Here is a 69,074-nt window from a genome sequence, read left to right as displayed (position 1 = left end):
TGTGTCGTGGTGTAGACGTGTAGTGTGAGCGTGCAGAGCTAGCGCCAGCTGCATGGTGTAGACGAGTAGAGTGAGCTAGGTGCAGCCCAACCCAACACAAGGAACAGGGCCCATGCACTGCCCGTACTCAGAGAGGCTCACTCACCCATATGCATACCATATGCATGCATGCCCCACCGGCCGGCCACTCACGCCCATCACACAATCATTGACTTGAGCCTCTCTCTGGATCAGTTAAATTAGCTACTAGTTACTTTCACCATCCATGGTTTAGTACATAGTACCCTCCTTTCAAAATAGATGACTCAAATATGTGGTAAGTAGTAATTTAGTAGTATAAAGTTAGTACAAAGTTGAATCGATACAAAGTGGAGTCATCTATTTTAGAACGAAGCATGTGTTGATACATTTACTTGGGCACGGCCCGGCATATCGACCGATCACCCCCACCTTATCACCATGGTGTACACGGTGGGGCACCCGGCGGGCTGGTTTGTTGCATGCAGCCCAGGGACACTCCAGTGACAAGCTGTAGTTTGTCAGACGCCAGCGTCTTCTTACCACCAAGGACGACGTGCGTGGGCCCACGCCCGTTCACCACCATCACACATAACGGTCCTGTCAATTTACGTACTCACTCGGACGGAATAATGGAGCCAAACCCCCTGCTCCTGGCCACATGATCTGCCAGCGTGCATCATGCATGGCGCGATAAGGGAGTACGTAACAAGGGCCGAGCGCGCATAGAGATGCTGGCTCTTGTACTGAACCGGCGTCGTGTCGTGTCCATCATCAAGCTTGCACACCGGGTCGGCGGATGGATGAATTTGCACACGTCCTGGCTGGGGAGGGTTGCAGCAAATCTCTTTGTAAAACTTTTGGCTCCAGGTATGGCTCGCCGTCGAATTTTCTTCGCTCTCTTCAATTGGACTGGGCTAATTTGACAATAGCAGGCTTGACAATGGTGCCAAATTCAGCAAGTTTGGTTGGTTGCGCAAATTGAACCACCTCAATTGATCGGTAGACACTGAATACCATTTCTTGAGACCAGGGACGAACAAAACCCTAGCCCCTGTCCCATCTACTCCCTCCCCCCCTTCCCCTCGCCGCCACCAGGGTGCGGTGGCGGCAGGAAGGTCCTAGTCGAGGGCGGCCTACTTGTGGAAGAGTTGGAGGGTTGTAACCGGATGCCGGATGAGGAAGGAGATACATGCTCGAGTGGTGCTCTTTGTTAGGCGGTGCTTGACGGTGGCGTTGGTCATCGAGCGTTGCGATCTACAACGGCGGCCTGACCTAGCAATGTCATTAGAGAAGAGGGAGTCGGTGCATGGTCCTTGACATCGACTTCCGATCTGGACCTGTCATGCACCGGCATGGGTATTTTTTTCAGGGTTTTTTTAGGGATTATTCGAGTTTGGTATGGGCGGCAAGGCGACGGTGCTGTTCCAATGTGGAAATAATGTTTTCCCCGCTCTTTCCGTGCCCTGTTGATGCGCTTATCGTCGGTGGAGGACGTGTGGAGCCATCTCTCCTCTAGGTCTTCCAGGTTTAGGTTGGTTTGGATTTCGGGTGGATTCGACTGGTTTTCATAGCCTTTGAAGTTTTTATGGGCTCTTACCGGGATTTTCTTCTTCGGCGCGGCGTCTTCTAGTCTGCATCGACGACTTCATGTCCGCTGCTTCTACAAGCTCCTAGGTTTACCAACGTTCGCTCCGCCGAGACGAAGGCCCAGAGGGGGCATCGAGCTACGCTCACGGCACATCGCCGACGAATGCAGAAGGAAGAATACTTCAGCACCCTCAAGAACTTTGAGTGTAATTTTTTTTTCTATATGGGTGTGTTTCTAAGGATGCTTAATGTACATGGATTAGGCCTTCTAAAAGCAGCGCGATCGATATCTCGAGGCTGAGTTTAACAAAGTGGGTGTGCGAGCGATGGACGGAGCGAATCGGGCGGGGAGCAAGGCAGGCGTGCATGCATGCACGCATGCACGCACGCAGCACGAGCATCGAATCACGTGAGCCCGACGAGGATCCCGAGGCCGGCGAGGGAATCGTCGCCGGCACGTGCCGCCTCGTGCCCGGCCCCCATGCACGTGACGCCACTGGCCTGCATGCGACTTTTTCTTACCACTCCACCACCACCATGGCCTGTTCGTTCGTTCGTTCATACTGTATGCGCCTAGCTAGCCTAGCCTAGTAGCTCTGCACAGCACCATCCTCCATGGTCGTTATTTCGGTCGACGGACGGATGGGTTCGACGTGATCGTCGCACGATTCGCTCCGGTTAAACAACTGCTGCTACGTACGTACGTACGTACAGTGATGTATAAGGAGAGTAGTTAATGAGAAGAAGGGTGAGAATAATCAAGAGACTCCAGAAATGCCAGCGGGGGTATAACATGCGGCCTCTGCTCCGGTAGCCTTATATAAACCTGCTGCTGCAGCCGCTGGTGCTTTCGCTCTGACACACGCACACCTCCCTTGCCGGCCGGGAGCGGTGGGTCGCCCCTGCTGCCAGTTGGAACCCCCCTCTCTCTCTCTCTCGCACACACAGTGAAGCGAAGATATCTATCCATCCTTCCATCCAGCAGCTTCTTCTCTCCATGGAAGTAGGGCATCTCCCACGCGAGCCTTCAAAACGGACACCGTATTTGTCCGTGGACTAGTTCGGACTTTGCTCGCGGATTGTGATACGAGAGCCGTTAACACAAACAAATTACAACATAATTCATGCAAACACAACGGAATTTCTTTCAACGGACATAAATTTGGGCATAAGTTACAAAAACCAGCGCATACTTCGTCCGTTCAATTATAATCTAAAAAACCTAAACTAATTTCTAGCGGGCGGTGACCTCATACGCCCGGTCGGCTGGCCGGTGGCACATCCGTCGTCATATGTGTCGTCATCCGAGTCAGAGTGGTCCTTCCAGCGACGGAAGGGCGCAGAGGCACAACAGCTTTCCCGGCCACTGCCAGCGCTCGCGGAGGACCCGCTTCACTTCCCCCTACACAGTGCGGAAGGCCGGCGCGGGCAATGTCGACCCTAGACGGGAATATCTGCCCTTTCCATCGCCGGCAGTGGCGAAAGTGGAGGTGTCACTGAGTGACCGCTCCTCCTCGATCTTGGCGACATTCTAGTCAAGGCGGCGTAGTGGCTGCGTGGATGTCTCTGTAGTGGTCGACGACCAGTCGCGGGCCCAGGCCTCCGCGAGGACCCAAACCAGCGCCTCATCGGACTTCACGAACGCCACATTGTTGTGTCGCTCCCACTACGGCACCTCCCCGTCCGTCCTCTCCTCGACCACGATAATGCTCTGCAACGACGAGGAGCCGCGGCCACCTGGAACACCGAGGTAGTGGAGGAGTCACCCGCACGCCTTCACTATCACCCGGGGCAGCTCCTCCTTCACGTCCTTGTCGTGCCACATGTTGGATTGTCGATGAGGCGGCAACCCCGGTTCCTCCTTCACAGTTCACATGATATAAAATTTGGACATCGTGGTTGCGCAAGAGCGACGTCTGCTCTGCCTTGACGCACCGAAGAGACAGCGACACCAGCTATGCCTTGACACTGTGGCGAGACGGTGATGTCGGCTCCACGTTGACGCGGTTTCACGACGGTTGTGGCAGCGTCGAACCCTGGTATTGGACTCATGCTTAAATAGGCGCCGCCAGACGAATGGGTGGGAATCCGGCTTCAATACGACACCAGAGTAGGATTCTGAAGCGGTGATGCCATCGTGTCGCGCCGGCATCAATGCCATGTGGAGTCGCATCCACTATGAGACGGCCTGACATGCATCAATGTGCGGCGACCTCTTCATGTGAAGGGGGTTCCTGCGTGGAGAGGGTTCGGGCCGTGGTGGGACGTGGCGGTCATACGCATAGCGGTGGTCCGGACTCCACAAACCTCCTCCAACCTTGCATCTGGTTTACAGAAATTCGGACGTGCGGACGTATGCGACACCGTGTTGGATGACAGAAACGACCCAAGCGCGTCGGCCCGGACCGTTGCAGGCGTTTTATGCCCTGTGGTACATTAGTTACCCCCCATTTCTTTGCGGTTAGAAACAACAGTTTCTAGCTACATAATCGATGAGCGGATTAGAACTGGTTTGAGGCTGCAAGTACATGAAAAATGAAAATGCTCTTACATATATTTCAGGACTGTGGAGAGTTGACATGGAAATACTAATATTATTTTTGAAAGGATCCTGGCAGTAGCAGCAGCAGTAGTTACGGGACCGGTTTTAAAAAAGCAACGGCGACATGGGTAGATGGAGAGCAGCAGCAACCCGAAGCAAAGCAAGCGCTGTGCTGTGCTGTGCTACGGCTGGCCATCGATGGAGATAGCAGCTTGTAGAATATATATGTACTGTGCGTAGCTACCTAGGTAAACTACAAGGTGATAGTAAGTGAAGGGAATGAAGGGTTGACGTCAAGGCCGGCCGGCCGGCCGGCAACGTGGAGTGTCGGTGAACGCGCGTGGCTTCATGCTCATGCATGGGGACTCCCTCCCTCCCTCCCTCCTTTCCCTCCTTGGCGTTTACTTTCTTCTTCCTCCTCCCCCATCCGCGGCGGCGGCCGGAGTTTCTTTCTCGGATTTCACCGTTAGCTAGAGCCGAGCGCCCGGCCGTTTGTTTATTGGCTGGTGCGGACACATCCACCTCCCACCCATCCATGATCCATGCCTGCACTGCGCTCTGCACCGGCTTCCTCGCTTCCACCATGGGTGGGCGCGGTGCTTGCATGTACGTAATGTACAGCAGCACATACGTACATATGGTACTACCGTTATGCCTGGCCGCTTTTGTTTTCTACCCCCACTCCACCGCTCATGTTAGTATTAATTAACATATGTATGTATGTATGTATGATGCACATCGATGTGTACGTACGTGCCTACGCCCGCGGCACATCTTCCGTCGTTGCCACCCTCCGTCCGGAAATACTTGTCGGAGAAATGGATATATTTAGACATATTTTAGTTTTAGATACATCCAATTTCATCTATTTGTGGGACAAGTATTTCCGGAGGGAGGGAGTACGTGCCTCTGGTAAGTAGGTACAGTACAGTAGCACGTAGTACCAGGGAGTCACTGCCGATGCTGCGACGACATGCGATAGTGCTGCCCGGTCGGCCGGTTGCAACCGGCTATGGTTAGGTAGCGGTCGCCTAGCTAGCTAGCTAGCTAGTCACGTTGACATGACGGATCATGGATCGGCTCATTTTCATCTCCGTCCCTCTCTCTCACCCCGCCAACACAATAAGATGGCCTCTCTATAGCTTGCTACCGACTGACATGTCTGTCCCTAGTCCATTACGACCCCGTACCATGCTATGCATGCACCACCTTCAGGAAGAGAGTATATATGTCACGTCCTGAAAGGGCCGGCGGGCTTCATCGGTCGGTACACGTACGGAGATGCCGACTAGCAATGCACCCAACGCAGCACATCCTCGTGTGTGGCCACAACGTATGTACGCACGCACGCCGGGCGGGAACAAGTGCATCAGCTTTCAGTGCTAGCTAGCTACTCCGGGCGGGAACAAGTGCATGTCGTGGAGCTGAGGAAGCTTCCTGCTGCCTGCTGCTAGTATGGACGAGCTGATTAGTTAACTAGAGAACTTAATTACACTGCAGTAATCAGTAGGAGTAGTTAAGTGAGCTGGTAGTACAGAGGCCGTGGTAGGGGTACTAGGTAATTATACGGACAGAGGGCGGGAGCGGATGATGAGTGGAGTGGTTAACTTTGGGGCCGGGGTTCCGTTGAGGGTTCTGACACGGGCTAGCTGTAAAACACATGACTAATTGGACGGGGCGAGGGTGAGGAGGAGGAGGCGTCTCTTTCGGGCCTCTGACACCCCCCTGCACGGCAGCACGTGGTGGTAGCTTTCCGCGGGCCCTGCCGTACCACTGCCACGTGTCGGTTGGCGGCCGGACAGCCCCTGCCACCGCCGGCCCTGCCGACGTCAGGGACCACCGCCGCCTCCCCACCATTGCATTTCCTTCCGCCATTGGTTAGCAAGCTAAGTTACCCTTTCATGCTCCCATGTTTCTACCACTAACCCCCCATCCTCCTCTTCTTCTTCTTCATCCAGCTTGTACCTAGTGCTAAATGGTACCGGTAAGCGGCGGTGCGCCATCTGCTTATTAAGAGGAAGAAGACGGGCGACCCTAGACACTTCGATGTAATTTCTTTGTTTTCCTAATTGTTTCTACTTTCTCGCAAAGAAGGAGAATACTCACTCCGTCCTTGAAAAAATGTGCTTCCAACTTTGTTGAAAAGTCAAACTTTTCTATGTTAGACCGTATTTATACAATAATAGACCAACATTTATGCCGTCAAATTAGTAGCATTAGATTCATGATAAAATATAGTTTCCTCATACACCTATTTGGTTTCACAAGCATTGATATATTTTTGCACAAACTCGGTCAAACTTTGAGATAGTTTAACCCTCCGATAAAGTTGAAAGTACACTCTTTCAAGGATGGAGGGAGTATATGTTTTCCCAAAAAAGAAAGAAAGAACAGGCTGCGATAGGATCTTTGCCTTATCTTTGAAGATAGATACACTCCTCATAATTAATATATATGAATACGAATACCGATATTTATAGCGTACGCCAACAAAAAAATTTATTCATACAAACATTATTTGGTGCATGGGCAGCAGTAGCTTTCATGGTAGCTGGATGGATCGAGTATCGTTAGTTCCAATACATGCATACATGCATGTTTCCTCAGGGCCGGGCTCACTTGTCGCCTGCCCTGCTTCCATCTCGCACGCCACCTAACCCCATGACACTGCTACGTGTAGGTCCATCTACTTATAACAGGCAATAAAGCTCTAATTAAGTGCAAAGCCTGCTAATTAATTGAGCCAACAAGATCACTACAGCTAGGAGTACTATCTATCTAGTATGTGAACACCTCTCAATCACTCTCAACAAACATGCATCCACACACTATGCCATCTTCCAATAAAAGCTAATGATGTTCTGAAAAATGTACGACTATTTAGCTTCCTAGGATCAACAGCGCGTCGATTTACAGTTACAATAATCTCTCAGTAAACATAGAAATGATTCGGTAGCTGCTTGATAGGGATAAGTCATGCTGCTCAGCTGCTGGCAACTTGTATAATTGACCCCCGTCCAATTTACGCACGCCCGTGCCCACCTAGCTGGTAAAAGAAAACGTGCATGATTCATGACGTGTGGTGCCACTAGCTTGGTGCTTGGACCATGGCGTTCCAATGAGTAATTACGGCAAATAAATTCTGGCCCTGTGTTGGCTTTGTACCCACCTTCTTTGGGATTCCATCCATCCATGGACCGCTTGGCGCTTGCCATTATCAATTTGCCGGCCCGGCAGGGTCCGACCAGTACCTATTTGATCGTCAGCTTTGTGTGACACCGCAAGGCTGCCAAAAATATCCATACCCATGCTAGTTACCCGTACATACACAAGGCAGATTATCACCGGGCGACCAATTACTAAAGGTTTATGTGGATGGAGATTTTCTTTTCTTTGCAAAAGCCCGAGTACAATGTAAATTTTGACACACAATGGTCTCAAGCACTGAAGACACTCGAGTCATGGATTCGGAATTGGCAAAGTCATCACATGTGCCTTGCCATCAACAAGAACATGGCCTACGCTGAAGGTATGATCTGCGTTAACAAGACACACATGGCACGGAACTTGTGTTCGTTCCCGGGTGGGTGGGGGTACAATCACCCCACCAGGCATCGAACCTATGGTTGGTTCTCTTGCTGGACAGAGGTTTCATATGAGCATGCATGATCTCAATTCATACATAATATATACTCTCTATGTTCCTAAACACTAGTTAGGAACTGCGGCTTGCCGCACCCGGCAGCTGTGCTGCCGAGTACAATCATATCCAATCCGGTAATGAAGTCATCGAAGCATTGTAAATATAAAAAATGATATTGATTCAGTACAGTGTCATACAATCATATCCAATCCGATAATAGGAGCATTGCAAATATAAAATAGCCAATAAGATATGAAATTTAAGATGGGTTTTAGACGTGGATAACATATTGGATAGAATATATTAACAAATACTCCCTCCGTTCCTCAATATAAGGTGTATTATTTTTTCAAACGGTTGTGCTAATTCTCAGTCGACTGAGAATTAGTGAAGTCTCAGTCGACGAGATTAGCCATACGATTTGATTGATCTGAGTTTCTCGCTGATGTATGTATTCCCGTTGTTCAAGACGTATTAGAGGCTGGCACCGGCTGAATTCCTTCCGCTACGTGGGCTATAGCCTCTTAACTTGCTTTCCTATCTGGCCTGTGGGCTACGGCTTCTGGTCCATTTTCATTTTCCTTTTTCTGTTTTCTATCCTACGTAAATATTTTGTATTTTTTGTTTAGCGGGTTTTCTTCTTGTTTTTGTTAGGCTTGTGCGTACAGAAAGAAGCTTACTGGGAAGCTTACTTTTTATACACGTGTATTTATGTAGGTTTTATCCTTATTTTCTAATTTTTTTCTCTTTATGTGTATTTACCTTTTATATTGTTTTATTCAGCTGTTTTTACTTGTATTTCTACTTTTGCATATTTTCATCTTTCTTCTTTTGAAAACAATGGAACATCTAAGTTTTTCAGAACATACACTTTGACACGCATGAACAATTTTTAGTCTCACTTGTTGTTGTCTTTTCCACATGGATTTTTGTTTATTTTCCATTCATGTATTACAAAAAAAAAAGATTTTCATCGTGTCAATATGTCCTATTTTTCTATGTTCGGTTGGTAGAGAAGAAGTTGGTTTTTCTTTTCATTCCCGCCCAAATAAATCTCGTGATCCGGATGCACAACTAGAATTATTGGGAACGACATGCAACTGCGAAGGGTACAACATGACCACAACTGGGTTGGGGGTGTTCCAACATAGTTGCAAATGGGGGTCATTTGTTTTGTCGAAGGGGGTGACGGCAAGAGAGAGGGGACCAACTGCATGTCCAGTTATAGTCACGCAACTGCATGTATCCCAAAATACTTGCAACTGGGGCATTTGTTTTATTAGAGGTGGCGGCGGCAAGAGATAGGGGCCAGTTGCATGCTCAAATGTAGTCATTGCAAATTCATGTCTTTAAACATGGTCGCAACTACATTGTCTTCTAACTTGTGTTCTAACCGAGCATTTGTTTTGTCGGAGGAGGAGAGGTCAAGTTGCATGTCCCACACTAGCCATGCAACTGCATGTCTTTCTAACTTGGTTGCAACTCAACTTTAGTTTCGTCGAACAAGGAAGAGAGAGGTGACCAATTGCATGTCCAGTTATAGTCACGCAACTACATGTATCCCAAAATAGTTGCAGCTTGGGCATTTATTTTGTCAGAGGTGGCGGCGGCAAGAGATAGGGGCTTAGTTGCTTGCTCAAATGTAGTCATTGCAACTGCATGTCTTTAAACATGGTCACAACTGCATTGTCTTCTAACTGGGGCCTTTGTTTTGTTGGAGGTCGACGGCAAGAGAGGGGGCTAGTTGCATGCTCAACTGTAGTCACGCAGCTGCATGTCTTCCAAAATGCTTGCAACTGCATGTGTTCTAACTTGGTTGCAACTTGATTTTTGTTTTGTCGTACGGGGAGAGGAGGTAGTTGCATGTCCCACGCTACCCACGCAACTGCACGTCCTCTAACTTGATTGCAATTTGGGGGCCTTTGTTTTGTCAAAGGGGGAAGCGACAAGAGAGGGAAGGGGGACAGTTGCATGCTCAACTGTAGTCACGCAACTGCATGTCTTCCAACATGGACGCAACTGCACGTCTTCTAACTTTGTTGAACTCGACTTTCGTTTTGCCAAAGAGAGGGGCCAATTACATATCCCACACTAGGCACGCAACTACATGCCTTCTCAACTTGGTTGAAATTTGGAGGTCTTTGTTTTGTCGAAGGGGGCGGCGGGAAGAGAGAGGGGTCCAGTTGCATGTCCCACACGAGACACACAACTACATGCCTTCTCAACTTGGTTGCATTTGAGGGATTTTCTTTTCTCGGAGGGGGCGACGGCAAGGGATAGGGGACCAGTTGCATGTCCAACTATAATCACGCGGCTGCAAATTTGCTGGTCCTTTGTTTTGTCAGAGGGGGTGGCAACAAGAGAGAGTGGGCTAGTTGCATGTCCAACTATAGTCACGCAACTACATGTGTTCCAACATAGTTGCAAATGGGGGTCATTTGCTTTGTCGGAGGGGGCGACGACAAGAGAGAGGGGACCAATTGCATGTCCAACTATAGTTACGTAACTGCATGTATCCCAAAATAGTTGCAACTAGGGCATTTGTTTTGTCAGAGGGGGTGCCGGCAAGAGATAGGGGGGCAGTTGCATGCTGAAATGTAGTCATTGCAACTGCATGCCTTTAAACATGGTCGCAACTCCATGTCTTCTAACTTGGTTGCAACTTGGCTTTTGTTTTGTCGGATGAGGAGAGGGCCAGTTACATGTTCCACACTAGCCACGCAACTGCATATCTTCTAACTTGGTTGCAACTTGGCTTTTGTTTTGTCGGATGAGGAGAGGGCCGGTTGCATGTTCCACACTAGCCACGCAACTGCATATCTTCTAACTTGGTTGCAGATGGGGGCTTTGTTTTGTCAGAGAGGAAGGCGGATGCAACTGCATCGCTTCCATCATGGTCGCAATAGCATGTCTTTTTTAACTTGGTTGCAACTCAACTTTAGTTTTGTCGAACAAGGAGAGGGGCAAGTTACGTTGCATGCCCCACACTAGGCATGCAACTTGCATGTCTTTCTAATTTGATTGCAACTAGGGCCTTTGTTTTGTCAGAGGGGTGGCGACAAGAGAGAGTGGGGCCATTTTCTGCATGTTCAGCTGTAGTCATGCAACTGCATGTGTTTTCCAGCATGGTCGCAACTTTACATCTTCTAACTTGTGTTCTAACTGGGGCCTTTGTTTTGTCGGAGGGGACGGCGGTGAGAGAGAGGGGAGCAGTTACATGCTCAACTGTAGTCACGCAATTGCATGTCTTTCTAACTTTTGTTCTAACTGGGGCCTTTGTTTTGTCGGAGGGGTTGCCGCAAGAGAGAGGGGGGCGGTTGCATGCTCAAATTGTAGTCACGCAACTACATTTTTTCCAAGATGCTTGCAACTGCATGTGTTCTAACTTGGTTGCAACTCGATTTTTGTTTTATCATACGGGGAGAGGGGCCAGTTGCATGTCCCACACTAGTTGTGCAATTGCATGTCCTCTAACTTGATTGCAATTGGGGGGCTTTGTTTTGTCGGAGGGGGCGGCTCCGAGAGAGAGGGCCAGTTGCATGCTCAACTCTATTCATGCAACTGCATGTCTTCCAGCATGGTCGCAACTCGACCTTCGTTTTGCCGTACGTGAAGAGGTGGGCTAGTTGCATTTTTCACACTAGACACGCAAATGTATGTCTTTTAACTTGGTTGCAATTGGGGGCTTTGTTTTGTCAGAGGGGGCGGCGCCGACAGAAAGGGGCCTGTTGCAAGCTCAACTATAGTCACGCAACTGCATGTCTTTCCAGCATGGTCACGACTCGGCTTTCATTTTGCCGTACGTGGGGAGAGGGCCAGTTGCATGTCCCACGCTAGGCATGCAATTGCAAGTGTCTCCAAACTGCAACTCTGTGATATTTTGTCATGGAAAAGGGGTAGTTGCATGCCTATCACTAGGCCCGCAACAGAGTGTTGCCCCCAACAGCAATTACATTCGTTCTGCTGTGAGCTGACTAAGACTTAATTAAGTCTCAATCGACTGTGTCATATCCACACTCTATTATTAATTTTGTTTCATTTCCTTTTCTATTTACTACTCTTTATTTTTATTTTTATTTTTATCTCTATAAAGCGGTTTTTGGAAAGAAAAAACATGCAAGAACAACCTACTCTCATGTCCGCACCTTATCTTGTTAGTATACCATTTGTCAATATTTGGATGATAGGGAAATTATAAATAGACGAGTAAAACAATGCTTGGCCTAGCCCAACCCAAGAAACAAAATACTAGCTAAAAACCAACATATTTTTAATTGCATGAGCAATGTTTTTAAATAATATATTTTTAAAATTAAGTTGCATGATATTTTTAAATACACGATTAATATTTAGAAAAATACACGCACATATTTATTTCTTTATTTCTAAATATGACGACAATTGTTACAATTTTGGAAACAAAAAACAGAATGATAAAAATGTAAGTAGAAAATGAAAAGAAAAAAATGAAAAAAAATGAAAAAAAAACCCAGACAAAACAGATAGAAACTGCACGTACCACAGTTTTTCATTTCGAGACATACCTTCAGCAGCACCTAGTCGATGAGCAGCAGCGCCGAAGAAAAACAAACTACCTAAAATCGCTGGCCCAAGGTTGTTTCGATAGCACAAAGACACAGCAAGCGATGGGGATATGGGTTGAACAATAAACAACAAAAGAGTGATGTGTTCTAGGAAAAAAATAAATGGATGACATCACCCGACTGAGACTTCGCGAAGTCTAAGTCAACTGAGACCTAGACAAACCCTTTTCCAAAAAGTCAAACTTCTCTAAGTTTGACCAAGTTTATAGACAAAAATATCAATGTCTAGAATACCAAATCATTATCACTGGATTCATCATGAACTATATTTTTACATTTTATATATTTATTATTATAAATATTTATATATTTTGCTGTAAAGTTGGTCAAACATAGACAACAGTTGACTTTTTCAAAAACTAATACACCTTATATTTAGGAACGGAGGGAGTATGATACAGTTCATACATAAGCATCCTCAGAAAGAGAATTCTGGTTTATGACATTGGTAGTCACATGAAAATTTATCTGAAAATGAACAGAAGTGCCAAGTCAAAGAAGAACAGTACAAAGGATACATTGAGCTTATATAAGCATATGACTATATAGACATAACTCGACATCATCCATATAATAGTTCATAGATTCGGATATAGACCAGATATGTTCCCCTTATAGAAACATAGTACGTGACTAAGTTGGCTCATCTTGATCTATTTTCATACGGTATGGTAGACAAAAGACACTACTCGGCGTACATAACCTTGATCACCGTCGTGCCTTCCTGTTGCCTTTGAGTTAATCAAATGCCTGCTGAGAAGCAACAAAGACAACGACAGTGGCGGCGGCGATGTTATCCAGTCACCGGCGCAGACAGGGAGGCCTCTACCGGCGCTGTGGCCGGTGGTGTTTCCCTTTTGGTCTGTCTCGATGCCATGGCCCTCACTGGTCACTGCATAGTAGTGGCATAGGCGACGGCCTACACAACCCTTCCAGCGATGGCGGCGGGCGAAACGGCAGGAGACATAGTGGCAACCAGCAAACCAAGACGATGTGAAGGGCGGCCAGAGAGAGAGACGGCATGGTGGCGACCTGCAAGCATATGATTTCTCGTTAGTAAATATCATATGGCGTTCTCGTTAGCATGTACTTATAAGAACGGAAGTGACATTGACTGTAGTAGGTAATGGTCATTGCCTTAAAGCGAAAATGACTGTAGAGATGTAGTTCTTCTAAAAATAATAGCTATAGATACATAATTGCCCATGTGGCGCCCGTCTCTACATGACAAAAGAAATATCAATACTAACATTTTGCAATCTGGGATATTAATGCAGAACATCCATGGGAAGTAAGATTCACAAAAAGGGAGTGGAGCAACTGGAAAAGGGGGAGGGGCACACTTTTAAGGCAGACCTTTAATTTTCGGAGTTGATGGGCTTGAGATATAGTTTTGGAGAGCTGGAGGATTGTAGACCACCTAATCTTCAATCAGGTATCACTGTTATCATTGATGGACGCATAATAATTGTTCTGCATAATGCTGCGACGGAAAATAAAGATATTCTTAAAAAGAATGCTCAAAGGTTTAGAATATGGCATCAAATCTCATGACTTGTAAACTTCAAAATTATATAGCAAATGATTAAAGGAAGAAAGATAAATCAACATCTGAAAGCAACCTTAGTAACATATCCTTGTGAAACGACTACTATTTCCACACTTCTCTTTAGCTTACACATATGATTCAGGATGGCAACTCATTCTGCTAGTGCAAGCTCCATAGCGCAATTTAGTTAGATATTTGGACTGCATGATAATTAGACAGCACAATTACAATGCCAACAGGAGCTTAAATTTTAACGCTACTATTATACTGCATTCATCCTAAGCCATGGAAACAAAATAGTGCCAACCGCTCAAGTTGGCAAGCTCACGCTGGCCTCACCTGGCCTTCTCAGTCACAATTGCAGACTGCACCAGAAACAAGAAGTCCAAACGTTAACCAAATATAGTATCTATGAAATTAGTGTTGTCCATGACCAAAAAGTCCAAACGTTAACCAAATATAGTATCTATGAAATTAGTGTTGTCCATGACCCCAGGAAGCCCCAATCTGGTGATGAAGGCATTACCCAAAATATAATCACAAGATAAAGTGACCAATTAAAGTTTCAATAAAGAACAGATGTATGATGAAACGCTTGTTAATTTACTCAGGACAGGGATATGGCCAGTTATTGGTTATTCCATTTTTGTTTCTACTATGACAATTATTTGAGACATGGAAGGTGATATATACAGGTCAAGGATTGTTGCTGTGACAGTCTATTCACATGGATCCACCTATAAAACCATGGGTTGGCGAGTCCATCCATAAACATACTCCACAGGTCGTATCAACACATGCAAATAATCAGGTGACTGTAGTAAATATTATTTAGCCTGAATAGCCAATGGTTATTCAACCATATGTAAGTACCTAAGAGTAGGCTGCTTTATCATGGAAGGAGGCATTTCACTGATAGACATGGCAGGAGCAACCTAATTTCAGCCGAAGAACACCTACAATAGGACACGGAAATAAGAATAAAAGATGGAACAAATTAGCAACATCATAATTCTACTTTCATAGGCCTACAAAAAGAACATGAGTAATAAGGTCCGGGAACTGTACTCTAAATAATTCTATAGCTGCACGGAACTTCCAGGTGAAATATTTGAACCCAAGCACAATGCAAGCAGCAGAACTACTGTGGGGAGTTTCGGCTCTCAGATGTGCCCTGCCTTCTATTGTGACCATCTATTTTCATCCGTGGATGAAATCCAGTGGGGAGTTAGTAAGACCTGCACGTTTTCAGACAAGCCCGATAACGAGCGGGGCACAGTGAAACATCACAAATGGTAGTTGTAAAACCTACACATCCACTACAAAATATGACAAGAAAGCTTGATAAATCTGTGCATAATCTGATAACATGTGCTTGACATAGTAAGAGATACATGTGTGGCCTGATGGTATGTAAAGCAGGGCTCACAGAATATTGAAATTACAAATGAATTGTTATTTTCATCCTTTTCATTGGAAATACTGAAAAATACATTCTCCGAAGACATCCTTTTCGGCAATGTTCACATGCATAGAGTAACTAAAATAAAAATATAAACAATCTATAGATACTGCACTAACCAACCATACCCCAATTAAGTTAATTATGTATCTCTTTGCTCAGGTCATGAAGCTGAGAATAAAAGACTTGTATGCACTCATGTATACCTCTAATTAACCACTACACGTCACTTGTACATTTGTGCAAAAGTCAAAATGCCCCATAATAAAAAGAACATAAATCATGCATGTGTCCACAATTTCAACCGAACCTTGGCTGCCATAGTATCGTAGTAGTATCTAAAAGAGCTTCAATATCACTGAAACACTTCCATCACTTGAATTTCCCAAAGGTGAAAGCCATTCAAGATAAAAAGAAGACTGAATCGACCAAATCGTCGCAATAACCCAGTTCACTTGGGACATACCTGCAGTTTCAGAGAACAATGAAGCAATCAAATATAAATAACAAAAATCTGAAAGTATTGAAACACCCAGTTTCAGATGAGAATCCGGTGAATATAGGTATATGAATAGTACAGATAAACTGAAGAAGATATCTCAAAATGGATTGAGCTCACCAGACCTGGGGCATCAATGTGGCAACTGGCAAATAGACAATTCATCACTTGTAGGACCCTTCCAACAATATGAGATTCACAGGCAAAATTCTTTGCTCTGTCAATACAGTAAGAAAACCATTCCTATTTCCACCGGTAACATGAACAAAGTGTATCACCAACCAGCGAAAAGTGACGAAAATATTACAAAATTTAGATACATATATAATACTAATTAAAAACAATCAAGATTGACTTTTTTGTTTCGTGGTTGCACGGACAAAAACATTTATGCACAGGTATGTACAGCTTTGCGCTCAGCAGTGCCTACAGTCTGATGCAGCTGATCCACTGAAGAACATATATAGTAAAAGCTGATAGAAAAATATGAATCATGTAAGGGGAGTCTGATCACTGGAGCACGGTGCTGCACTGCTGCTCAAGTGGTCGCCAAGGTGCCTAGTCGAAGAAAGGACACGACCAAGCACGTCCCATGTCTAGCACCAAACCTGTGCAACATCAAACAGCTAGAATGAGGACTTACAACACGACTTGCTATCGTTGGTTTGAGCTAAATTTCAGAGAAAAATAAACAAATTACGGAGTAAATAAAAGAACACAAATAATACATATATTAATCTTCCCAGCAGCCTGCTAGGAGTTTTGTCAAACACCTTGTAGGCATAGATAAGAATTTGTGGGGATTTAATTAAAAGGGATGAGCGGGGGAGGGAGAGATGGAGATAAATATGTAGGAAGAGAGGCTACCCAATTTGCAATGAATTTCCTTTCCAATCTACATCATCGTCAAGTCATCACACAAGCATGCACCCCTTCGCTCTCACCCAGGCATTCACAACAAGTATACAACCTAGAAGCATGTCGTATAGAGGAGCTCACTCACAAATCTGTCCGATGACACCTCCTGCTCCTCCTATTGAGCGCCATGGAGGGTGAGACGGCATCCATCTCCTGGCAACACAAACGGTTCGCCATCTTCATACGAATTTGCAGCCCATGCTCCTCCTGCCAGGTCCCAAGAGGCGATTAGGGAGGAGGAAATGCATCAGCAGATCGAGCTCAGAGATGAAAATAAAAATGAGGGGGAAGAGGGCACGGGGATGGCTTACCGTCGCGATTTGTTGCCGCTCCCCCTCTTGTGGATCCTCCCGGCGCCGCGTGGTGAGGAAGAGAACGGCCTAGGCATCGCTCCCCTCAGGCCACCCGACGAGTTGAGGGCTGAGGCGGAGGAGGTGGAGCATCTGCGGCTGCCAAGTGCACCGGAGAAGGGCAGGTCGTGGCATGTTTGAACGGCGTGGGCGCGAGGAGCTGTGCCGGCGACCTCACGACGCCGAGTAGCGCGTGGATGCTGACCGGCCTGCTGACGGTGGCGGCGCGCCCTTCTCGTCGACCTTCTGCAGGATCGTCTTGAACTGGTCGCGCAGGAGCGCCTCGCCGGAGGCGGCGGTTCCTGTGCTTCTCCCGTCGTTGGGGATGCACCAGTCCGCCTGTCGCTCTCCTCCCGAGCACGGCGAAGGGAGAGGAACGGTAGAGGAGAAGGCGGCGTGGCGGGTGGGCGACTAAAGGGGAGGAGGCAGAGCACGGGGCGGAGGACGGCGGCGGCGGCGGCGAGACGCATCGCGCGTGCGTACAGGAAAGCTGTGGCGGCTAGGGTCCTCGCCTTTACCCCCAAGAGCCAGCCACAGGGGAAGCGCCACGCAAGGGACAGGACGTGGAATGCCGAAAACACCCTCGGCGGGCAAGCCAAATATCAGGCGGTGGCACGCCACCCGCCCATATGCGTCCATGCACCGGCAGCAATACCCGCCACAGACGCTGACGGGCGTGTCCCACACCGCCTGGGGCCCTCGTGTCAGCGTGATACGTGAAGGGCAGAGAGAGTGTAAAAGCGCAGGCTAGCAGTGTCGGGGTCGATCCAACGGCCAGGATGAGTTCATCTGGAGATCCGACGGCCATTACGCGCCAGGGAGATCGATCGAACGGTCCAGAATCCAAACGAACGTGGGAGCTTCATTTTGGTTCAGACTCTAACAAGGGGATAAGACCTTTTAAAGATTTCAACCTGGATTACATACGGAACAAAATGACTGAACCTACACTCTAAAATATGTCTATATACATCTGTATGTAGTCCGTATTGAAATAACTAAATGTCTCAACAAGGCCCCTCGATCAAACATATTAGACCACCATAAGTTCCACTATAATTTTTCGTTCCATGTTGTGCATACAACCTCACTTAATTTTATACTCCACTCTCTCAAGACCAATGGCCTATGCTGAAGGTATGATCTGCGTTAACAAGACACACATGGCATGGAACTTGTGTTCGTTCCCAGGTGGGCGGGGGTACAATCACCCTACCAGGCATCGAACCTATGGTTGGTTCTCTTGCTGGATAGAGGTTTCATATTAGCATGCATATGATTTCAGTTCATACATAATATATACGCTCTATGTTCCTAAACATAAGACCTTTTAAAGATTTCAACCTGGACTACATACGGAACAAAATGAGTGAGCCTACACTCTAAAATATGTCTATATACCTCCGCATGTAGTCTGTATTGAAATAACTAAATGCCTCACATTTAGAAATGAAGGGAGTATAATTTTTCAACAAGGCCCCTTGATCAAACATATTAGACCACCATAAATTCCACCTTAATTTTTATTTCCGGGTTGTGCATTCAACTTCTCTTACTTTGGTACTCCACTCTCTCAAGCCCATAGCGGTCTGAGATTAATCAAATTATGTATACGTTATATTTTAAATTATGTAGGGAATTATACTGATGGAACTGGAATAAGGATGCTGCATCGATCAAACATGCTAGTTTTTTTGTTTTTTTAATAAAGGAACAAGCAAATGTTTAATATCAGGCATATGGCATTTCGTCAACCCATTGCTATGAGTAAGCAACACACTATGATCGACACTCTATTCACACTGAAACAAACACAAACTTGCATGGACAAAACAGAGGTTTGAGCCCTGTAGGGAACGCAAATGATATGTATCACTGGAAGCTCTTGTATGACGTGTTTTGTGGACTTTGTCCCGAGAGCCCCTAAATAGCACTTTAGGCGCCATCGACCACACTGTGCCCGCACGACGCTACGTGGGCCATGGCCCAATACGTCATCGATCACACACACTAGCTGCCTCGGAATCTCGCTCGCTCGACTATGTTTTGTTTTTGTATTCGATCTTTTTTTTTCTTGGTTTTCTCTTATTCTGTTTCATTATGGTTCCAGATTTTTTGAATTAAAATATATTCATAGATTAAAAAAAACGAATTTAAGAAAAAAATTACAAAACTCAAAATTGTTAATAGATTTGAAAAAAAAAATCACAAATTTGAAACATATTCATGAATTCAGAAAATTTCACAGAGTTGAATTTTTTGAACTTCATCAAATTTAAAGAATTGGAAAGAACTTCAGGAGTTCCAGGAATTTTAAAAAGTTCATGAATTTGGGAAAATGTTCACAAATTTCAGGAAAAAAGTTCATGAATTGGAAAGAAGTTCAGGACTTTGAGAAAATCAAATGTTTCAAAATCATGAATTTTAAAATGGTTCACATATTTCAGAAAAAAGGTTCACGAATTTGAAGGAAGATCACATATTTGAGGGAAAAACTTCACAAATTTGAAAAACGTCACAGAAATTTGAGACAAAAATGTTCATATATCTAAGGAAAAATTTCACGAGTTTGAGACAAAAAGTTTACGAAGTTGAAAAATGTCATGAATTTAAGGTAAAAAATCCCGAATTTAGGAAAAATCACGAATTTGACAAAAGGGAAATATTCATGAAATTTAAAGGGGGAACAGGAAAAGAATAAAACCAAAATAAGAACAACGAAATACCGGCTTGACACCTGACAAAAACAAAACAGGAAGAAAAACAGCCAAAAGAAGATTAAAACACAAGAAGACCAATTTTTGCTCCTCCGCTGAATGGGCCTGCCCATTTCGGTTGTGGGGTGGTAAGGTGTGCGCCGGAGAGCAAATAATTGAGGAGGGCCCCTTCGAGAGGGTGGGTTGCGAGCGCGCCAATGTCACGCTCTAGACGCTTCCTTCGGATATTTTCTTTTAATTTTCCACACATGTTGTCGGTTATTTAGAAGGTTTATTTTCGGGTTTTTCACCAGTCTTTTTTAGCTTTTCAACAAAAATAAATTTGATTTTTTTTGTTTTTCAAAAAAAGTACTTTTTTTCCTTCCGCGAGAGGCACAGAGTGTTTTTTCGCGAGAGGCATGGATTTGCTTCTGCTAGAGGCATGCTCGTGCCTCTCAACAAAGGAAAAAAATGCTTATCTTTTTCTTTTGCTTCCGCAAGAGGCACGGCCGTGCCTCTCGAAGAAGATAATACATTTTCTCTTTGTTTTTCCTTCCATGAGTGGTATGGATTTGCCTCCAGAAGAGGCACGGCCATGTGTCACAGAAACACGAAAAACCATATTTTCTTTTTTCTTCTTCCGCGAGAGGCACGTGTTTTTCCCTTCCGCGAGAGGGACGCTTTTGCTTCCACGAGAGGCACAGACGTGCCTCTCTGAAATGGTTTTTGGAAAGGAAAAAAATGTGCTCCCGGTGTGGTTTTTTCCTCTGTTTTATTTTGTTCTTTTTAAAAAAAATCGTCAAAACCTATCAATATGTGATCTACTTTTGAATAGGGGAATCCAACGATGAAAACAATTCGAGATTTGGACACACTGTTTAAGAGATAAAACATTTTGAATAAACGGATCTATGAAAAACAAAAGATAAAACTCCCGGTGCGCCACTTTGTCGCTACATGAGAATGTGGGAGTGGCCTTCAGAAAGAGTGCTCCTTAATTAGTGATTTCGTGCGCGCCGCATACTGAATACACTCTATTGTGCACCAATTTGGGTTTTGTCTCGCTTATAGTGAGACGGAAGAACCCCCAACCTAAGGCACCTCCCTAAATGGTCCGTCCCATCGTATGAGGAAGGGCTGGCTCCTGGCACACATTTTTTTATTTATTTCTTTTAATATTTCTCAAATAGAAACATATTTTATTTAATTCCAATAAAGTATTAATCACTCGTTTGAAAAATGTTTGTTTAGTGTAAAACAACTATTCACAGAACTTGGAAAAAATGTTGATCGTGTTTGAAAATTTGTTCGTGACATTCCAAAAATGTTCACATACTTCAAGAAAATGTTTGTTACATCTAACGAAAATTTTATGCAATACAAAAAATGTTTACGTCAGATAGAAAATTTGTACCAATAAAACAATGCACACGACATTTCAAAACAATGTAATGTCTTTCAAAAGGCTGTACATGGTATTTTCAATTTCTCATAGAAAAAACTCATGTCATTAAAAAAGTAATAGACATTTGAAAGAAATACTCACGCATTTCATATAAATGTTCATCACATTTAACAAAAGTTTATACAATGTAATACAACTTTTGCCTAGTTTGACACAAAATTTAAATGTGTATTTGAAAATGCTTAACATGTATTAAAAAATAAAAACATACATCTGAAAATATATACATCTTCTTCAATGTGTATTAGAAAAATGTTTAATGTGTTTTAAAAATTATTCAAAATATAAATATATCTCTTCAATTTTAAAAAATGCCCGACCTGTACAAACAAATGTTCGAAATGTACACTAATAGTGTACAATGTGTTGGAAAATGGGAAAAAGAAGACAACTGGTGGAGAAATGCAGAAGAACCGAAGAACAGTGGTGAAGAAACAAAGAAAATCATTTACAAACAACACAAAAACAAAAGAAAGGAAAACAAATAACCAGCTCAGACTATTAACATTGTTGGGCCCAACTCGTTAAACCAAGCTGCATCTAGATAAAGCCCTAGGAGTGCTCCTCGTTGGCGCCATATGCGCAGAAATGTAAGTAACTAGTTGGCGAGCGCTCCTTTTTGGAAGCCTCCCAACAATCACTTGGGGGTGGACTGAGAGCTACCACTTGGTGTACTCTCAACCGCCGCCACGTGTCGCACCCTGGACGCTCCATCCGAATTTTATTTTTATTTTTATTTTTCACATGCCTTTTATGCTTTTTAGATGGTTTTTTCCTGTTTTTTTTCTTTCCTGTTTTTCACCGATCTTTTCTAGCTCTTTGACAAGATTTTTTTTAAAACGTATAAAAAATGAGTTTTTCTTTTGTTTGCTTCCGTGAGAGGTACGATTTTTCTTCCGCGAGAGGCATGGTTGTGCCTCTCGTAAACAGAAAAACGTGTTTTCTCATATATATATATATTTTTCGTGAGAGGCACGGTTTTGCTTCTGCGAGAGGCACGACAGTGTCTCTCGGAACCAGAAAAAAAATGCATTTTCCCTCTTTTTTTTATTCCGTGAAAGGCATGATTTTGCTTTTGCGAGAGGCTCGGTTTTGCTTTCGTGAATGGCACGGCCGTGCCTCTCGGAATAAAAAATAAGTGTTTTCTCTCTTTTTTTTCTCTTCCGTGGGAGGCACGTTTTTGCTTGCCCCTCTCGAAAATGAAAGAAAAGCGAGTTTTCTTTTTTCCTCGAGAGCTACGGCTTTGCTTCCGCGAGAGGCACGGCTGTGCCTCTCGGAAACGGCTTCAAGTAAGGGGAAAAATGTGCTCCCAGTTCGTGTCCGATTTTTTTGTGAAAAAGAGTTGTCAAAACCTATCAACATGAGACCTAGTTTTGAAGATCTCGGCGCAAGGAATCCAACGGTGAAAACGGTTCGAGATTTGGATGCATGGTTTTAGAGATAAAGCGTTTTGAAAAAATAGATTTGCGAAAAAGGCAAAACTCTCAGGTTTTGACAAGTGGTGCATATGCAGTGTTCCACTTTTTCGCAACCCGGGGAGGTGGGAGTGAACTTTGAAAGGAGTACTCCTCAATTAGTGATTTCGGCCAATTTTGGCTCCCGGGGCTCACGTGCAAGCTCTTTCTTGGACCAGCCCAATAAGGAAAAATAATCGGTCGCTTCGTTCGATCGCTTCGCTCGATAAAAAAAGCTTCCTCGCTAGTTTGATGGCACCAGTTGACCATTTAACCTTTGACCGCTTGCAGTTGACCGTGTTGATTATTGACTTTTGAAAATTTGGAAAAAATGCTGATCGATATGAAAAAAGTTTGCAGATTTCAAAAATACACAATTTTTAAAAAATTGATTGATTTTAAAAAAGTTCACGAATTGTAAAAAAGTTCATCAACTTTGAAAACATTTCATCGATTTTCTAAAAACAATGTAAATTTGAAAACTGTTCATCTTTTTTTAAGTCCATCAATTTGAAAAAATACAGAAAAAAAAGAAAACACATTTTATCAATTTTGATCCAAAATCATCGAATTTGAGAAAAAGTTCATCAACTTTGGACAAAAAATCATAAAGCTGAAAAAAGTTCTTCGATTTTGAAAAAAATTATTGATTGTTTTTCAAGTTGATGGATTTTGGAAAAGGTTAATCTATTTTGAAGAAAGAGTCCACGAATTTGAAAAGTTAAAGAAAAAAGGGCAGAGAAAAAGAAAAGAACGGAAGAAAGAAGAAAAGACGAAAAAAGATGTATGTAATCACGGGTTTATCCAGCATTAGGTCACGGGTTTGAATCCATCCAGGCTGCAATTTTTAATGAAAAAACATTCTATTACGTTGGTTGTCGCCTGGTAATGGGCCGGCCCGTTTGCACGAATCCTTCCAAAGTTGACCAGTACTCCCTTCGGACCAGTTTACAGTATGAGAATTTGCTTATCTCACCGACTTTTTTTTTATTTCTTCTTTCACAGGGATCGATTTCTTTTCATCTTTTCCCGGCAAAGAAAAAATAATTCCTTTTCATCTTTTGTAGGGAAGGAAAGAGACAGCAATCTTTTTGAGGCGCACGCAGCGGAACGTCCAGCCCCTAAGCCGAAGCAGAGGTGGCGACCGTGCGTGCAGACGGCAACTCACGACGGACGCGTGCAGGCCGGCTAAGTTTGGACGACAGCGACCCGCCATTGCCGAAGGCAGAAATTCCGTCTGTAGCACGGATGCCGCTGCCGGCCCAACCCACCAACGTACAATAATAATGCCTCCCACCCATGTACTCATCACTTTACAAGATCGTGCTCGTGCGTACGTGAAAGTGCACACAGAATTGTGTTCCTATATTTGTCCTTATAAAAACACAAAGCTTGCACTTTTCGCAACAAAAATTGTGGTTCGCAAATTGGACACAGAAGTATATGTTAGAGTATAATGTTTGGTAATAACTCATAGTTTGGACTTTTGGAGAACTGGCTGAATCATGAATTCAATATGGTATTAAAGTCAAAAGGTCTTGAGTTCAAAACACTGTCAACACAATATTAAAATAAAAGGATTCTACGGCCTACATCGACCCCACGTCTAAGAAATAGATAAGTCTAGATGTGAGGGGGAGTGTTCAGGTGAAATATATTGCTCGCCTCTCTAAATCAGTTCGGACTTTTGAAGCAACTGGCTGGAGCACGAGTTCATCTGCAATCTACATCGATTAGTTAAGGAGCATAGACGTGAGGGGGGTGTTGGAGTATAATGTCCGGCCCTCTCCCTAGCCCGGACTTTCGAAGCAGCTGGTTGAAGCATGAATTCAATACTAGAAAGCATGTCTAAACTTCATAAAAATACATCATGGTTCTTGGACCAGCGACGACAACTCTGCTGCAGCGAGCCCACTCTGAAGCCGGCCAACACTTTTCGTTACAAATTTAGTAAGTTTAAAAAGTGAAAACAACAACAACAAATTTAGTAATTCAGAAAAAGTAAAAAAAAACTTATTTTGTTTTAACAAACTTTACTTTATTTTGCATTTGTATAGAAAATTTCGTCAACAAAAAACCCCTATCGCCTTCTGGAAAAAAAATCAAGGGACAAAAAGTGTGAATAGTGACCTGTATATATAGTGGTAATCAACGAAAAAAAATCAAGGGACAAAAAATCAAGGGCCCACCACCAGCGGCCGGCGACCAGAATCGGTGGATGCGGCGGCCGTGCGGACGAAGCCGGCCGGCCGGAAAAGTCAGTCTGGGCGACACTGACCCGCCACTGCTCAACGGAGAAAGTCTGCCCGCCTCACTACGCAATCGCAACCAGTGGCGGATCCAGGATTTGAAGTTACCAGGGCGGACTTTTATAGGAAACAAAAATTCAAAACCACAATATGATCAAATACGACAATCAAGAAAAATAATTGACCAAGAGTATGCATGTAGGCAAGACTATCAACACAATAAATTTATCAAAGTAGTTTCATCTGCAAGAACTAGGTAAAATATGGTAACGCAAAAAATCACATAATGTCTAACCTGGACTACCTGAAACATGTAAAAACAATCAGATTAATCTAAATCATGGAATAGTATGCCATTTTTTTAAACAAAAGACACAGCAAATGTTTACCACTAAGTTGTAGTTATACGTGGAGGATTTGTAAGATGGCCCGAACATCACATTTGTAATTAATTTTCAGTGTTCATCTTCCAAGAATTAGGCTAACATGACAACAAATTAAACATGATACTAGAACAGAAGAGAATACTAGGGGAGAGCGAAAGAACCTGGTCCTTGTTGCCTCTGTTGCCTGCTCGCGGCGACTCCTCTTCCCGTATGAACGGCATGGAGAACAGGTGGACTCGTTTCTCCTTCTCCATCTAGCACCATCGGCTGGATAGACCTGGGCAGCGCAGACGACAACGAGACGGCAGTGGAGGCGGCATCGCGTCGGCAGGGCATGATCGTGTGAGGCGTGAGGCGTGAGTTCAGGAATCAGGACAATTAGTTCCAGGAGAACTGTGAACGTGAAAATCAGGCTGCGTACAATAACTGATGGGCTCATCTAAGTTTTATTGGGCTTACTTGATTGGCCCATCTAAAGATCTCCTAGCGAGCAGTTACCTGGCGAATCGTTTTCCTCTTTCCTCGTCCCGCTCGACCACACCTGAGACCTTCCAGCAAACCTGCCCGACTCCCATGGTGGCCGCCAGCCAAAATCAGTATGGGGGTACCCTAGGTTTCAAAATTTTACCCGGGGCGGCCGCCCCTACACGACCCCACGCTGGAGCCGCACCTGATCGCAACACGGATTCCACGCGTTCATGTGTGTGCGTGCGGAGCATGCGAACGCGACGTCGCTGGTGCAACTTTTTTGATCCCGGACTGAAAGAAAAAGGATATCGATCCATGGTGTCTGTCTCGTCGTCGTGCATGTTGCTTTCGTCTCATCTCTTTACTTTATCCTTGCTGCTAGTTGCTGCACGATAATATAATGCCTTCCTGATAGTGCATGCTAGCCTAGCCAGGTCCATGAAACGCACACAGAATTTGCTCGTGCGTACGTGAAAGTGCACACAGAATTGTGTTCCTATTTGTCCTTATAAAAACACAAAGCTTGCACTTTTTGCAACAACAATTATGGTTTTCAAATTGCACACAGAAGTATATGAGTATAATGTTCGGTAATAACTCATAGTTCAGACTTTTGGAGAACTGGCTGAATCATGAATTCAATATGGTATTAAAGTCAACAGATCTTGAGTTCAAAACACTGTCAACACAATATTAAAATAAAAAGATTCTATACATCTATCCCACGTCTCAAAAATAAATAAGACTAGACGTGAGGGGGAGTGTTCAGGTGAAATATATTGCTCGCCTCTCTAAATCAGTTCGGACTTTTGAAGCAACTGGCTGGAGCACGAGTTCATCTGCAATCTACATCGATTAGTTAAGGAGCATAGACGTGAGGGGGGTGTTGGAGTATAATGTTCGGCCCTCTCCCTAGCTCGGACTTTCGAAGCAGCTGGTTGAAGCATGAATTCAATACTAGAAAGCATGTCTAAACTTCATAAAAATACATCATGGTTCTTGGACCAGCGACGACAACTCTGCTGCAACGAGCCCACACCGAAGCCGGCCAGCACTTTTCGTTGAGAAACAAATTTACTAATTCAAAAATAGTAAAGAAAAACAACAAATTTAGTAATTTAGAAAAAGTCAAAAAAAAATCTGATTTTTTGGGGAACAATCTTGACTCTATTTTGCACTTGTATAGAAAATTTCGTCAACAAAAAACTCCTATCGCCTTCTGGAAAAAAAATCAAGGGACAAAAAGTGTGAATAGTGACCTGTATATATAGTGGTAATTTTTTTTTTCGCCCACAATACCAGGAAATCCATTCCTTGACGAAACTTTTTACAGGAGTACTACAACACTTGAGTATTAGTAGTACTAGAAGAACGCCCGTGCGTTGCAACGGGGTTACATTAATTTTAAGAGTTCAATATTACGATATTGACGATCTTTTTTACCATCAAATCCTCACACACACAGACACACACTCTTCCTCCCTCTTCCTCACTCTCTATCCCCCTCTCCCTCTCTCTCTAACACACATGCATATCTATCTTATTGGGTACGGGATCATAATCCATCTATTTCACACATACACGCTAGTGCATAACAATATGGATTATGTGTATTATATTTGCCACCAGAACTGGGGGAATTAATTTCATGTAAATCGACCAGCCACAGCTCCAAGAATACGCGGACGAGGTGGCTCGGGTCGGCGTCGGCGCCGTCCAGCGCGGGCCACGGGCCCGCTTCCAAGTGCACGTGCAATGCACGTCTTCACAAATATTATAATCAGATGTGAGAAATCACATGCATAGAAAAGACATTCTGATAGCAATCCAAATACCATACTCAATTGAATACCTAACCTGGACAATACTCTTATTTCTATGCGCCAGAAAAAATGGAATAGCAAAGCTAAGTATGCCTACATACGCTCAGATTATATATAAGAATCTTGGGTGAACAATTGCAACAAAGCACTAAGCAGCGATAAATTTAAATAAAAAATCCATTAACTATGCAGGCAGCAGGCTTGTTACAACATAGAGAGATAGGAAAATGTCACCTCCAGTAATGTAGCGCAAAGGAGTGGAACGAAGCATGAATGAGCGGTTGTCTGTTCTTCTCCATGTACATGGATCAGCAGTAGAGGCCAAGTATATAAGTACTTGACTGAACTCCACTCTTCGTGTACGGAGAGCCATGTCACCTTCTCGCCGCTGTAGCATGGGAGGACGGCTGGTTCACGTGACCCTCCAGCTGGGGGATCCATGGTGGCTGACCGTCGAGCTCGAGGCAGAGAAGTTGAGGGCAGCAGTGGCGAGATCCATGCCGGCCAACCGGGCGAAGAGGAGGTCGTTGGGGAGGGACACATCGGCAAGATCCGGTCACCACGCGACCTGAAGAGCAACAGTGATCTCCACAAGCTGTAGGCCGACGGTGTGCTCCATCCCCTGCGATGGGGTGACCATGGCGGTGGCCACAGCTCCTTATGCTCGCCTCGATCTCGGCGACACACCCTGAGTGTAGGAGGCAGCAACGACCTCGACGAAATCATGGCCTCCATCCCGGAACACATGAAGGACCTCGGCCCCGTCGCTTCTCCTCCCGCCGTAGCTGCACGCGGCAGCGGACCGTGGGTAGGAGGGCAGGCGGCGTCGCCTCGGCTGACGACAGGGAGCAGCGTTGATTTCGGGTAGGTGGCATCGCGAGGACGGCCGCGGCCGCGGGGAAGCACCCCGATCATGTTGCCAGGCCAATCCTTCTCCTCCGATCCCTATCCCCGAAGATTGCGCCGTCTCCCCGGTCGTGTTGTTTCCATATATTATGCCATTTTTTCCTGTACCTAAACAAACGCGGGCGAGCGGATGACAGAGTTTTGGTCCGCCCTCTAAAATTGCTAAACGCACTTTTGGTGAGGATTATTGTTAATAAATGAATTCAATCATGTCACTCTAAATAAATGGATTCAATCATGTGACTGTAATTACTTCGGATTGTTATGTGCACACTAAGCGGGGTGCAGTTAGGAAAGAAAATATTTTCTAATTAAAGTGATTGAGTGATTTAAGGTAAGGTTAATTAATTTAGATTTGATTTTTAGTGATTGTTAGTAAAGTATGATGCGTCTTTAAAATCTTTTATTTGTTTCCTTAAAATATATTATTTGTTTCCTAAAGAAATTTGCAATAATGGAAGGTATCGGTTGATTTGGACAAGTTAGTAAATTTAGATCCGTGATTGCGTGCATGTTTGGAAAGTACTGATTGGCAAGTAAAGAGCTGAGGGGTAAATAAACCGGTGAATAAGAAACCAGCATCGAAAAAAATCTACGACGATTAACCTACAAAAAAAAAACCGGACGAAAGTGGTGGGACGAAAAAAAACCTGGAAGCGAGACTACCAACTGCAGTTAGGAAAGAAAATGTTTTCTAATTAAAGTGATTGAGTGATTTAAGGTAAGGTTAATTAATTTAGATTTGATTTTTAGTGATTGTTAGTAAAGTATGATGCGTTTTTAAAATCTTTTATTTGTTTCATTAAAATCTATTATTTGTTTCCTAAAGAAATTTGCAATAATGGAAGGTATCGGTTGATTTGGATAAGTTAGTAAATTTAGATTCGTGATTACGTGCACGTTTGGAAAGTGCTGATTTGCAAGGAAAAAGCTGATGGGTAAATAAACCGGTGAATAAGAAAGCAGCATCGAAAAATATCTACGACGGTTAACCTACGAAAAAAAACAGGACGAAAGTGGTGGGACGAAAAAAAATCTGGAAGCGAGACTACCAACTGCTCCATTAGAAGTAGAGATTAATTCTTAAAAAAATTGGTGCATAGTGCGCCCACCGGTTTCGCTTGCCCGGGCCCGTGGAGGAAAAGAGGCGGCCACCGCTTGGACGCGTTATCTCACCACCTGCGGCCGGCGACCAGAATCGGTGGATGCGGCGGCCGTGCGGACGAAGAAGCCGAAGCCGGCAGGGAAGAAGTCAGTCTGGCCGACACTGACCCGCCATTGCTCAAGGGAGAAAGTCTGCCCGTACGTCACTGCTGCTTCCATGGCTGCCGGCCTCACTACGCAACCGCAACACGGGTTCCACGCGTTCATGTGCGTGCGTGCGGAGCATGCGAACGCGACGTCGTTGGTGCAACTTTTTTGATCCCGAACCGAAAGAGAAAGGATATCGATCCATCGTGTCTGTCTCATCGTCGTGCATGTTGCTTTCGTCTCATCTCTTTACTTTATCCTTGCTACTACTAGTTGCTAGTCTCTCCGTTTCTAAATATTTGTTTTTCTAGATATTTCAACAAGTGACTACAGCCGGAGCAAAATGAGTGAATCTACACTCTAAAATATGTCTATATACATCCGTATGTGGTAATCATTTGAAATCTCTAAAAAGACAAATATTTAAGAACGAAGGATAACATATGCTTCCTGATAGCGCATGCCTACCCTAGCCAGGTCCATGAAACGCCGAGAAAAACTAGCCACAGAGAAGCAACTTTCTTCTCCAAAATCAAACCATAACTTAACTCATCAATGATCTGTCCATCAACCAAGACAAGAAAGAAAGAAAATCCTCATCTGTCCTGTCCTGTTAGCTTTAGAAACAACAAAGTAGTACGACGATATGCTTGACTTGTGTTTTTTTTCTAGTATTTCTTTTCTGCTTTCTTGTATAAATATATATCCAATCACAACAAATTGCTTCTTCAATTCAAAGCAATCTAAACCACCCCACCTGATAAAACCATGGCCGATCAGTCTTGCAAATTAATTACGACGTGTCATGCACTCATGTCTACAGTATCCTATGTAAGTACTCCTATCTAGTAGCACCTAGCAGAGCTTGATCAAGCTAGCAGAGGATTGCGACGGCGACGAGCAACAGGAGCGGGATGGCCGTCGTCTTCCCGGGCGACCTGGTGTCGGTGGCCGCCGCGTCGGAGGTGTCGGGCTCGGAGAGGGAGCTGAGGCTGAACCGCGGGTTGGAGCCGTAGAGCGCCTGCACGCCGCGGACGTCGTCCAGGGTCAGCTCCGCCTTGCGCGTCCGCGGCTTCAGGCTCGGGTACATGACGGCGTCCGGGACCGACGAGTGCGCCAGGCCAAGAACGTGGCCGATCTCGTGCGTGGCCACCGACTCCAGGTCCACGGCTGCCGAGGACGGCCCAGCGCTCTGCGGCGTCGAGGTGGAGCTGGCCGCTGGGCGGGGAGAAGGCGTGGCCGAGCACGCCGAGCGGCCCGTCGAAGGGCTCGCCGTCGCCGTGGTCGCCGGCGAGGAAGCCCAACTAGCTTGACGAGGAGGAGGAGAGCAAGGTCCTGGGCTGCCGCCATGGTCGTCTACGGTGAGCTCATGCCCCTACAGTGGTAAGAGGATGACCCTTCCTTGCTTGTTGTAGTGCTTTCGATTTCCCCTGATAGCTTGCTAGCTCATTTGGTTTGGTTTGCTTTGGGGTAGCTCAATCCATGTAATTTGGAAGTGGTTTCAGTTAAATGGGACAAACATGGATGAAACAGAGGAAACATATGCCCTCTCTTTTTCTGCTGTAACAAATATTATCTCCGCCCGGAATTAGTTGTTCCTTAAATGTATGTATCTGGAAGTATTTCATTGCTAGATGTATATCCATTCAAGCGACAAGTAATTCTAGATGGAGGGAGTACATCTTTTGTCAAGTATCAACACATGCAGGTGTACAGATACTTATTTCAGAATAACTCTAGTTGAGCAATATTGTATATAGGTTGGTGTAGTCTTTGAACTGGAACAACAGTTCTCTACAAATTCCTTTCTTTACCTCAAGTCTGCTCCTGACATGATTTTGCTGTTATTTTTTCTATAACAAATACATCTCTTGTCAAGTACCAAGACATACAGGTCTAGAGATAGTTACTGCCATAGCAACTAAAATAGAACATATCTAGTACAAAATATCTCTAGTTAATCTATATTGTATATAAGATGGTGTAGTCTTTGAACTTGAACAGATGTTATTCTGCATGGTTCCTTTACCAGAAGTCTGTACCTGACATGATTTCTCCGTTATTTTGTCTATGTAAGAAAGCTATCCCAGTTCATGGCTCCTCCATAGTTTGCATACCTTGACAAATTTGTCTAACTTCTTTTAGGATTTCAGCGAAGAAACAAGCTAACAATGATGGATATACCCTACATTTTCATTCCAGAAGATTGGCCATTCACTTTCTACGAGGGTCCCAATTGGCATGCAGATTCCATCTTCAGGGATATGACAGTAGCAGAGCTAGGATGTGGCAATGGTTGGATATCAATTTCACTTGCAGAAAAGAGGCGCCCTTGGAAGGTTGACACCTCTTGTTCTGTAGATATTTATCTTATCTCATTTGTTGGAAACATGGGATCTGTACAAGTTAGACATTTACTCTGGTTACTTGATATGAAACTTTTAGCTGTCTGCGTGCTGGGCTGGGACAGAGGTGCTCCTTATCCACGGTCCAGCACAGGGAGAGTAGTCCTTCATCCATGCGGTTCTGCTAGAGGGACGGCGCAGCCTCGCGATTCAGCCAATACGACATGGCTAGCTGCTCCACCTCACGGCCAACCTGGAGCAGCAGTGCCCAAATAGTCGGCCCCAGCTAGCTTGACAAGTTGGAGGAGATCAAGAGTCCCTGTCACGGCCAGCACTCTTGCCAATGTAGGGGTAGATTCTATCTCATCTTCTCAACATTCATTTTTTTCATTATCTTGTTTGCTGGTTGCATCTACTCCCTCCGTTCCTAAATATTTGTCTTTCTAGACATTTCAAATGACTACTACATACGGATGTATGTAGACATATTTTAGAGTGTAGATTCACTCATTTTGCTTCGTATGTAGTCACTTGTTGAAATGCCTAGAAAGACAAGTATTTAGGAACGGAGGGAGTAGATAGGATTATCTTGTTCTTATCTTCTTCTTCTCCTTCAGCCAGCACCACCACCACCTTCGGAGGCAGTAAACACCAGCAACCACATGATCACGACCCTGTGCAACCAGAGATGGCACACAATTGCTTCGGAAGTGGTAAGGCCACCACCCTTCCTTGCTTCCTGCAGTGCTTCAATTTCCTTTTGGTTTGGTGTGGGGGTGCTGTGGTCCATGTAGTTTGGAGGTGATTTCAGCCCACTAGGACAAACATGCCAGGATCTCTTTTTTTGTTTCTGCTGTAACAAATACATCTCTTGTCAAGTACCAACACATTTGTCTCTTGCACTGGGTGTTGTCTTTAGAAGAGTATTGTGTGCACTAGATGATCCGATCCCGCTGCACAAATACATATCTATGTGTTGCTTTTCTCTCTAGTTACATTTAAGATTAGATGGTGATCCCCCTGTGGCAAGCTATGCCACCGGTTTGTCAAGATGATGTTGTACTTTGTTTCTGTGATGGTGGGCGAGATCATGCCTTGTTATTTTTGCAAACACGTATACAGTGTGTGCATGGTGCCATCTCTGGTTCCATCATCCGTGTGTGCAAAGTGGTTGCCATCTCCTCCATAGAGCAGCCCTAGTACAAGTAGTTTCCCCTAGCTCTAGTTTATTTCAGAACCAATGTTTCCAACTGTCTCTCTTGGTTCCCATTATATTACCTGAAAAAATTGATTGTTTCATTTCTTGGAAAACACATCATTAGTAGGAACTTCATTTCCCTTCATTGTGCTGCATTAGCAAGATTTTTGTATTGTACTGTACTGAAACAGTTTCGTGTCTACCGTTGGAATAACCGGTCCCTAGATCAGTGATCACTAACTTCCTTTTCTCTCTATTATTATCATTGGACTCGTTGCAGCTCACTCTCTGCAATGCCTATTTATCAAAATTCAAAATTGGGTTTCTGCTCATTCTCTAACGGTGACAGACAAAGAAACAAATGTCTGCTTCTCTTCATATTTTTACTATAACAATGCATGATTGTTATCTTCTCCTCACACCAGACCTGGAGCAGCAGCACCTCCCAATCCCCGGACCCAACTAGCTCGACGACAAGGAGGAGAGCATGATCCTAGGCTCCTGCCGTGGCCATCTACGGCGAGCTCATGCCCCTGCAGTGGTAAGAGATGACCCTTCCTTGCTTGTTGCAGTGCTTTCGATTTCCCCTTATAGCTTGCTAGCTCGTTTGGTTTGGTTTGCTTTGCTTTGTGGGTGCTCCAATCCACGTAGTTTGGAAATGGTTTCAGTTCAATGGGAAAAGCATGGATGAAACAGACGAAACATATGCCCTTTTTTTTCTGCTGTAACAAATACTACCTCCGCCCATGAGTTTGTGCCTTTGTTGATTTTCGGTGCTGAAACTTGATGTTTCAGGAAAGCAATGAAGTGCGTGTGATGGCCTTGCGTCAATCGCTAGAGGATCCAAGGCATCTCATGACTGTGAAGGAGGTCACAACCCTTTGGTTCAAATGCCAACCTAAACTACTAGATATCTGGTATGTTTCGCAGCTCTTGGCAGTTTGCTTGTTGTGGTTTTGGATATCTATTCTTGCACTGCGATTTTGTGAGTGGACCAGACGTAGCAGTACTATGCAGTGTGAGAAATTCACTACTAGGATGTGTAGAGCTGGGACGCACTTGTATTATTAGCAGTAGTAGTACTATCAAGTTTGTACTGATTGAGGATAGAAAGAAATTTGTAGTGATGCTGGCAGTACTATTTGCATGCCTAGATGGGTCAATGATGCCAAAGTTCAAACAGTAGGAAGGTAACTTATGTTAGCTTGTTGGCAAAAGTGATGGACGTACTGTTTGATTAATTTGATCGGTCGGTTTGAACGAGTTTGATTTTCATCTAGTGTCAGCTGTCACTGCTGCATTTTTGTTAGATTTCTTTGATCTTATGGGTGTTAATTACACTCCGATCCGATGCATGTTTGAGTAGTGTTGGTTGACCCTTCCAGAGCACCAACACCAACGGTACAGTTCTTGTCACTACAGAATAAAGTAGTTTCATTTTTTCTATATTAACTGAAAGAAAGTGGAGCTGCAGTATATATAACTCGATCCAGTAAACCTTGTACTCCCTTCGTCCCAAATTGGTTGTCTTAGATTTGTCTAGATATGGGTGTGTCTAGACAAATCTGAGACAAGTAATTTGGGACGGAGGGAGTATGTTTCTGTAGCTGCCCCGTTAATACCCAGCTCAAAATGGCACATGGGTTTGCTTGTTGAATCGGCATCTACACTGCATTTTTGTAACATCTTCCATCTCTCTGTTTGTGTCCTGCAGCAGCAGCAGCAGGAGCACCGGTGGGGTTCGACGCCCAGGACCAAGAAGAACTTGGCGGTGGCCAACCCGGCGCATCCTCCTGTGACTTGAGCTTCAGTATTGGACGAACACTTTGACTCACTTGTTTTGATCTCGGAGAAATCAACTGCATGTCGATGAAAATACTCCCTCCGTTCCAAAATAATTGTCTTTCTAGCTATCTCAAATGGACTACAACATACGGATGTATGTAGACATGTTTTAGAATGTAGATTCATTCATTTTGCTCCGTATGTAGTCACTTGTTGAAATCTCTAGAAAGACAATTATTTTGGAACGGAGGGAGTAATTTGTAATGCTGGTGCTTTAGTATCCATGATCAACGCTGCGATTGCAAACACGTGAGGCCTGCCAGTGAGCCTCTTGTATGCAGGAGATACGCTGTGTATGTAGAACCAAGTTTAAAGAAAGAAGATATTATTGTTGCGAATAAGCATCTTTATTTAGCATGATGATCATTTTGTTTCTCGGCTATCTTTAGCAAATGTGTATCCCTATCTGTTGAGAGTTTTTCTCCAGATTACTACACCATGACTTGGTGAGTTGTATTAGGTTGCAGTTTATGACTTGTGGTTCCAACTACTCCCTCCGTTCGGAATTACTTGTCGCAGAAATGGATGTATCTAGACGTAACCACTGGGATTTTGCCAAAATTTTGCCAGTGTTCATATGGCCGCGGGTGGGCAGAGCAAGTCGTGAGTTTGGGACAATGAGTACGCGAAGCCGAACACAGAGCTATGCGAGTTATGACCATGTTTCATTCAAATTAATTCAAGTCATCACCATCTGCCAGCAAGATTGTCATAAGAAGACCCTTTTGTTGTTGTTATTATTTGTGTATACAACACATCCCTCGTCAAAGAAGCATGTGAACATTGATTCCCACACACAACACGGCAGCATCCACCACAATGCTCATCCCTCTCCACACCACACCACAAAGGAAAAGCTGAAAACAGCAACCAATTCGGAGACAACGACTTGCTGCGACAGGCACCATTAGGTTCAGCTACTACTTCTACTCGGGAGCTTCATCCGCTCCAAGAAGCTCTTCCCCCCTCCAGCTTCGTCGCCAAGAAGAGCTCCCTCAGCCTCCCATGCTCCACCGTCCCATACGCCACGTCTTCTTCCCCGTCGGCACCCACCACGAGCTCCTTCAGTGGCGCGGGTGTTTGGCGAGTGGAACGCCGCCACCGACAGCCGCTCCTCCTCGGGGTCCACCACCACGCGGTGCTCGATGCTCCGGTACCTCCCGTTCGTCAACATCTGTCATCAGGGGAGCAAAACACAGGCAACAGAAATCAAGCCTGATGATGATGCAAGTACCAGAGGCATAACAGAAATCAAGCCTGATGATGATGATGATGCAGAGACAGGTGCGCGGCCAACTAACCTGGAAGAAGCCCCAGTCCTGGCAGGCTCTGTGGAGGCGTGAGGACTCCTCGCCGCGGCGGTCCAGCTCCAGCAGCAGCCTCCGGTGGTCGATGATGGGGATCTGAGCCTCCCCGTTGCCGTTGCCGTCACCGGCACCGGTGACCGCTTCCGCCTCTGGTCGGAGATACCTTGGCGGCACATCGACTCCGCCGGTGGCCGCACACTCGGGACGGAGAGAGATTCCATCCCCTCTGGCCACTCTTGATAATGGAGATGCTACTGGTTCCCCTGTTCTGGCTAACTCATGTCTTTTGGCATATATAGACAGAAGATGGTGAGGACGCATCATACAGTAACTTAATATTCAGAAAAAATCATGCCAACTTGCTTGTTTTCTTCTTCTGTGGGGATCAACCTCCATTATTCATTCCTTTATTTTTCACACTGGACATATAGGAACTGAAACGATAACACACACCACAGATGCAATCCCCATACTCGTAACCGACGACAGCAGAGTTTAACTGTCACTCAGCAGCTGCTAGTTTAGCTTCATCCGGTCTAAGAAGCTCTTCCCCTCGAGCTTCGTCGCGAAGAAGATCTTCATGAAGCTCTCGAGGTCCAACGTCTTGTAGGCGTCGTCCTCATGTGCGGTCAGCTCCTCCAGAGGACCTATCATGGCGTCCATGTCTGGGAAGTGGAACGCCGCGACCGACAGCCGCTCTTCCTTGGGGTCCACGACTGCCCGGTGCTCGATGCTCCTGTACCTCCCGTTCGTGAAGACCTGTCCTTGTCGTCAAAGCAAGACAAACAACGGGAATGGGTTCATTTGGTCGATGATATGTCAGTTCTGCAAAATCTAGCATACGACACCATACATATATACACTCTAACATCTGGTCATTGACAGACAGCAGCATCGAATCGGTGTTCGACTGCGCCACGCGCTCACCTCTAACATATCTCCGATGTTGACGATGAAAGCGCCCGGGACAGGCTTGACAGGGAGCCAGCTGCCGTTCCTCTTGATCTGCAGGCCCTGGACATGGTTCACTTGCAGGACAAGGGTTAGGAGATTAGCATCAGAGTGCGGGGACAGGCCAATGACTTTCTCTGCTTGGGCGCATGGGGGGTAGTAGTTCATTCTGAAAGACTGCATTCCACGGGTGCATTTTTCAGCGATCGTTTCTCGTTTCAGTCCCAAGTTCTTCGCCATCGTAGCCAAAAGGGAATCTGATACATCCTTCAGCGCACCAGAATATCTATCCAGCGTCGATCTGAATGAGCAGACCAAAAAGCATCATTCCATTGTACTCGTAATAACTAAGCTCAAGAACGGCGCGACAGGTACTGGCAACGAAGAATTTCGTCGCAATCTTACATACCTGAAGGTAGCAGGCTGGTCAGGCCAGAACCTGGTCTTCCTCCTCTCAGGTGGCTGTGCGTAGAGGAAGAGCATGTCAGCCCAGTCGAGCTTCTGATCATCGGAGACGACGAATAGTTGACCGTAGCCTTCTAGCTGCCCTTCCTCCTGAGCGAATCGCTTCTTCGTCTCTGCGGGTAGCTGGAAGAATTGCTGGATGTTGGCCTTCATGCTCTCCACCACATCGTCTGGGACACTGTGGTTAACTAACTGCAAACAAACAGGAGAGCAATTCTAGCTAGTATCAGGATGATGAGGCATGTGTAGTACGAGAGGAGGAATTCAACTGTCTTTGCTAGGTTTGTTGCGTTGAGGGAATATAGGCATAGCCGCAGAGGCCGATGTGCAATGGAAATTGTGAGCCAGCGAACGAACTGACCTGGAAGAAGCCCCAGTCCTGGCAGGCTCTGTGGAGGCGTGCAGACTCCTCGCCGCCATGGTCCAGCTCCAGCAGTAGCCTTCGGTGGTCGATGATGGGGATCTGAGCCTCGCCGTCGCCGTCACCGGTGACCGCTTCCGCTGCCGCATCTGGCCGGAGATACCTCGGCGGCACATCGTCTCCGCCAGTGGCCGCCACCAAGGCCTGCACACTCGGGACGGGAAGAGATCCCATCTCTTGCCGCTCTTGATAATTGAGATGCTACTGGTTCCCTGGATGCTTGAGTCTTCTGATCTGGCTACCTCATGTCTTTTGGCACATATGGACAGATACAGATATGGTGGTAGCGAACACGCATCATCCAATGATATAATATTCAGAAAATCAGTCCAGCCACAACCATGGAAATAGAAAAGTGTGAACTTGCTTGTTTTCTCATTCTTATTTTCTGGGGATCAACTTCCATTCTTATCTTATTTTCTGGGAATCAACTGTTTTCACACTGGACAGAAACTGAAATGACACAGCAGCACATAGCCCACTTTGTACACGACATCAAGCACATAGGAGCAAATCTATCAAATGTTTGCAGAACACAAGCAACTACTGAAGAAACCACAGTATTATTATTATGTTTGCCAAGTTCAGCTCTCTTGTGCTCCAACAAGACGGCCATCAGGAACTAAATTCCAGAGAGCATGAACTACCTGAATATCTGACAATGATGCGAGGACCAACGACACAGTTTACCTGCTATGCTGGGTACGTAGCAATCAGCTGCTAGCTACTTCAGCTTCATCCGATCCAAGAAGCTCTTCCCCTCCAGCTTCGTCGCGAAGAAAAGCCTCATGAAGTTCTCGTGGTCCACCGTCTTGTAGGCCTCGTCTTCGTCCGCCGTAAGCTCCTTCAGCGGGCCTATCGTGGCGTGGATGTTCGGGGAGTGGAACGCCGCGGCCGACAACCGTTCCTCCTTGGGGTCGACGACCGCACGGTGCTCGATGCTCCTGTACCTCCCATTTGTGAAGATCTGCAGTCCTCAGCAGAGCAAAACAGGCAAAGAAAATCTGGTTTATTCGGTTGATTTATTCTACAGATTCTTAGCGTATGGCACCAGGAAATCTGTCATAATATCTGTTCATCAGCAGACAACAGCATTGAGTTCACAGTTACCTCAAAGATATCCCCAATGTTGACGATGAGAGCGCCCTCGACAGGCCTGACGGGGAACCAGCTGCCGTTCCTCTTGATCTGCAGGCCTTGGACATGGTTCACTTGGAGGACGAGGGTCAGGAGATCAGCGTCAGAGTGCGGGGAGAAGCCGACGACTTTCTCTGCTTGAGCGCACGGCGGGTAGTAGTTCATCCTGACAGACTGCACTCCGCCCACGCATCTGTCAGCAATCACCTCTTGTTTCAGTCCCAAGTTCTCCGCCATCGTCGCCAAAAGGGAATCCGCTATCTCCTTCACAGCACCAGAGTATCTATCCAGCGTCGATCTGAATGCCATTCAAAGTGCAACACTTAATTATGGAAGGTTAAGAACGCAAAGTTCCATCTGGTAAGGCAAGAGCTTGAAACAACAGGCTTGCAGTTAGCACTTAATGATGTTTTTTTAATCAACTTTCTACCTAATTTGCCCTCCAAGCAGGGCAAGGAGAGAGCAAAAAAAGCACAATTTCACTGTAATTAGGTTGAACAGTAACAAGACAAGTTCAGGCACATAGCAATCATACCTGAAGTTAACAGGCTGGTCAGGCCAGAACTTGGTGTTCCTGCTCTCAGGTGGCTGTGTGTACAGGTAAAGCATATCGGCCCAGTCAAGCTTCTGATCCTCCGAGACGACGAACAGCTGACCGTAGCCTTCCAGCTGCCCTCGCTCCTGCGCGAATCGTTTCTTTGTCTCTGCGGGTAGCTGAAAGAATTGCTGAATGTTGGCCTTCATTCCCTCCACCACATCGGCCGGGACACTGTGGTTAACCAGCTGCAAAGCACCAACCACTTTCTGGTATCAGGAACAGGCAAAATTACAAGGGGAAGTCAACTGAGAATTTTGAGCCAACGGTACTGACCTGGAAGAAGCCCCATTCCTGGCAGGCGCTGTGGAGGCGCGCGGACTCCTCGCCGCGGGGATCCAGCTCCAGCAGCAGCCTCCGGTAGTCGATGATGGGGATCTGGGCCTCACCCTCGCCGTCGACGATGCCGGTGACCGCCTCCGCAGGCCGGAGATACCTCGGTGGCACATCGGCTCCGCCGGTGGCCGCCACCATGGCCTGCACGCTCGGGACGGGGAGAGATTCCATCTCCTGTTGCTGCTCCTGAGATGCTACTAATTCCTCTGATAGTTCAGTCTTCCCTTCTGTCTACCTCATGTCTTCTGGCATCATCCAGTCCAGTAATATAATATTCAGAAGAGGTACCGTGGAGCTCGAGCTAGGAAGGAACTTTGCGTATTTAGAAGTTCAGTCCAGCTACAACAACCATAAAAATACTGCCAACTTGTTTGTTTTCTTCTTTTTTTAATTTCTGGGGATCAACTTTCTTCTATCTCATGGGAACCAACTTGACACTGGATGGAAACTGAAACCATAGAGCTATACCTCATGGCCGCACAGCACATAACCCACTTTGTACAAGGCATCAAGCAGCATAGAGGAACTAACAGTGGATATATAGACTGGTAGAAACAACAATCTATCGAATGCGATTAGGTGACATAAATAAAGGTTTGCACAGAGTTACAGAACACACTGAAACCACAGAATATGTGCCTCTAACAAGGCGACTAGCTATCGGAAACTAAATTCCAGAGAATGATTGGTTGCAAAGTGCAAACCGATACATGTGTCAACTATCTGAGCATCTGATACAAGAATGATGCATGGACGCGAATCAACGGTGCCTGCACCAATATGGCTTGTTACCTGATATACGGTAGCATTCAGCTGCTGGCCAGCTAGTTTAGCTTCAGCCTCTCCAAGAAGCTCTTCCCCTCGAGCTTTGTCGTGTAGAAAAGCTTCATGAAGCTCCCGTGGTCCAACGTCTTGTAGCCATCGTCTTCATGTGCCGCAATCTCCTTCAGAGGACTTATAATGGCGTGGATGTTTGGTAAGTGGAACGCCGCGACTGACAGCCGTTCTTCCTTCGGGTCGACAACCGCCCGGTGCTCGATGCTCTTGTACCTCCCGTTCGTGAAGACCTATCCTCGTCAAAGCAAAACAAACAGCGAGAATGGATTTATTTGGTTGATGATATTTTAGTTTTGCAAGCATACTGAGTCATACAACATCTGGCCATCAGCAGACAGTAGCTTCGATTCGGTGTTCGGCTGCACGCACTCACCTCAAACATATCTCCGATGTTGACGATGAAAGCGCCCGGGACAGGCTTGACTGGAAGCCACCTGTTGTTCCTCTTGATCTGCAGGCCCTGGACATGATTCACTTGGAGGACAAGGGTTAGGAGACCAGCATCAGAATGCGGGGATAAGCCAACGACTTTCTCAGCTTGGGCGCATGGGGGGTAGTAGTTCATTCTGACAGACTGCACTCCACGGATGCATTTGTCAGCGATCGCTTCTCTTTTCAGTCCCAAATTCTTTGCCATCGTGGCCAAAAGGGAGTCTGATACATCCTTGACAGCACCAGAATATCTATCCAGCATCGATCTGAATGAGATTCAGAGTACAACAAAACGTATCACGGGTAAGAACTGCACTACAATCTTCCATCTAGTAGCATAAGACTTGGAAGTCGGAACCACAATTTGCGCTAGAAATGATGCTTTTTTCAATCGTTTCTCTACAAATTTGCACTTCCAAGTAGGAAAAATTAGAGGAGACAACAATAGGTATCTGAGAGACTGAGACAAGTACAGACAACAAAAGAATGTTTTTAAAACTGTTAATTTCCACCCAAATTTCCCTTCCAGCTAGGGCAAAACAATTAAGGAGGCAACAAAAAAAAAGGGTATCATGTCATCGTTGTAATCAGGCTGAACAGTAGTGTGGCAGCGGAGAATCACAATCGCAACCATACCTGAAGTTGGCAGGCTGGTCTGGCCAGAGCTTGGTGTTCCTGCTCTCATGTGGCTGTGTGTAGAGGTAAAGTATGTCAGCCCAATCGAGCTTCTGATCCTCCGAGAAGACGAATAGTTGACCGTAGCCTTCCAGCTGCCCTCGCTCCATAGCAAACTGTTTCTTCGTCTCCATGGGTAACTGAAAGAACTGCTGGATGCTGGCCTTCATTCCCTCCACCACATCGTCTGGGACGCTGTGGTTAATCAGCTGCAAGAACCATTTATTTCTAGTATCAGGATGAGGCAATTATAAGAGCAACTCAAGTCCTGGCAGGCCCTGTGAAGGCGTGCAGAGATGAAGCAATGGGAATTTTCAGCCAAGGAACTGACCTGGAAGAAGCCCCAGTCCTGGCAGGCCCCGTGAAGGCGTGCAGACTCCTCGCCATGGCGGTCCAGCTCCAGCTCCAGCAGCAGCCTCTGGTAGTCGATGATGGGGATGTGGGCCTCGCTGTCGCCAGCGACCGCCTCTGCCGGACGGAGATACCTTGGCGGCACGTCGGCTCCACCGGTGGCCGCCACCATGGCCTGCACACTCGGGACAGGGAGAGATGCCATCTCCTGTTCCTTGAGGATAGTTCCAAGTCTTCTGTCTACCTCACATCTTTTGACACATCTAGATGCTGGTACCGAGGCATCCAGAACTTTAACATTCAGAAACCCAGTCCACATATAATCACAGAATACTACAAACCAGCTTGTCTTTTCTTTCCTGAGAAGTAACATCACACTGGATACAAAATTGAATCAATTGCACGATGATGCTCATAACCCACTTTGTGCAGGACATCAAAAACAGAGGGATTAACAGTGGATAGGCAAGAACCAACCTATAAAATGAGATTAGTCTCACTAGAGACATATAAGGGTTTGTAAATTAAGTACATGGTCACGGGCAAGTACTGAAACCACAATTATATGTTTCACAAGTTGAGCTCTCTTGTGCTCTGACAAGACGGCTAAGCTATCGGAAGCTAAATTCCAGAGCACGATCAATTAAGGCCTAAAGGGCACGGGTCGACGGTGGCCTCCGCAGGCAGGAGATGCGGATCGTTCACTCCCTCCACCGGTTGCCGCAGGAGGGGTTGCAGCACACGAAGAAGAGAGTCATCCCCTCCTCCCCTCTTGCTGTAGCCTGCACATTATCATAAAGATAACAGCAAGTTAATAATTGCTGTATTCAGGCATCTTCAGTCAAACTATACGGTGCATTTTTCAGCATTCTTCTACAAGGACATTGTAACTATTAGAACATTCAAGCTTCACAGGTTGTTGCTACATAAAAACAGAAAATAGAACCGACAGCCAATCATTATGCAAAATATTAAGTTGCAGTCATCTAAGTAGAGGATGAAGTTTCTTGCTGTTGCATACATATTTGAAAGGCGACAAACAGAGGATAAACGACTGACAGGCTCGACTAAGGTCATGGCAACATTGGTAAGACAGAAACACAGGCTGGGTTCGAGAAAAAAGTCCGTGGTGCATGTGATGAACATGCCTGATATTTGAAGCCATATATATTGAGTAGAAGGGCAAGCAAACAGGTTGGTGCATGGACTGGAAGAAGACGCCTCGCCGTGCCGCAGCGCGCACGCGGACGTCCTTGTGGGAAGTGGGTCGAAGCGACGTCCTGCAGGATCTGTGCCTCCCCGGCCTCGTGGTGCACGATGTTGCGGTAGACGCAGTTGTCGCCGCCACTCCTGACAAGCAACTGAGATTGGGAAACACTCTTCCTATTTACCAGCGCGAACAGGGTAGATCTTGGTTGGTGGACGGACCTATATCTGCTTGTTGGAGTTTGGGCTGCGCTGGTACACTGACGGAACAAAAACGTGGACGGACGTGCATGCGCGGGACATGGGGGGGATCGGGACCGATCGGAGCCCGAGCGTGACGTCGTCGATTGATTTGGGGAGGCCGCGATTGGGGAGACAGCTTCTGGGGGCCGGGAAGAGAGGAATCGCGGCGCGGCATTGCGGAAGGGGGCGGAGGCCCGGCGAGAGAGAGAGGGGGGGGGGGGTACCTGGTGCTCGCAGTTGCGGCAGGCGAAGAGGAGGAGTTTCCGCTCCTTCTCCTCCTTGGGGTACAGGATGTTGTTGCTGCCGGACACCAAAAATAATCGATCGGTCAATCAGCTCCGGCCGCCATTAGCGACGGGACGGATGAAGGAGGAAAAGGAGGGGGGCGCGTGCGTACCACTCGCGGCAGAACTTCATGGCGCTCATGGCGGCGGCGGCGGGGTTGGATTTCCTCCTCCTGGCTCTGGAACAAGTCGATGGGCAGATGACAGTCCTTGTTTTCTTCTCTCGTGGGTTTCGTCGGGTCGGGGTTTATGTACGGACGGAACGGGACGGGACGCGAGTCGGTCTCGCCACCGTCTCAGGTCGTTTCTGTTTGTTTATTTATTACGGCTTTGCCCCTTTGCCCTATTGTTCCACCACCAGTGTCAAAAAACGCTCTTATATTATATACTATACTAGTATATACTTCTTCCGTCCCAAAATAAGTGTCTCAACTTTGTAATAACTCTAATACAAAATTGTACTAAGGTTAAGACGCTTATTTTAAGACGGATGGAGTAGTATTTTTCTATGCCTCCTTTGTTTTCTCTTTCTTCCTTTTTCTGAAATAACCACGTAGATTTTCACTAGACAAACGTATTACTCCCTACGTTCCAAAATACATGACCCAACTTTATAATACTAATTTTGTTAGCACAAAAAGTTGAGTCATCTATTTTGGAACGGATGGAGTATAAAAAGTGCACATATATATGTCTTGCAAATACCGCATCAAAAACTTCGCAAGAATGTTCACTTCGGCGGGATCTTGTGCCACGCCAAGACGTCACCCCGCCATCGTCCTCCTCCGCCGCCGAGGCGACGCTGAAAGAAATAGGGGAACTGCCTTCATACCAAGATCTAGAGGAGCCGATGAACCCGGACCATTGCAAGCGACGAGGCCAAGACCCTGTGACACGTCGGCCGTGGTTCTTCCTCATGCCCGATAGATCCCAGTGCCGCCAGCTTTGTTCGACGAGATCGAAGAAGAGGAACGCCGCTGCATTCCGTCATCTATGTGCCCCCCATTGCAAGACACCAAACACAACCGCAACCTCCGCCCAAGAGAGTGTCGAGCGCTGACCATTAGCCACAAACCTTACCGGATCTGAAGACCGAGCCACCTGCTACCTGTTGCCGCCCATTAGAGCGTTGCCGAGATGAAGGAAAAGCCGAAGCAAATTATTTCGACGTGGGGTCGTCCCCATCATTTGATGCAGCACCTTTGAAAACAAAACTATGCCTATCCTATACCTCTACCGGACATAAACTGCCAAGGTCCCCACTCGCTCCCGCCGCTGGAGCGGCATACAAAAACGGACGAAAACCCAGCGTCGCCAGTGGTGTTGAGGAAAGCCTGTATCATCTCTCTGGAGCGGTTCCAGGAGCGAACGGGGTGGGCGGGCAAATTCTCTATTGTTCTTATTAAGAACAAAAAGAGGAGGAAATTTGTTTCCGTCGGAAAATTATATCTTAACACACATTTTACTTTTCCATTTGATAATTCACCTTTACATAGGCGTTGCTACTTCAAAAGTTGAATGCTTTGCTCTTTTTCGCCACGTTGTGTGACAGTTTTGCCCCTTTGTCTTCTTCTCCAGTTATTTACAGTATTAGAGCATCTCTAAAAGACTCCTTATGTCGCCGCGACCCGCAAAATAACCGTCAATTTACGGTTTTGGACGAAAAAAATGACCCGAACAAAAACCTTAAAAGCATCCAACCCGTAAGAAAGTTTGATGGGCACGGTAAATTCCCCCCTTCGAACCGCCAAAAAACAGCGCCCCCCTGCCCCCCGTCGATGCCCTGTATCCCGCGAAAGCAGTTGGCGGGAGGGACATTTCAGCGTGCGCACTCCCGACATCCCCTCCCGCCGTCAGCCCGCCGCCTGCGATTCCGGCCATTTCTGCCAGCGGAATCGCACCTCCCGCCCCGGATCCGCCATGTCGAGCCGCTTCAAAGTCGCCATCATCGCAGATCGACCACCGCCCGCCCCGGATTCGCCAAGCCGCCGCCGGTCTCCGCCGCCCCGGTGGGCCCCTTTTCTTCCCCTCTAGCTGGCCCACAGTTGACATACCATCGATGCGAGCTCGAATGTGGCTTTTGTAGATGGATTTATTAATCCCTTGCGAGCATTTTTTGCTCGAGGATTCGTCCTTGTCCGACGACCCGAACGTGGAATCGATGCTCGAGCGCGATCAGCAGCAAATGGTAGTGGCGGTCCTAGCCGTGAAGGAGGTCGAGGATCGAAACTGCAAGAGACGGCGAGGTTCGACTGTCAGCCGTCTTTGCATCCCCCACAACCACCATTTCAGGAACATGATGTTGATGCAAGACTACTTCGCGGACAATCCTACCTATCCGCCGCACCTCTTCCGGAGAAGGTATCAAATGTGCCGATCACTCTTTGTAAAAATTATGCAAGCTTGCGAAGCCAATGTTGTTTTTTTACTCAAAGGAAGAAACGTCGTGGGCTTGTTCGGTTTTAGCGCCTATCAAAAAATTTCCGCAGCTATGCGGGTGATTGCATATGGTATTCCGGCTGACTATGCCGACGAGTATCTTCGTCGAAGATACTACAATTGAGTCCGTGCGTTGGTTTGCCAAAGTGATCATCCGCATCTTTGGTCATGTCTATCTTCGTGCACCCAACGAGGAAGACACAAAAAAGTTAATAGCAGCAAATGAGAAGCGAGGTTGGCCCGACATATGCTAGGAAGCGTTGATTGCATGCATTGGAGTTGGAAAAACTGCCCGAAGACATGGCACGGGCAGTATTGTGGCAAGTCTCGTAATGCAACAATTGTGCTAGAGGCCGTAGCATCTGAGGATTTATGGATTTGGCATTATTTTTTTATATGGCGGGTACTCTTAATGATATCAATGTGTTGCAATGGTCTCATTTGTTTGCTAGATTTGCTAGTGGTGATGCTCCTGCTTGCACTTCATGGTGAATGGGCATGAGTACACAAAGGGATACTATCTTGCGGATGGTATTTACCGCTCTTAGTGTACATTTGTGAAGAGCATCAAAAAGCCCAAAACAAGGAAGAATATTGAATTTGCAAAGGTACAAGAGGCTGCCCGAAAAGATATTGAAAGAGTCTTCCGGGTTTTGCAATCTAGATTTGCCATTGTTCGTGGTCTTGCTCGTTTTTGGGACAAGAAAACCCTGCGCAACATCATGACATATTGTGATTCTTCACAACATGATCATCGAAGATGAGAGGGACTTGAACTGGGAGTTCTTCTACGACAATGTCGGTAGCCGTGTAAAGCCAACTAGAGACCCTCACCGCATACAAGCATTCCTTCAATCATACCGACAGATTAAAGATGCAAACACCCACCATCAGCTTCAGGAAGATCTCATTGAGCACCATTGGCAGAGGCATAGCCAAAGGCATTGAGCACCATTGGCAAAGGCACCGGCCAATTTTACTTTCATTTCATTTAATTCATGTGTGATCGGTATCATTGTTGTATTCGGAACAAGTGTTATATTGAGTTGATTAGCTTTATTCGATGATTTGAATAATTATTGTAATTTGGATTCATAATATTCACATTTTATGCTATTTGAATTCATATTACTTTCATATGTGAGATATGTGTAAAATTCAGAAATAACCATGCGTTTATAGCGGAACTATAAAACGTAAACGCCCAATAATATTCACATTTTATGCAGGGTCTGTCCGACCGCAGCCCACGCGAGCCCGCAAAACGTAAACGCACGATAAGGGTCGGCGACATAAGGGGTCTGCTAGAGATGCTCTTATCTCTCTTTATTTCTTCAATCTTGCCCCACACAGACCCAGCACGAACGAGGCAGAAACTAATAACCCGGTGTATCCCAAATGAAGAATACGCCGTGTTACTACTCCCTCCGCTTCTTTTTACTACCCATATTAGGTTTTCCTAAATCAAACATTATAGAAGAAAACACCAGCATTTGCATCAGTCTCATTAGTTCCATCATGGAATATATTTTCATGCTGCATTCATTTGGCATTGTAGATGTTAAAAAAATTCAACATACATTCGGTCAAAACTTTATAAACTTTGATTTAAGACAAACCTAACATGCGAAGTAAAAAGAAACAGAGGGAGTACTATCAATCAAACAACATGCAAAGCAGTTTCGCCTGTCGGCATAAGGGAGAAGAACAACAAATTGTCCATTAACATTAGACATCAATATAACAGTCCCAGCACAGCACAGCACAGCCGCTGGAAACAACATTTTTTGTGAGTCAGTCAGGCATGGAAATCCATCCTGGTGCAAGATTAATTAGCTGAGACCACAAGTCTTCCATCATACAGTTCATCAACACATGGTGGCTGTGCAGCTCCCCTCCCTACCAACTGCCATCATCATCATAATCATCATCCTTGCACATCCATCTCACAGAAACCTCTCTCCCCAGCCACCATATGCATACATTGTTGGTTCACATATCGGAGGAGTCACTGGACTCCCCATAAATATAGACAGACAATCGCCGCCGCGCCACATATACAACAGAGGGCGAAACAGGCCTCTAGGGCAGAGACGTTTCGCCGGTAGAGCGCCGAGGGCGCGGCCGCTTCTCTTCCCTTCCACCTACAACAGCAAGATGAGGAGGGGTGTTTCAGAAGCAGCCGTCTCCTCCTACGCTGCCGTCTTCAGGACACCCACCCAGCTTGTTCTTCATGCGGTTCCACTTCTTCCGCAGGTCGTCCGGGCAGCGGGTGGGGTGGATCGACTCCCTGCAATACTCGTGTATGCGCACCCATGAGATCGACCTCTTCTCCTTCGCAGCCTCCCCCTTCGGGGCGAACTTCGCCACCGCCTCCTGAAACCGGTGGGAAAATGGTGCGTGAGTACGCGCACAGTTTACATGCACATTACCTACTAACTAACTAGGGAACTGAATGGAAAATGCTGGCCCAGCTCAGTTACGAGGTGGTTCGGAGTTGGCAATGAAATTTCATGGTAACCTCCCTCAGCCATCCATCATATCGCTCAGTCTGTATTGCAATGAAATCACAAGCGGGATGCTTACCCTCAGAGCCACCTCCTCTGCCTCGGTCCAGAAGATCATCTTGCGCCTCGCGGTTGTCGATGTGAAAGGTGTTTTACCTGTAAAAGGCGTTTTACTTGGCGCCAGGGGACTCCTCATAGCTGGTGTGTGGGGACTGTAGCTGCAACACAGATTTTGAGATTATGAAAACAGAGCATGTATCGTCACATTAGATGGAAACAAGGGTATTTTCACAACAAACGGGGCGTATGCATTTAGAAACACTGCTATTGTAAAAGAAATTTTAGTGTGTGCTTCCCTTTTCCATGTGTGTGGATTATTTTGGTACGTGCACCGTCAGATGTGAAACTGCACAGCAGAGGGTACACTGCCGTGCAGATTACTTTATGTGCCTACGCAAAACTGCTTAACAGTAACAACATGCCCATAGCTATGCCACAGGCCACAGCGGCCAGCGTCGTATGCAGATAGGTAAAGAGTAGAGTACACTCTAATTTCACCGTCCTAAATATAAACCCATTTGAACTAACCATGAGTGTGAAAACTACTGCAAATCCAAAATTATCCAGCAATGAAGAGACTGATTTTCCCTCGTACCAGTATAGGGCATAGTTACCCCTCACTCTAGAGATTTCTATTCTTCTCAGGTTTATACCATCTCGAAGCTAAATGTATCATGCTATCATGATACTGAACTAACAAGCTTAAATAATTCAGTTAATCAAGAGAAACTGTGACTTGGTAGGTTCCAGCCTACAAACATCCATGGCACAGCATTATTTAATTGCAAGTATAAATCAGGGTTTTTTCTGTAATCTGAATCTAAATTAACCACAGGTCACAGGCATCCTTAATAAGTAATAACAATTCAAAGAGTGCAACTGGAAAAAGAAGTACTTGGCACTTACTAATGCTCGGGTGGGTATGGATAATATCTTTTCCTTGCTGGAGAATGCACAAACTGATCTTGGTACCTCAATGTTTTCCAAGTACTATTTGGTGCCACTGTCCCCATTTCTTGAAAGCTTACTTTGCGGCGGCTTATGTTTCGCGAAGATATAGCTCCTAGTCTATCAGGAAAATTGCAATTGGGAGAATTCATTAGACAATTCTCTTTGCCAACCCCAATGTTGCGATTTGCAACAGAACTGGATCTATCCCGAGCTGAATATGGCACTTCATGAGACAAATTGCTATTGCTGTCTCCATGGGATTTTGCATTCTCAGAACTCGAAAAAATGGTTGTCTTTGTGGTGACTGCATTCTCAGGACAAGCATCACTTGTACCATTTTCTTTCAGATGACTAGGCTCTCCATCCTTGCGACATAGCTCAGCTGCTTCAGACTGATGGTTACCTTGCTTTTTAGCTGTGTGAAAGCCATTCATCAGCTCACTGTGTTCCTTAGAAAATTGCTTCCAGCCGCTGCAGAAAACAGATAATTTTTTTCTAGCTTCAGAGTATGTTTTCTTAGCCTTTTCCAATGCTTTAGCGGCTTTACGGCAATAGCAAACAGGGCAATCAAAATGGCCAGAGTCATCGAATGTCACCGATGAACCAAAACAGGTAGCATGGGCGGCTAAGAAGCAGCTGGAACATTTCAGCAACTGCCCATCTTTACCGCATTTCACACATGAGTCCTGTTCCGTCGAGCTTTCTGAACTTTCCAAGGGAGTGCTGCCACAAACAGACTCTAGCCCACCATAGATTGTATCCATTATCTTTCTGTCATCAGGTGGCTCTTGATCAACTTTGTCAGCACAAATGACTGACTGCTGAATCTCTCCACCATTCTGAACATCCAAACCTTGAGCTGTGCAATTACCTGCAAACTCATTTATTTAGTGATGATGGAACAAAAATACAAGTATGTGATTTATCACAAAATACAAAGTATTTAATTTACCTATCACAGACTTGATGGGTGTCTCAAAGCCAGTCACTGGTGACTTCTGGTTCTGCCATTTGCTAGTCTGTGCATCATCGAGCTCTGAATGCGCCTCCTTCAGCTCAAACTCCTCAAGATTCCTCATGCTGTTAGGAGATGGTTCTAACGGGCCTAAATAAGGTATGTCACATTCTGTCAGCACGTTTCGTGAAGATATGTTTTCTTAAAGAAGCTTTCATTCTTTCTTGAATATATATGTATTCCCTCCGTCCCAAAATAAGTGTCTCAACCTAGTACAACTTTGCACTAAAGTTACTACAAAGTTGAGACACTTATTTTGGGACGGAGGGAGTATGTTACTAATAAGATATTCAACTAATTCGGAAAATTATATGTTACAGTTTGTTTGTAGAAATTAGTTTTGAAAGCATGTAGTCCAAGTTTCCCAAAGCTCAAGAAGTCAGTATATTTGCCATGAAAAGTATAGTAAACTATCTTTCTATACATTTTTGTTCTAAATCATGTAAGGAGAGCATTAAAGAGAGAAATATTGTCAAAAAATGGTGAAAGAAAAGAAGACAGAATATATGTATCACGATGAGTAGTTGCAAACTATCTGACACTCATTGAGATATCTCTGGTTTGGTTTTGAATTTGGTGGTGAAGTGGTGAACTGAACTTTTCTATAAGATTACTAACAACTAGTATATAATTAGTAATTTAACAGCGCATTTCCCTTTTCATCATAAATCATTAACCATTTCATGGATTCTTAGTTTCTGCACCAAAAACAGCACAAAAAGTTTAAAAGTAAGTCGAATTGACGCTCTTATAATTATTGCAGTTATCTAAACTGGAGTTGTCTTTTGGAAATATGATGGTACTAAAATCTTATATGAAACTTATTTTTGCAGGAAAATGTGTGTGTGCCACTGTGCTAGTTTTACTTAGTGATGGAACAAAAAATATGAGCAGTTGATCTACCGCAAAACATAACGTACTTACCATTCTGGGAACTAAAAGGTGTCTCAAAGCCCAGTGGTGACATTTGGTTCTGGTATCTGTCAACAGCAGCACGCCAAACCTCCTCCCATGCATGTTTCTGACCCTCCACTGTACGTTATCACAAACATTAAAAAGGGTAGAAAAGGTAAACGCAGAGCACATCAGAAAATCTACATCGACATGTATTTGCACATACCAGGTTGTCCAAAGGCCAGAAGCATGGCTGCCTTTGATGGTGGTTTTCCCTGTCTAAAAAGAAAAAAAAATTACATTGCAGAAACTCAAATAACTGTTGAGACTTAGAAGTAATAACTCACTTAAGATCCGCAGTTATTAATATATGTGCATACAACTGCGCATGCTGTTCATCGGTGAATGCTTCATGCGCCAAAGCTTCACAGGTGTTCTTAAGCGAACTTCCAGGTGTCCTCACACCCTAACAGTTATGATAAATCATGTTAATATATTCCAACTAACCAAAAAGATTGACATGTATAAAAAAATAATTTCTGAAAGAAAAAAACTCTTCAGAAGGGAAGCAACCGGACCATGTAGGAGGGAAGTGATGCATGAGCAAACACACCTGCATGGCACACACAGAGAGATGGAAAGAGGGGGAAGGGGATTACCTCTGTATCTGGAACAGCTTGAGATCCGGCATAAGGTTTCCATTCAGGAGTCTGAATCTCCTCTGATGAATTTGTCAGTGCTCGTTCTGCAAACAAAAGGCTCTCTGTATTATATCAGCTTGACTAATTTCGAGCAAGTTAAGCGGCCAAGATACAATTTCACGATCTAGCCAATGCAAGGCAGGAATCCAACCTCAGGTAAATCATCAGTAGCCCAAATTTTGTAAGGCTATAAAAAACCCTATTTTACACCCAAAGTACATATGAATTTGAAAGAAAAAAGAGGGGCGGCAAAGGTAACTTGGGCACGTGAGCAAGCACAGCAAAACCACAAACTCGCTGGACAAGCTATCGATTGAAGGGCTCAAAAAGAAGCTAAAAAGCAGAAGCCAGGCGGCTGGCGTCTCCATACCTAGAGGAGGGTTGCGCACGGGGCGTAGGGCGGACTTTGCTAGTGGTTTTCCCTGGCTACAAAGAAGATAAAATTAAATTGGAGAAACTCAAATAACTTTTGAGATTTGCAAGTAGTAATAGCTCACCTAAGATCTGGATTGACTAGTATCTGTGCATCCAGCTGTGCATGGAGTTCACAGGCGAATGCTTTATGCGTCAAAGCTTCACGGGTGCTCTTAACCCAACTTACAGGTGTCCTCACATGCTAACAATTATGATAAACATGTCAATATATTACAACTAACCACAACAATTATGACAAACCATGTCAATATTAAAAATACATTCCAAAAAATAAAAACAGTTCTTCGGTAGGGAGGGAGCCAGACCATGTGGGAGGGAAGTGAAGCATGAGTAAACACAGCTGGATGCACATGATCTGTGCATGCATACAGAGATGGGAGGGGAGGGGTTACCACAGTTTCTGGAAGAGCTTGAGATCTGGCATAAGGTTTGCACTCAGGGGTCTGAACCTCCTCTGGTGAATTTGGCAGTGCTCCCTCTGCAAACAAAAGGTTCTCTGTATTACATCGACTTGACTGATTTCGAGCAAGGTAAGTGACCAAGATTCAATTTGGCAATCTAGCCAATGCAAGGCAGGAATCCAACCTCAAGTACGCACTAACATCAGTAGCCCAAATTTTGGCAGGCTATAAAAAACCCTATTTGCATCCAAAGAAAAAGGGGGGAAGGGTTCAGACATAAATTAAAAAGCAGAAGCCGAGTGACTGGCATCTCTGTACCTAGAGGAGGAGAGTCGCGTGCGGGGCGTACGGCGGCCTTTGCTAGTGGCTTTCCCTGGCTACAAATAAGATAAATTAAATTGGAAAAACTCATATAACTGTCGGGACTTGCAAGTAATAATAACTCACCTAAGATCTGCATTGACTAGTATCTGTGCATCCAACTGCTCATGCTGTTCATCAGTGAATGCTTCTTGCCCCAAAGCTTCATGGGTGCTCTTAACCAAACTTGCAGGTGTCCTCACGCCCTAACAATTATGATAAAGCATGTCAATATATTCCAACTAACCAAAACAATTATGATGCACCGTGTCAGTAACATTCCAATTAACCAAAACAATTATGATAAACCGGCCAGTACGGAAAAATAAAAACAGCTCTTCAGTGGGGAGATGCATGAGCAGAACAAAGACATACACAGCTGAATGCACATGATCTGTTCACGCATACAGAGAGACAGAGAGAGAGAGAGATGGGGGGGGGTTACCTCGGTTTGTGCAACAGCTTGAGATCCGGCAAGAGGTTTGCACTCAGGCGCCTGAATTTTCCCCTCCGGCGAGTTCGGCAGCGCCCCCTCTTCTTCTGCAAACAAAAGGCTCTCTGAATTATCTCCGCCACTCGACTGATTTCAAGAAAGGTGGGCGGCCAAAATACAATTCCACTCTCTAGCTAACGCAGGGCAGGAATCCGGCCTCAGGCAAGACAGCAGGCCAAGATTTGGCAGGCAAAAAACAAGAAAAGGCCAATCTTGCGCCCGGAGCAGCACGGGGGGATTTGAAAAAGAGAGGGGGGAAAGAGACCGTCTTGCGCAGCGGGTGGCAGGCGCGCTAGGCGACTCGGCCGAGGGGCTCGAGCCCCAGAGGAAACGGAAGGGGGGCGGCGGTGGCCGTACCTTGAGGAGGAGGGGGAGGGGGGTCGCGGAACGGCGTAAACCCTAGCTCGCGCGGGGTGACGGGAGGGCGGCGCGCGGGATCCGGCCGAGCGGGGCCGGCGCGCGGCGTCGCGGCGGTGGCCGGCGTCGATTCTCCCGGGTCGACGGCGGCGGTGGCCATCGGATGAGGTGGGGAGTGGAGCGGAGGGTGGGGGGAGAGGGTGGGTTTTGAAATTGGGTGAAGGGACTCCAACGAACGCGACGGCCGGCCTTTTTTTCGCTTCCTCCGGAAAATAGATTAGAGAAGACAGCAGTGGGAGATGAAAGGGGTAGAAGGGCCTGGGCTGGCCCGCACATGGGCCTGGGCCGCATCTGTTCGAGCAGCGCCGGAGGCTGCCATTCAGCCTGATAGCTTCCTCAAAAAAAAAAAAACAGCCTAATAGCTAATGAGGAGACCTAACTATCAAAAAAACGATGGAGGGGGAAGAGGTGCTTTTAGTTTTATTTTTTATTTTTTGAAACCGAAGAGGTGCTTTTATGAACAAGGGAGGTGTGGGTGCTGGACTACCGGTAACGATAGGGAAGCAAGGAAGAGATTGATTGCTTCGGATGGCTCTCTCAATATCCGGGGACAGTCGGTACTAAACCTGGCGGGTAAAGTGGCAGATGCAGTTCTGATGATTGAAGGGTCTACTCTGGATTTGAATGCACAAGACCCAAATACTACACCGGAGAAATCTCAGATTACCAAGAGAAGGAGGCAGGATGGAGATGAAGAGTGTGTCGAGATGGACTACACAGAAGAACAGGAACATGCTACACGGGTTCATGAACATCGCGATGAACATCGCAATGAATACGTTATGTTGGAACTGTCGCGGTTTGGGCAACTCCGCGACAATTTGAGAGGTTCGTGTTCTCACGGCCAAATTTGCCCCGGTCGTACTGTGTTTAGTGGAGACCCAATTACCTAATGTACGTGACCAGATACTAGCTCATTTTTTTGGTTATGATAGACCTTTTGATGTTGGAAGCTTCGGGAGGAGCGGTAGACTTGTAATTTATTGGAATGATGCAATAAAGTTAGAAGTTAATGGTTATTCTAGATATCATATTGATGTTAACATGGGTGAGCTTGGACCGAGACATTGGATGCTAACCTGCGTGTATGGAGAAGCCCAAGCGATAGAGCGTTATAAGACGTAGGAAACATTATGCTCAATAGTAGGAACATCAGATTGGCCGTGGGGGGCACTAGCAGACTTCAACAAAGTGTTGCTGCAATCGAAACATGATGGAGTCAACCCGAGGGAGCAAGGACATATGGATGGATTCCAGGATGCCTTAGATATTTGTGATCTTGGATACAAAGGGAGGATGTGGATGTTTGAGAAAAAGGTCTTAGGTGGATCACCCGTGTTCGCCTAGACCGAGTTGTTGCAGATTCAGAATGGAACTCGATTTTCCCCTTTAAAGAAGTGGTAAATGAAACGGCGGCGTGTTCGGATCATGGTGTACAACAAGTTACAGAAGCAGCAGCATATTTCACAAAACAGCAGCATATACATATTTCACAAAAGAGCTACATTCCACAAAACAACAGCATATACATATACATATACATGTAATCCATTCATTACATAACAGTAGAGTAATCCATTCATTACATAACAGCAGCATATTTCTCAAGCCGACGGCATAAGCAACATAGTTCAACAAGTCCGCAACATACTTTCGATAAGTCCATAACATAGTTCGACAAGTCTGATTACATAACAGCATATAAAATAACAAGTCCATTACATAATAAAGATATCAAATAGCAAGTTCAAAGCCACAAGTTGATGACTCTTTTGAATCCATCTCTTCCTTGTTCCATCAAGCTATCTCAACTTAATCATTTTCCTGGATGAAAGCACAAGTTGAAAATAAGGAAGATAGGAATGGCATGAAGCACGAAAGCAAGTTTGATATCAACAAACAAGACAAGATAGTAAAGGAGTGCATAACTGATATATGGTAAACAAAACAAGATAGTAAGTTAGATAGAAATGACATAAATGAATACAAACCGAATCTGAAGATAACTCATCTGCATGAGAACTTGAATGTCCACCTCCTGTAGTGCTCATTTCTACAAAACAAATAATACAAGAATCAATGGTAATGTGTGCAATGGTGATGTTAATATGAAACAACAATAGACGCTTAATTGTACCTTCATTCTGAGACATCTTCCAACGATACCAATCTTGGAGACACATTAAAGCCTCGATGGTCTTAGGCTTAAGTGAAGCTCGGTTAGGTGTTATAACTTTGCGACTCATGATAAAGGCTTGTTCTGAAGCAACACTAGAAATGGGGACACCAAGAATATCACGAGCCATTGATACAAGCTCAGGGTATCGCATAGATGATTTGCTCCAAAACTCCAAGACATTCAACTCGTCATTCAATTTTCTAGGAGTTTCTTCCAAATAAAGATCCAATTGAGACCTCTCTACATTTGTCCGTTGAGATTGAATGTAACTCTCGTAGTCATCGAACATATCAGCACCATCTCCCCTACTTCCCCTACTGTTTGTAGCACCATCTGATGATGTTTGACTAACAGCAGCACCACTATATTCAGCAAACAAATTCTCCAAAGTTTTCTTTTCATGCATCCGACGTTGTGCCTCGTCAGGGGCATAAAGTTTTCCATAACAGTAGCTAACAAAACCAAGCTTGCAATGGGGATCAAGGACAGCAGCACAAGACACGAAGACATTATAACCAGCCCAATATTTATCAAACTTCTCTTTCATTGGAGCTAACATTGGTGCCATGAACTCATGTCCTTCACTAAATGCCTTCAAGACACATGATTGAACCAAGAACACACACTGGAAATACAAATTGGAAGTAGGATACTTTGTCCCGAACAATGTGCACGTCACTTTATAAAATGTTTTCAAAAAATCATGCATGATACGAACCTTTTCCCATTCATCATGAGTAAGAGAGAAGTTTGACTTGAATATGCCATCCCTATTACCAAACCACAATAATGCATCTTTGAAATACAAAGCATTCTCAAGCATTGTGTATGTTGAATTCCAATGGACCGGCATATCTACTCTTAACCTTTTATCTTCATTCAAATGGTAAATGTTCTTGGCAGTTTCATAGAACTTGTGAATGTGATTGCTAGAAATTTTGATATATTGAATGCCCTCTCTAATCTTGTCAACAGATTTATCAATAAGTTTCAGACCAGCTTGGACAATCAGATTTAAAATGTGTGCACAACATCGCACTTGAAAGAAAGTTCCAAACAATGGTAACACACCTTTAGGCAGCAATGTAGTTCTCAAAGTGTTGGTCATCGAATCACTGTATGCAGCATTATCAAGAGTCATGAACACTATTTTGGTGTCAACCTTCCACTCACGAAAACATAAATGGACTTCATCAGCAATTGTAGCCCCATCATAAGGTGGGTTCAACTTTTTAAACCATATTATCCTTTTGTTCAGTCTCCAAGCATCATCAACATAATGAAAAGTAATACAAATATAACTAAACTTTGTCACATCTGATTTCCAATTGTCCGTGGTGAAGCTAACTCTACCAGGGCTATTGCTGATAGTTTCTCTCAATTCAGTCCTCTCTCTTTCAAACATTGCCATGATATCCCTTTTAATTGTGTACCGACTAACAATCTTAAACTGAGGACAAGCAGCACCAATCATTTTTTTGAACCCCACTTCTTCTATGACACTAAATGCATGTGAACCCCCAACTAGGAACATAGAGATTGCAACTCTAATAGTTTCCATGTCCAACTTTGTGTTCATAACTGAATGTGAGCCATCCACATTATTTTCAGTTTTCAGAAAAAAGTTGTTCACTTCATGAGTATTATGTGGATGCACGTTAGCAGTATGCCTTAACAAATGAGACGTTCCATTTCTCGAACTTGCTCTAAGTAGGGCTTTACAAGTATTGCACTGAACAAATACTTGATCAGGATCAGGTTGTTCAATCAAAGTGAAGTTATCCCATGCTTTTGACCTTAATTTGGGCGTAGGATTAACCTGTGGTCCGGGTGGTGGCGGTGGCGGTGGCTGCTGATTTGCGTCATCTCCATCAGATGGCTCATTAGTTCCTGCACGCCTTCCGTTACGTCCTGCTGGAGCCTCTTGATTCAACCTTGCCCGCTTGCTGCGAGTGCGAGGTGTCACAGCAGTACGAGCAGGGGCAGTCGGACGAGGAACGGGAGCAACTACAACGATCTGGTCCGATCTTGCACTTGTAGCAATATTCTCCTGATCACCATCGGCTTCATAATCCACGTCTTCCTCCTTGTGATATTCCTCACTTAGACTCCACAAACTAGTCATGGCTGCCAAAAACACAACAAATAGGCTCATACTAGCACTTACACAGATCATTCTAAATGGAACTACAATTTGGAACTTGGAGCAGACTGCACATAGTCACATACTACAAATGGACAGAGATTCAGAGAAGGAGAAGAAGTACATGAGATCTCATACCTGCTGGTCACACGCCGACCAGTGAGCGCCATTGCAGTGTGTTGTGGAGCAATAGACGTGGTCGCTGTCGGGTCGAGGAAGGTGCAGCGCCGTCGGGTCGATGAGGTGTGTTGCCGTCAGGTGGGTGCGACGCCATTGGGACAAGGAAGCTGCGTCGTCGCTTGTTAGATCGGGATGGGGAGGGAACAGAGCTCATTAGGTTGGGGTAGGGAGGGAGCACCATGGCCGCGCCATAGCAGGATCTGGCCGCCGCCTGTGGAGCAGTGGAGGGGTGGAGACTATAAGTGCATCTAGTGCCCCTTAGTGATTTTGGTGTATTGAAGACTTATAGGTTAAGGGACTAATATGTTTGTGAGTGTACACAGGCTATATAAGTCGATGAGGAGTTTGATATTTACAATGAAAGTCGACCCCTAAAAATGAATGTCTTCAGCTGAAGACTTTGGTTCTCCTGAAGACTATGAAAGTGATGAAATTGGTGTGACTTTGAAGACTTGGATATTCATGCAAGGATTATGAAGCGTGAAGACTTTTATTTTCATAGTTTCATTTTCTCTTTCTTGAGTCATAAGGAACACCGTACTATTAAAGGGGGTCGAGGTAATACTAAGGAAACTGATTTCCAAGTGATACTCATCTCAAAATCCTACACCTACCCAATCCTTTCGAGTGAAGCCATTGGAAATCTCATATCAGTTCAGTCAAATTTCTTCAGTGACAGAGACGAAGATCTTCTGGTCTCTAAGGAATTTGTTCTGACTAAGGAGTTAGGAATTCGCCAGTGCGGATTGCCTACACAGTGAGGAACATGATAGCCCCAAGGAATTTGAACCTCAAATCCGACCATTGTTGTGCTACCGCCAGTTGTCCAAAATATCCAACCACCTAACGATTATATCATTGAAGGGCATTTATGTCTTATTATGTCGGGCTATTCCCTAGGCTATAAATAGCCGCCCCTACAACCACTAGCTGGTTGGTGCTCCGAGAAAAACTGACACTTGTCAATTGAGAGCAACCCATCCTGCGAGGACTTTGAGCAAAAATCATCAAGTGAGGAAAACCCAAATCCCAAACCCAAACACCTACAAACCCAAAAGTGATTGAGCATCACTGAAGAGATTGTTCCTGTGTGGAACCGACGCTTGTTACCTTTGAGGACTGTGTATCCTCCAAACGGTTAGGCATCATGGTCTGAGCATCCAAGAGGAATTGTGGATCGCTGAGTGACCAAGTCTGTGAAGGTTTGTAGGTCACCTATGAAGACTTACCACGACTGTTGGGCGAGGTTTGTGTGATCTTAGCTCAAGGAGAATACGGTGAGGACTATGTGTCCGGGACTGTGTGTCCTCGAGTTTAAATACTCAGCCGCTCCAACCAGACATACAACTGTCACAACAGTTGGAACTGGTCTACCAAATCATTGTCTTCACCAAGCCTACTGGTTCTATTTCCTCAACCCTTTCATTTCCTCATTCATGTATTGTTGAACTTGATCATTACTGTTTGAAAACTTTGACTGAAGACTTTCTCTATTTCCTCAATTCAATTTCTTCAGTCACATAGTCTTCAGCCTGCTTATCCTATGTTTGCGCTTTCTGTACTCTGTGTTTGTTTTTCATTTCATCATGATGACTCTTCTATTGCCCTATTATGCTTATACCTGAGTACTTATTCCGCTGCTAGTTGTTCGTGACTTAGGAATTTCCTCACCCTAAAATTCCTCAGTGATGAATTTGTAAATATCGCCTATTCACCCCCCTCTAGTCGACTTAACGCACTTTCAATTGGTATCAGAGCAAGGTACTCCCTTGTTCTGTGTGTTTTTGGTTTAACCACCTGGAGTTCTAGTTATGTCGACTGCACGAATGAAGAAAGTGACTTGCCCCATCTTTGACGGTCATGAGTATCCCAAGTGGAAGGCCATGATGAAGAAGCGACTCATGGCAATGAACAACGAATTGTGGACTGTCACTGAGATTGGTCTTACCGATCTTTGCAAGATGGCGGAGGCTAATGATATTCGCAAGTACACTCTACTCAACCTCACGGCAAAGGATGTCATCTGCTCCTATTTGTCCCAAAATTAGTTCAGGAACATTATGCATCTCAACCATGCGAAGCTTATCTGGGACTGACTCTCTGAGGTCTATGAAGGCCATCGAACTCGTCATGATCCTTGGTTTGAGAATTTCAAAGAATCTCTCAAGGAGATGACTTTCGCCCAAGAATCTGTTGGGGATCGTTGCAGAAAATAAAAAAGTTCTACGCATCACCAAGATCAATCTATGGAGTCACCTAGCAACGAGAGAGATAGGAGTACATCTACATACCCTTGTAGATCGCGAGCGGAAGCGTTCAAGATAACGGGGTTGACGGAGTCGTACTCGTCGTGATCCAAATCACCGAAGATCCTAGTGCCGAACGGACGGCACCTCCGCATTCAACACACATACGGAGCGGAGACGTCTCATGTGCCTTGATCCAGCAAGGAGGAGGGAGAGGTTGAGGAAGAGATCTCCAGCAGCAGCACGATGGCATGGTGGTGATGGAGAGGCAGTACTCCGGCAGGGCTTCGCCAAGCTTCTGCGGAGGAGGAGAGGCGTTGGGGAGGGGAGGGACTGCGCCTTAGAGGTGTGTGTGCAGCCCTCCCCTCGCCCCTCTATTTATAGGGGGGAGGAAGGGGGCCGGCCCCCTCTAGATGAGATCTAGAGGGAGGGCGAGGGCCAAGGGGGGAACTTGCCCCCCCAGCAAGGGGGGGGGCTCTGCTATGTCTTGAGCTAGCGTTGGTTTTCCCCGAAGAGGAGAGGGTGATGCAGCAAGTGTAGCGTAAGTATTTCCCTCAGTTTTTGGGAACCAAGGTATCAATCCAGTAGGAGGCTCCTCCAAAGTCCCACGCGCCTACACAAACATACTGAGAACTCGCAACCAACGCAATAAAGGGGTTGTCAATCCCTTCACGGCCACTTGTGAAAGTGAGATCTGATAGAGATAGTATGATAAGATAGATATATTTTTGGTATTTTATAATATAGATGCAAGAAAGTAAAGATGCAAATAAAAGTAGATTGAAAGCAAATAAGATAAGAGATAGACCCGGGGGCCATAGGTTTCACTAGAGGCTTCTCTCGAGAGCATAAGTATTACGGTGGGTGAACAAATTACTGTCGAGCAATTGATAGAAAAGCGAATAATTACGACGCTATCTAGGCATGATCATGTATATAGGCATCACATCCATAACAAGTAGACCGACTCCTGCCTACATCTACTACTATTACTCCACACATCGACCGCTATCCAGCATGCATCTAGAGTATTAAGTTCATAAGAACAGAGCAACGCATTAAGCAAGATGACATGATGTAGAGGGATAAACTCATGCAATATGATATAAACCCCATCTTATTATCCTCGATGGTAACAATACAATACGTGTCTTGCAACCCTTTCTGTCACTGGGTAAGAATACCGCAAGATTGAACCCAAAGCTAAGCACTTCTCCCATGGCAAGAAAGATCAATCTAGTAGGCCAAACCAAACCGATAATTTGAAGATACTTGCAAAGATAACTCAATCATACATAAAAGAATTCAGAGAAGATTCAATTAATATCCATAGATAAATCTGATCATAAACTCATAATTCATCGGATCTCGACAAACACACCGCAAAAAGAGATTACATCGAATAGATCTCCACAAGAGATGGGGAGAACATTGTATTGAGATCCAAAAAGAGAGAAGAAGCCATCTAGCTAATAACTATGGACCCGTAGGTCTGTGGTAAACTACTCACAACTCATAGGAGGGGCAAGGATGTTGATGTAGAGGCCCTCCATGGTCGATTCCCCCTTCGGCAGAGTGTCGGCGAAGGCTCCTAGATGGGATCTCGCAGATACAGAAGGTTACGGTGGTGGAAATTGTGTTTCGTGGTGCCCTTGGATGTTTTCGGGGTCCGTAGGTATATATAGGAGGAAGAAGTACGTCGGTGGACGCCCGAGGGTCCCACGAGACAGGGGGGCGCGCCCTACAGGGGGGGCCCTCCTATCTCGTGGAGGCTCCGGCTGTTTCTTGACTTGCACTCCAAGCTCTCCGGATCTTGTTCGTTCCAAAAATCACGCTCCCGAAGGTTTCATTCCGTTTGGACTCCGTTTGATATTCCTTTTCTTCGAAATACTGAAATAGGCAAAAAAAACAGCAATATGGGCTGGGCCTCCGGTTAGTAGGTTAGTCCCAAAAATGATAAAGATGTATAAAATAAAGCCCATAAACATCCAAAACAGGTAATATAATAGCATGGAACAATCAAAATTTATAGATACGTTGGAGACGTATCAAGCATCCCCAAGCATAATTCATGCTCGTCCTCGAGTAGGTAAATGATAAAAAGAGAATTTTTGATGTGGAATGCTACCTAGCATAATTCTCAATGTAATTTTCTTTAAAGTGGCATGAATGTTCACATCCAAATAATACAAAATAAAAGTTCATATTGACATAAGAAATAGCAATACTTCAAGCATACCAAGCAAAGTAAGCATGTCTTCTCAAAATAACATGGCCAAAGAAAGTTATCCCTACAAAAATCATATAGTCTGGCTGTTGCTCTATCTTCATCACACAAAATATTTAATCATGCACAACCCCGATGACGAGCCAAACAATTGTTTCATACTTTAATAATCTCAAACTCTTTCAACTTTCACGCAATACATGAGCATGAGCCATGGACATAGCACTATATGTGGAATAGAACAGTGGTTGTGGGGAAGACAAAAAGGAGAAGATAGTCTCACATCAACTAGGTGTATCAACGGGCTATGGAGATGCCCATTAATAGATATCATTGTGAGTGAGTAGGGATTGCCATGCAACGGATGCACTAGAGCTATAAATATATGAAAGCTCAACAAAATAAAACTAGTGGGTGTGCATCCAACTTGCTTGCTCACGAAGACCTAGGGCATTTTGAGGAAGCCCATCGTTGGAATATACAAGCCAAGTTCTATAATGAAGAATTCCCACTAGTATATGAAAGTGACAACATATGAGACTCTCTATCATGAAGATCATGGTGCTATTTTGAAGCACAAGTGTGGAAAAGGAGATAGTAGCATTGTCCCTTCTCTCTTTTTCTCTCATTCTTTTTTTTTCTTTTTCTCTCTTTTTTTCTTTGGCCTTCTTTTTTTTCTTTTCTTTTTGGCCTTTCTCTTCTTTTTTTCTAAAGTCCGAAGTCTCATCCCGATTTGTGGGGGAATCATAGTCTTCATCATCCTTTCCTCACTGGGACAATGCTCTAATAATGAAGATCATCACACTTTTATGGATTTACAACTAAAAATTACAACTCAAAGCTAGAACAAGATATGACTCTATGTGAATGCCTCCGGCGGTATACCGGGATATGCAATGAATCAAGAGAGACATGTATGAAGATTATGATGGTGACTTTGCCACAAATACGATGTCAACTACATGATCATGCAAAGAGCAATATGACAATGATGAAACGTGTCATAATAAACGGAATGGTGGAAAGTTGCATGTCAATATATCTCGGAATGGCTATGGAAATGCCATAATAGGTAGGTATGGTGGCTGTTTTGAGGAAGGTATATGGTGGGTGTATGGTACCGGCGAAAGTTGCACGATACAAGAGAGGCTAGCAAAAATGGAGGGGTGAAAGGGTGCGTATAATCCGTGGACTCAACATTAGTCAAAAGAACTCATATACTTGTTGTAAAAATTTAGAAGTCATCAAAAACCAAAGCACTACACGCATGCTCCTAGGGGGATAGATTGGTAGGAAAAGACCATCGCTCGTCCCCGACTGCCACTCATAAGGAAGACATTCAATAAATAAAATTGTGCTCCAACTTCATCACAAAGCGGTTCACCATACGTGCATGCTACGGGAATCACAAACTTCAACACAAGCATTCTTTAAATCCATAATCACCCAACTAGCATGACTTTAATATCACTACCTCCATATCTCAAAACAATTATCAAGCATCAAATTGATCATAGCATCCAATTCACTTCTTATGATAGTTTTTATTATACCCAACTTGGATGCTCATCATTCTAGGACCAAATTATAACCATAGAAAACACCATGCTGTTCTAAAAGACTCAAAATAATATAAGTGAAGCATGAGAGACTAGCAATTTCTTCAAAATTAATCCACCACCATGCTATAAAAGATATAAGTGAAGCACTAGAGCAAAAACTATCAAGCTCAAAAGATATAAGTGAAGCACATAGAGTATTCTAGCAAATTCTAATCAAATAGGCTTCTCCCAAAAGGTGTGTACAACAAGGATGATTGTGGTAAACTTAACAAGCAAAGACCAATATAATACACGACGCTCCAAGCAAAACACATATCATGTGGTGAATAAAAATATAGCTCCAAGTAAAGTTACCAATGAACGAAGACGAAAGAGGGATGCCTTCCCGGGGCATCCCCAAGCTTAGGCTTTTGGCTATTCTTGAATATCTTGGGGTGCCTTGGGCATCCCCAAGCTTAGGCTCTTGCCACTCTTTATTCCATAGTCCATAAAAGCTTTACCCAAAACTTGAAAACTTCACAACACAAAACTCAACAGGAAATCTTATAAGCTCCGTTAGTGAAAGAAAACAAAACCACCACATAAGGTACTGCAATGAACTCATTCTTTATTTATTTTGGTGTTAAACCTACTGTATTCCAACTTCTTTATGGTTCATAGACTGAATTACTAGCCATAGATGCATTGAAATAAGCAAACAACACACGAAAAACAGAATCTGTCAAAAACAGAACAGTCTGTAGCAATCTGTAACTAACGCAAACTTCTGGAACTCTAAAACTCCTACCAAAATAGGACGTACTGGACAATTTGTTTATTGATCATCAGCAAAAAGAAACAATGAAAAAGCATGTTTCTGTGATTTATTGAATTTTTTCTCGTGAGTGCAAAGTTTCTGTTTTTCAGCAGAATCAAATCAACCATCATCATAGTTTATCCTATAGGTTCTACTTGGCACAAACACTAAACAAAAGATAAAAACACATCTAAACAGAAAGTAGAAACAAAATTTAACACTAAACAGGAACAAAAACAAAAAACATAAAGAAAATTGGGTTGCCTCCCAACTAGCGCTATCGTTTAACGCCCCTAGCTAGGCATAAAAGCGAAGATAGATCTAACGAGTGCCATCTTTGGCACTTGATTCATAAGTAGCAAGAGAGGATCTCCTTTCTATGGCATTCATCCTTCTATTCAGGGTAAGAATATTGCCATTAATGGATGAAGTAAGATTAAGCACGTTACGGAAATTTGCATCTAAGCTAGACTTCATTTCTTTGATAATTTCATTTTGATAAAAGCACAAGAGAGTGGTTGATTCAACTTTATCATTTAAAGGGTGCCCAAATATGGTTTTCATTTTTTCGTAGGTATCTATAGCATCCCCTTCAAGAAAACCTTCTTCAAAAATAGAATTTAGAACTTGTTTGAAAGAAGCGGGCAAGCCAACATAGAAACTTTTTAAGTAAACATCAATTTGATATTGTGGCACATAGCTAGCCCGAATCCTTAATAACCTATCCCAAGCATCTTTTAGAGATTCATCAAGCAAATAGCGAAAAATTCCAGAGTCATCTTCATCAAAATTATCTAAACTCTCATTGGTGACCCTGGTAGGTCTTTCCGTAGCATCATTGTTTATGAGCTTAGAGAGGATAGAGGGGTTATCCAAGGCACTAGAACTCGGGAGAAATCCCTTAGTTCTTTTTGATTCGGCCATGGCAACGGGAAGGCAAACACAAAGGCAGAGAGGAGATTGGGAAAGAGAGGGCGAATAAAACGGCAAGGGTGAAGTGGGGGAGAGGAAAACGAGAGGCAAATGGCAAATAATGTAAATGCGAGGGAGATGGGTTTGTGATAGGTACTTGGTATGTCTTGACTTGAGCGAAGACCTCCCCGGCAACGGCGCCAGAAATCCTTCTTGCTACGTCTTGAGCTAGCGTTGGTTTTCCCCGAAGAGGAGAGGGTGATGCAGCAAGTGTAGCGTAAGTATTTCCCGCAGTTTTTGAGAACCAAGGTATCAATCCAGTAGGAGGCTCCTCCAAAGTCCCACGCGCCTACACAAACAAACTGAGAACTCGCAACCAACGCAATAAAGGGGTTGTCAATCCCTTCACGGCCACTTGCGAAAGTGAGATCTGATAGAGATAGTATGATAAGATAGATATATTTTTGGTATTTTATAATATAGATGCAAGAAACTAAAGATGCAAATAAAAGTAGACTGAAAGAAAATAAGATAAGAGATAGACCCGGGGGCCATAGGTTTCACTAGAGGATTCTCTCGAGAGCATAAGTATTACGGTGGGTGAACAAATTACTGTCGAGCAATTGATAGAAAAGTGAATAATTATGATGTTATATAGACAAGATCATGTATATAGGCATCACATCCATAACAAGTAGACCGACTCCTGCCTGCATCTACTACTATTACTCCACACATCGACCGCTATCCAGCATGCATCTAGAGTATTAAGTTCATAAGAACAGAGCAACACATTAAGGAAGATGACATGATGTAGAGGGATAAACTCATGCAATCTGATATAAACCCCATCTTGTTATCCTCGATGGCAACAATACAATACGTGTCTTGCAACCCTTTCTGTCACTGGGTAAGAACACCACAAGATTGAACCCAAAGCTAAGCACTTCTCCCATGGCAAGAAAGATCAATCTAGTAGGCCAAACCAAACCGATAATTCGAAGAGACTTGCAAAGATAACTCAACCATGCATAAAAGAATTCAAAGAAGATTCAATTAATATCCATAGATAAATCTGATCATAAACTCATAATTCATCAGATCTCGACAAACACACCACAAAAAGAGATTACATCGAATAGATCTCCACAAGAGAGGGGGAGAACATTGTATTGAGATCCAAAAAGAGAGAAGAAGCCATCTAGCTAATAACTATGGACCCGTAGGTCTGTGGTAAACTACTCACAACTCATAGGAGGGGCAAGGATGTTGATGTAGAGGCCCTCCATGGTCGATTCCCCCTCCGGCAGAGTGCCTGCGAAGGCTCCAAGATGGGATCTCGCGGATACAGAAGGTTACGGTGGTGGAAATTGTGTTTCGTGGTGCCCCTGGATGTTTTCGGGGTCCGTAGGTATATATAGGAGGAAGAAGTACGTCGGTGGATGCCCGAGGGTCCCACGAGATAGGGGGGCGCGCCTTACAGGGGGGGGGCGCCCTCCTATCTCGTGGAGGCTACGGCTGTTTCTTGACTTGCACTCCAAGCTCTCCGGATCTTGTTCGTTCCAAAAATCACGCCCCCGAAGGTTTCATTCCGTTTGGACTCCGTTTGATATTCCTTTTCTTCAAAATACTGAAATAGGCAAAAAAACAGCAAT

At 44.9% G+C, this 69,074-nt stretch overlaps 6 protein-coding genes, 2 long non-coding RNA genes and 2 pseudogenes across 15 annotated transcripts in view; 1 reads left to right on the top strand and 9 right to left on the bottom strand.

The window, feature by feature from the left end:
* LOC123093952 (GATA transcription factor 2) overlaps nucleotides 1–99 on the bottom strand; it is a 2,133-nt gene extending 2,034 nt beyond the window's left edge. Inside the window, exon 1 of one of the 2 annotated variants that reach the window (XM_044516013.1) lies at nucleotides 1–99. This exon is cut by the window's left edge and continues 852 nt beyond it. The gene's annotated coding sequence lies outside the window, so the exon portion shown is untranslated. The other variant, XM_044516012.1, reaches the window with a different exon arrangement.
* Nucleotides 100–12,818: 12,719 nt separating this feature from the next.
* On the bottom strand, nucleotides 12,819–17,723 carry LOC123093951 (uncharacterized). 3 transcript variants are annotated; one of them, XR_006445690.1, is made up of 8 exons: nucleotides 17,137–17,723; nucleotides 16,911–17,032; nucleotides 16,033–16,515; nucleotides 15,719–15,874; nucleotides 15,015–15,184; nucleotides 14,820–14,902; nucleotides 13,754–13,880; nucleotides 12,819–13,429 (listed from the first exon to the last, which is right to left on the bottom strand). It is a non-coding gene; the product is annotated as an uncharacterized lncRNA (long non-coding RNA). The 3 variants fall into 3 exon arrangements; XR_006445691.1 differs by having other exon boundaries at nucleotides 16,907–17,032; nucleotides 17,137–17,721; XR_006445692.1 differs by lacking the exon at nucleotides 12,819–13,429 and adding an exon at nucleotides 13,533–13,617 and having other exon boundaries at nucleotides 16,907–17,032.
* Nucleotides 17,724–30,747: 13,024 nt separating this feature from the next.
* LOC123090386 (metalloendoproteinase 4-MMP-like) lies at nucleotides 30,748–31,223 on the bottom strand (annotated as a pseudogene).
* Nucleotides 31,224–31,267: 44 nt separating this feature from the next.
* Nucleotides 31,268–35,593, top strand: LOC123093950 (uncharacterized). Of its 2 annotated transcripts, XR_006445689.1 has the most exons (7): nucleotides 31,268–31,945; nucleotides 32,027–32,212; nucleotides 32,319–32,563; nucleotides 32,836–32,931; nucleotides 33,842–33,957; nucleotides 34,212–34,333; nucleotides 35,131–35,593. It is a non-coding gene; the product is annotated as an uncharacterized lncRNA (long non-coding RNA). The 2 variants fall into 2 exon arrangements; XR_006445688.1 differs by having other exon boundaries at nucleotides 31,268–32,212.
* A 374-nt stretch (nucleotides 35,594–35,967) lies between these two features.
* LOC123093948 (uncharacterized) lies at nucleotides 35,968–37,068 on the bottom strand. The gene is made up of 2 exons (XM_044516011.1): nucleotides 36,563–37,068; nucleotides 35,968–36,435 (listed from the first exon to the last, which is right to left on the bottom strand). Exons 1-2 carry the CDS (start codon nucleotides 36,890–36,892, stop codon nucleotides 36,175–36,177), a joined length of 591 nt encoding a protein of 196 aa, XP_044371946.1. The 5' UTR covers nucleotides 36,893–37,068; the 3' UTR covers nucleotides 35,968–36,174.
* On the bottom strand, nucleotides 36,905–38,876 carry LOC123093947 (2-oxoglutarate-dependent dioxygenase 11). Its single transcript, XM_044516010.1, has 4 exons — nucleotides 38,346–38,876; nucleotides 37,929–38,176; nucleotides 37,496–37,820; nucleotides 36,905–37,327 (listed from the first exon to the last, which is right to left on the bottom strand). The coding sequence occupies exons 1-4, from the start codon at nucleotides 38,577–38,579 to the stop codon at nucleotides 37,085–37,087; spliced, it is 1,050 nt and encodes a 349-aa protein (XP_044371945.1). The 5' UTR covers nucleotides 38,580–38,876; the 3' UTR covers nucleotides 36,905–37,084.
* Nucleotides 38,877–38,952: 76 nt separating this feature from the next.
* On the bottom strand, nucleotides 38,953–40,697 carry LOC123093946 (2-oxoglutarate-dependent dioxygenase 11). 2 transcript variants are annotated; one of them, XM_044516008.1, is made up of 4 exons: nucleotides 40,414–40,697; nucleotides 40,078–40,325; nucleotides 39,516–39,840; nucleotides 38,953–39,409 (listed from the first exon to the last, which is right to left on the bottom strand). In XM_044516008.1, the coding sequence occupies exons 1-4, from the start codon at nucleotides 40,642–40,644 to the stop codon at nucleotides 39,119–39,121; spliced, it is 1,095 nt and encodes a 364-aa protein (XP_044371943.1). In that variant the 5' UTR covers nucleotides 40,645–40,697; the 3' UTR covers nucleotides 38,953–39,118. The 2 variants fall into 2 exon arrangements, with proteins under 2 accessions (XP_044371943.1, XP_044371944.1); XM_044516009.1 differs by having other exon boundaries at nucleotides 38,953–39,372.
* Nucleotides 40,698–40,991: 294 nt separating this feature from the next.
* Nucleotides 40,992–43,141, bottom strand: LOC123093945 (2-oxoglutarate-dependent dioxygenase 11). Its single transcript, XM_044516007.1, has 4 exons — nucleotides 42,749–43,141; nucleotides 42,379–42,626; nucleotides 41,684–42,008; nucleotides 40,992–41,540 (listed from the first exon to the last, which is right to left on the bottom strand). Exons 1-4 carry the CDS (start codon nucleotides 43,139–43,141, stop codon nucleotides 41,298–41,300), a joined length of 1,209 nt encoding a protein of 402 aa, XP_044371942.1. The 3' UTR covers nucleotides 40,992–41,297.
* A 91-nt stretch (nucleotides 43,142–43,232) lies between these two features.
* LOC123093949 (DNA-directed RNA polymerases II, IV and V subunit 9B-like) lies at nucleotides 43,233–44,658 on the bottom strand (annotated as a pseudogene).
* A 3,977-nt stretch (nucleotides 44,659–48,635) lies between these two features.
* LOC123093943 (uncharacterized) lies at nucleotides 48,636–55,376 on the bottom strand. Of its 3 annotated transcripts, none has more exons than XM_044516004.1 (15): nucleotides 55,115–55,376; nucleotides 54,710–54,804; nucleotides 54,352–54,470; nucleotides 54,223–54,281; nucleotides 53,809–53,981; nucleotides 53,566–53,684; nucleotides 53,439–53,494; nucleotides 53,027–53,112; nucleotides 52,715–52,833; nucleotides 52,594–52,646; nucleotides 52,398–52,505; nucleotides 51,411–51,563; nucleotides 50,414–51,329; nucleotides 49,527–49,665; nucleotides 48,636–49,316 (listed from the first exon to the last, which is right to left on the bottom strand). In XM_044516004.1, the coding sequence occupies exons 1-15, from the start codon at nucleotides 55,272–55,274 to the stop codon at nucleotides 49,113–49,115; spliced, it is 2,559 nt and encodes an 852-aa protein (XP_044371939.1). In that variant the 5' UTR covers nucleotides 55,275–55,376; the 3' UTR covers nucleotides 48,636–49,112. The 3 variants fall into 3 exon arrangements, with proteins under 3 accessions (XP_044371939.1, XP_044371940.1, XP_044371941.1); XM_044516005.1 differs by having other exon boundaries at nucleotides 53,896–53,981; XM_044516006.1 differs by lacking the exons at nucleotides 53,566–53,684; nucleotides 53,809–53,981; nucleotides 54,223–54,281.
* Nucleotides 55,377–69,074: the final 13,698 nt, after the last annotated feature.

The sequence above is a fragment of the Triticum aestivum genome, chromosome 4B (assembly GCF_018294505.1).
Source record: "Triticum aestivum cultivar Chinese Spring chromosome 4B, IWGSC CS RefSeq v2.1, whole genome shotgun sequence".
NCBI classification, from domain to species: domain Eukaryota; kingdom Viridiplantae; phylum Streptophyta; class Magnoliopsida; order Poales; family Poaceae; genus Triticum; species Triticum aestivum.
Note: the sequence above shows the minus strand (reverse complement) of the source record. Positions and strands in the feature narration are given on the sequence as shown.

Excerpts from the sequence above, each read along its gene's own strand:
- LOC123093945 (XM_044516007.1), bottom strand. The coding sequence starts at position 43,141 with ATGTTACTTCTCAGGAAAGAAAAGACAAGCTGGTTTGTAGTATTCTGT. Across the intron at positions 42,009-42,378 it reads GACCAGCCTGCCAACTTCAG|ATCGATGCTGGATAGATATT; the intron begins GTATGGTTGCGA and ends AATCTCATTCAG. Across the intron at positions 41,541-41,683 it reads ACATCGGAGATATGTTTGAG|GTCTTCACGAACGGGAGGTA; the intron begins GTGAGTGCGTGC and ends TGACGAGGATAG.
- LOC123093943 (XM_044516004.1), bottom strand. The coding sequence starts at position 55,274 with ATGGCCACCGCCGCCGTCGACCCGGGAGAATCGACGCCGGCCACCGCC. Across the intron at positions 53,495-53,565 it reads CTAGTCAATCCAGATCTTAG|CCAGGGAAAACCACTAGCAA; the intron begins GTGAGCTATTAC and ends TCTTCTTTGTAG. Across the intron at positions 49,317-49,526 it reads CAGAGGAGGTGGCTCTGAGG|GAGGCGGTGGCGAAGTTCGC; the intron begins GTAAGCATCCCG and ends CACCGGTTTCAG.
- LOC123093948 (XM_044516011.1), bottom strand. The coding sequence starts at position 36,892 with ATGATGCGTCCTCACCATCTTCTGTCTATATATGCCAAAAGACATGAG. Across the intron at positions 36,436-36,562 it reads AGGACTGGGGCTTCTTCCAG|ATGTTGACGAACGGGAGGTA; the intron begins GTTAGTTGGCCG and ends CCCTGATGACAG.
- LOC123093947 (XM_044516010.1), bottom strand. The coding sequence starts at position 38,579 with ATGGGATCTCTTCCCGTCCCGAGTGTGCAGGCCTTGGTGGCGGCCACT. Across the intron at positions 38,177-38,345 it reads AGGACTGGGGCTTCTTCCAG|TTAGTTAACCACAGTGTCCC; the intron begins GTCAGTTCGTTC and ends GTTTGTTTGCAG. Across the intron at positions 37,821-37,928 it reads GACCAGCCTGCTACCTTCAG|ATCGACGCTGGATAGATATT; the intron begins GTATGTAAGATT and ends CTGCTCATTCAG.
- LOC123093946 (XM_044516008.1), bottom strand. The coding sequence starts at position 40,644 with ATGGAATCTCTCCCCGTCCCGAGCGTGCAGGCCATGGTGGCGGCCACC. Across the intron at positions 39,841-40,077 it reads GACCAGCCTGTTAACTTCAG|ATCGACGCTGGATAGATACT; the intron begins GTATGATTGCTA and ends AATGGCATTCAG. Across the intron at positions 39,410-39,515 it reads ACATTGGGGATATCTTTGAG|ATTTTCTTTGCCTGTTTTGC; the intron begins GTAACTGTGAAC and ends CGAATAAACCAG.